The 72089-nt window shown below is 44.7% G+C and overlaps 1 long non-coding RNA gene across 3 annotated transcripts; it reads left to right on the top strand.

Annotated features, from left to right (window-relative positions):
• The first annotated feature begins 29393 nt into the window (after positions 1 to 29393).
• On the top strand, positions 29394 to 63067 carry LOC128406628 (uncharacterized). 3 transcript variants are annotated; one of them, XR_008328556.1, is made up of 6 exons: positions 29394 to 29611; positions 39102 to 39152; positions 57094 to 57220; positions 58076 to 58153; positions 58892 to 58968; positions 62054 to 63067. It is a non-coding gene; the product is annotated as an uncharacterized LOC128406628 (long non-coding RNA). The 3 variants fall into 3 exon arrangements; XR_008328557.1 differs by having other exon boundaries at positions 58076 to 58157; positions 62057 to 63067; XR_008328555.1 differs by having other exon boundaries at positions 58076 to 58157.
• The last annotated feature ends 9022 nt before the right edge of the window (positions 63068 to 72089 follow it).

Below are 72089 nucleotides of genomic sequence, written 5' to 3'. Positions count from 1 at the left end.
ACCAGTGGCATACTTCTCCCAGACACTCAACGAAAGCGAGCAGAACTACTCGCTAATCAACAAGGAGGGTCTGGCAATCGTGAAGGGAGTAAAAAAATTCCATGATTTCTTGTACGGGCGGCCCTTCACCGTGGTGACTGACCACAAGCCGTTGCTTGGCTTGTTTGCCCCTGAAAAGCAGCCCCCCCAAGTGCTGTCTCCTCGCGTCCTCAGGTGGTCAATTTTCCTTGCCAGCTACCAGTATGCACTGATTCACCGTCCGGGGAAGGCGATGGGCCATGCGGACGCCCTCAGCAGGCTACCACTACCGGAAACAGGCCCCAACCCAGCACCTGCACAAGAGGTTATGAGCCTGGAGCTGCTTCCCGACCGCCCCATTCAGGCACAAGAAGTTGCACACCATTCCAAGAAAGATAGGGTCATCTCCCGGGTCCTGGACTGGGTGTGGAGGGGATGGCCCAGCAGCGGCCCCGGGCCAGAATTCACCGGCTACACAACCCGCAAACATGAACTGTCGGCCCACAAGGGGTGCCTGTTATGGGGAAGCAGGGTCGTTGTTCCCCAGCCCCTCCGCAAAAGGGTCCTCACAGCCCTACACGAGACACACCCAGGGGTAGTAAGAATGAAGGCCCTTGCCAGGAGTTATGTGTGGTGGCCGGGGATCGACGGAGAGATAGAGGCCTGGGTCAAACACTGCCAGGCCTGCCAAGAATCCCGCCCAGATCCCCCAAGGGCCCCAGTCCAGTCCTGGGAGTCCGCCTGACCACCATGGTCACGCCCGCATGTGGACTTTGCTGGCCCCTTTCAGGGGAAAACATTCTTCATAGTGGTGGACTCCTACACCAAATGTGTTCCCCAGCACCTCTGTCTTGATGGGTGTCAACTGGTGGCCATGAGCTGAATGTCACAGGAAGTTGATTGGAGACCATAGATAGGTGGCAACAGACAACATCCGTGATGGGAGGCACCAGATCAGATTTATTCCATTTTTATGACTGGCAAGTAAATGCATTCTACTCAGTGCAACAAAACAAAACCCAAGCAAACCCAAGCTTTGTGCATCTGGTGCAAGGCAAGTGGAGCTGTCCTCCACTGAATTAACCTGCTTCCTTCACACAAGGCCTGCGTTAATGGAAAGGGAGAGAAGATGTGGTTGGCAAATCTATGAAAAGTTTCAACCATGTGATTGGCCCAAGGTCACTTAGTGAGCTTCATGGCCAAGTGAGAATTTGAACCCTGGTCTCTCAGGTCCTACTCCAACACTGTAAGCACTGCGCCACACTGGCTGTCATTTGGACTTTCACACAGGGGAACCAATGGCAAAGCAGAACTACCTTTCACAGAATCAAAGGGGCAGTCTGCAGGTAGCATAACTCAAAGGTCCAAGTGTGATGCAGCAGCAGAAATGGCTTCAAGAGAAGTCCAGTGTCCAGATCAAGGAAAGTCATAGTACCACTCTATTCTGCCTTGGTCAGACCCCACCTGGACTCCTGGGTCCAATCTGGGCACCCTAGTTTAAGAAGGATGTTGACAAGCTGAACCCAGAGGATGGATGACCCAGGTGACTAGAGGCATGGAAACCAAGCATTCTGATACCCTTTTCGAAACTCCCAAAAACACCATCAGGTTCCCACTGGCAATCCAGATGGATCACAGTTATTTGTTTGTTTGTTTGTTTTGGTGTTGTTTTTTTATTGAAAAAGAAGTGTCGGTGCTCACCATGAAGTTGTTACAGTAAGTGCCACACTTTTTAACAAGCAAAAAAAAAAGGTGTTGGCACTGTGTAACCTTGAGGACCCCTTGGAGAGAGAGAGAAAGCACTGGTTTATTTATTTATTTACATTCATGCACCACTTGAATGTAAAACAACAACAACAAAGTGATTTACAAAAAAGCAAAACAATATAATCATCATGAAAAATGTACAACAATACTTTAAAACATACAAGAAGTTAAAATGCTTTAAAAAGGCAAAAATCCACACCAGCTTTCTAAGTATTTGTACAGGCTTGTCTAAACAGGAATGTTTTTAGCAGGCGACCGAAAAGAATACAGTGAAAGCACCTGTTTGATATCAATAGGCAGGGAATTCCAAAGTGTAGCCGCTGCCACACTAAACAATTGAGTTCTTTCAGATGTGAAAAGCGGGTTGGCTCTTGGAATCTCCCAGGTACATTCCGGAGCTTTGCCTGGACTTGGATTTTGAGAAATCTCTAATGGAGCAGAGTTGCTCCATTGGAGAGCCCAATACATTTGCTCGTACACAGAGGAATGCAGATGAACTATTGGGGAGCTTTCTCTTCCATGTGGTTTGGTAGCAGAATATGAAATATCTTCGTATACCTGAAATGCTGTCACAAGCTTGTTTTCTGCTGCTCCAGAAGGTGGAACTTAAACCAATGGATCCAAATGTCAAGAAATGAGAATCTGACTAAACATCAGGAATAACTTTATGAGGGTGAAAGCCAAAAAACAGTGGAAAGAACTCCTTCAGAAGGCGGTGTACTCTGCTGCATTGGGTGTTTTTCATCACTGTTTGGGATATTTTAGCTGTGATTCCTGCATTGCAGGCTTTGGACTAGATGGCCTTTTGGGGTCCCTTTCTATTCTGCAATTCTGCAATTCTGTTATATTTTCCTTGGGTAAAATGAACAGCTGGAGGAAACCAGAACACAATTCCCTTCTGTCCCACAGTAAGAAAGGCTATGTTCCCCTCTCATTCTCTTTCTCCCCTCCCCTCCCAAATTTTGTAGCAAAGGGAACATGTGTTGTCAGATTTTTATTAAATGCATAACTCCCTCCTCTCTCTCTCTCTCTCTCTCTCTCTCTCTCTCTCTCTCTCATTCTGCTTGCTTGACAGAATTCAGATTAGACAAAACATGAGCTCATGCCTGCCCTAGAAACCAAAAATAGCCCCTTCAGCTTCCTCAGCCTCCTCCCAAGCCTTCTGTTCCCATATATTTAGGGCATCCTCAATGCCACTGAGAGTGGACGCCTGTGCCCCGCAAAGTGTGCCTGCAAAACAGCTCGGTGGCGCTTCTGCAGAGTCTGCCAAAGGATGATGGAAGGAAATTTGATGAGCACCGGCCTGGAAAGCTCACAGGAGGAAGATGGCATTGTGGGAATTCACATCCTTGCAGGGATTGTGGAGCCACAGAATTGTAGAGTTGGAAGGTACCTCTTGAGTGTCATCTATTGCAACCCCTTGCAATGCAGGAATCACAGCTCAAGGATCCCTCACAGCTGGCCATCTAACCTCTGTTTCAAAACCTCCAAGGAAGGAGAGCCCACCACCTTCCGAGGGAGTCTGTTCCACTGTCAAACAGCTCTTACTCTCAGGAAGTTCTTGCTGATGTTTTGGTGCATCTGCAGGAGCACCACTGGACACCTTCATCTTCCCCAGCTGCAACAAAATATGTCTCTCCTATATTGGTCTCTAAAGCCACAGCTTCCAGTCATTTGGCTTCACCCCCAAAGGAGCACTCCTCCATTGTCTCCCGAGACAGATGGATGCCAGCAACCATATTGAGGAACAATGCCAACCAAAATATGTCTTTATATTAAAATAAAATAATACTGAGACTAATTACATGCAGTATGCAAAAGGATTTTTTAAAAAAATATATACATATATATTCAAATTCAAATTGTTAACAGAACTAATGCATTTAAAAGCATCCAGATATTTTAAAAAATTAAATCATCCCATTAAATCCCAGTTGGTTAGAGTGTGGTGCTGATAATGCCATTGTTGCCAGTTCAGTCCCCATGTGAGACAGCTGTACATTCCTGCATTGCAGGGGGTTGGACTGAATCACCTTTAGGGATCCCTTTTGACCCCACAGTTCTATTATTCTATGACCTTGGAAGTTGGTGCACTTTTCTTCATTGAAGGTTTTCAAATGGAGATCAAATTGCCATCTACCTGGGAATCTTGAGCTGTACTTCCTGCATTGCCTGGGGTTGGACTGGAAAACTTGGGGATTATACAATTTTAAGATGCCACACAAATGACACCACTGCTTCCATTGCCCTCCAGGACCCAGGACTGATATACCTTTCTACCTTCAGGAGTAACATGGAAACTGCTGGGTGCCCTATGGGGAACCGATGCCCTATGTTCAAAGAAAATAAAGTTTTGAGGACTTTTCCCATGGTTTTTCACTTTGGGAAAGGGTTTTGTGTATCCGTGTTGTGTGTGGGAGAGAGATATATAAATCTGCAGTGAAACACATCACACACTCCCCTCTTTACAATGCTGCTTGTTTGTTTTGCTAATAGGTGCCTGGTCTCAGTTTACAGCCCTTGAGGGTCTCTCTCTGTCAAGCCAATGTGGAATTCAGAGGGACAGAATTTCAGTGTGGTTTATACAAGAAGGCCACGTACTTCATTTTGGGAGGCTCTAATATCACAGCATCAAATTCTCCAATTTGGAAAAGCAGACCCCATCCTTTGCAGTGACCAACCCCCTTCTCACTTTGGACATGAGCCAACAGTGTGATGTAGCAGCAAAAACAAACAAACAAAGCAAATGCAATTTCAGGTTGCATCAACAGAAGTACAGTGCTCAGATCAAGGGAAAATAAAATTAAACTTCCAGTATCATAATGCCATTATACACATATTTTGTGCTTCAGAGGGTAGGACAAACACCAAGGTATTCAAACTATAAGAAAGGTGATTCTGACTAAATATCAGTAAAAAGCTTTCTGGCAGTAAGAGCTTTTTGGCTGTAGAGTGGATTCCCTTGGGAGGTGGTGGACTCTCCTTCAGCAGAGGTTTTTAAGCAGAGGTTGGATGGCCATCTGTCAGAGACACTTGAGCTGCATTACAGCGGGTTGGGCTAGATGACCCTTAGGGTCCATTCCAACTCTACGATTCTATTATTCTATGACCACATTTGGAGTACTTTGGATTGTTCTGGTCGCCTCTTAAAGGAAATTGTAGCATTGGAAATTATTCAGAATAGGGCAATGGAAACAATTGAGGGAATCTAGCAACTCGCCTTTGATGAAAGGTTGAGACCTTTTGGTTTGGAGAAAAGGCAAGGAAGAAATGCATAATACAAGTTTATGATGCAAGACCTGGAGAAAGTGGACAGAGAAAAGTTTTTGTCCCTCTCTCCTAACAGTAGAATTCGGAGACATCCAATGAAGCTGAGCGTTGGAAGTATCAGGGCAGAGAAAAGAAAGGACTTCTTCACACAGCACATAGTTGAACTATGGAACTCTCCATCATTTTCTGCTGTTTGCTTCTTGCGTCCATGTAAGCCCTGCTGTCAGCTTGAGATCAACCTAAAATATATATATCAGTGGGAAACAACAAGGGATGCATTGCAAAAACATGTCAAAACCCAATTTTTTTATCATGAGAAATTTGCACTAAAATATTGAACAATTTTCACAAGGGTTTTTTAATTTCCACGATAACTTTTATGAAAGACAGAGGATAGAGTTTTGGACTAGGACCTGGGTGACAAGGGTTCAAATCCCCACTTGGCTGTAAAGCTACAGCTAGTGGATCTCAGAGCTTTGGTCAAAAGCAAAGCAAAGTTGAATTCCCCTCTGATATGTAGGTGATTCTGTAACCCTGCCTTCCAAGGGCTCTTTTCCTTTATTGACAGCTCTGTGGGTAGTTTGGAGAAAATGAGGCTTTCAAAACCCCAGACTTGCAAGCACCTGAGAAGGGCAGGCTCTGACTTCTCTACTGTGGTTACAATAACCTAAAGGAAGTCTCAGAGCAAGCCGGGCAAAGTCAGCAGTGTAATGAAAGCCTCCTGGGATCTGACTGGGCCTTTATCTCTCCAGCTTTGTGTTCTTGGGGGCCACCACTTAAAATTTGCGTTGGATAAACAAGATGGGATTGTGGATGCAAAGGAGGCCTAATTATCCCCCTGGGTTGTGTTTCCTTAAAGGAAATGAGCTGGGTAAGGCGTTCCTGCTTGAAAAATGCAGCAGAGCAATAGCTTCCAGATTTCTCTACATGCCCCAGGAAAAAAAACAAAAACAAACCCAAGACAGTCTTCTTGTAAGGAGAGCCTGGGAGTCTGGCAAGAGGTTGCTGGTGGACTGAGCACATCCTGGCAGTGTCCAATAAAAGAACCAAACAGCAGCCTGCTGAATCAAGCCGATGACCTACCTAGTCCAGCATCTTGTTCTCACAGTGGTTGACCAGAGGCAAGATTTGGGCACAAGAGCCCTCTCCCTTCCTGCAGTTTCCAGCAGCTGGTTTGAGAAGCATTGCTGCATCTGACTGTTAGAGGCAGAGCATAACCATCATACCTAGTAGCCATCAATAGCCCTCTTCTCCAAGAATTTGTCTGCTTCTCTTTTAAAGCCATCCTAATTGCCTCCTGTGGGATGCGGGTGGCGCTGTGGGTAAAACCACAGTGCCTAGGACTTGCTGATCATATGGTCGGTGGTTCGAATCCCCGCGGCAGCGTGAGCTTCCGTCTTTCGGTCCTAGCTCCTGCCCACCTAGCAGTTTGAAAGCACCCCTAAGTGCAAGTAGATAAATAGGTACCGCTTTATAGCGGGAAGGTAAATGGCATTTCCGTGTGCTGTGCTGGTGCTGGCTCGCCAGAGCAGCTTCGTCACGCTGGCCACGTGACCCGGAAGTGTCTTCGGACAGCGCTGGCTCCCGGCTTCTTAAGTGAGATGAGCGCACAACCCTAGAGTCTGTCAAGACTGGCCCGTACGGGCAGGGGTACCTTTACCTTTACCTTTAATTGCCTCCTGTGGGAGTGAGTTCCATAGTTTGCCTATGCACTGCATGAAAAAGTCCTTCCTTTCATCTTCCAACACAATCAACTTCATTGAATTTTCTTTAAATAAAAAAGTCCTAAACACTGCAACTTTTCCTCATTGGTGAGTTGCTCCATCCCCCAAGTCATTCTGGTTTCCCTTTTCTGAACTTTTTCTAACTCTATAATATCCAGAGCTGCCCCTGACGGATTGAGGGTGGATTCTGAAGAGAAGAATATCCAATCAGCTTGGGAGTTGAAACTTTCTGCTACTGTGCTTTGCAATGGGTGAAGGGCTCCATAGGGACATTTCCCTACTCACTACAGACTGGAATTATTGCAGAAGGGGGGAAAGTATAGCCCCACAATATTGTAATTCAGATTGGCAAGATAGGAAGCTTCACTGGAAAGCAAAGGTGGTGGACTCACCTTCATTGAAGGCTTTAAAGCAGAGGTTGGATGCCCACCTATCAGGGATTCTTTGGCTAAGATTCCTGCATTGCAGGGGGTTGGACCAGATGACCCTCAGGGTCCCTTCTAGCTTTACAGTACTATGATTGTAGCATTGAGCCTCAAAGGTCAAGGGGCCAAGATGCAAATGCTCCCAGGTGGTTAGCTGCTTGTCATTGAGGCAACTTGATTTCAAGCCTCCGGAGACTTCGGCGCTCACCATATTAACTCCACAATTGCCGAGTTAACTACCCATATCATTGAAGCGATGATGAGCTATAGAAGACCAAAAATAGCTGCAAGCCACTGTCAGCAACGTAAATAAGAAGTGCTGGGCATTGAGGATGAGAAAGCTAAGTGGTATCATGGCTCATCTTCCTGACCTCCTCAACAACCTTTCCAGCAGGTCAGTTGAAATTTGATGTTCCTAACATGCTATGGATTGTCTGAAAGCATCTGAGGAGGGAGCGCTCCCTCACTGTGGACTATCATGATGCCAAGCTGGTTCAGACTGAGGCTCCCACCACAGCCCACAGAGATGTGAGAATGATCTTTCTTTGAATCCTGCTTGCAGGTTTCCCATAATGGGCACAGCCACTGTCAGAACATGATGCTGGACTAGGCGGGCCCCCTGTAAAAAACAACAAGAAGGAAAATATCATATTGTTGTCTCTTGAAATTGCACTTTATGAGATTTTCTTGTTTCACATTTGCAAACAGTAATGCCTTTGAAAAGAGGCGTAAGACAAGCAGAGAGCTTAGCACCAAATGGAAGATGTCTAAATTATCAATGATATGCAGATGCAAAGTTGTGATAGCTAGAGGTCGGCAAGAACTGCAAGAGATGTTGGAATAAGAAAATGAAGAATCAAAGAAGGTAGGACTGAAGATGAGTCTATCTAAGACTAAGGTAATTGTTAAAGAAGAGAATGAACAGAAGGTAAAGAAATGCAACAAGTTGAAAAATGCAACTCTTTTGTATAAAAGATCATACCAGTAAGAGAAAGCCAAACAGCAGAAATAATGAGAACACAACAATCCTGGGCAGCCTTTGGAAAACTCAGCTTCTTAATGAAAAATATACAGTGGTACCTCAGGTTAAGTACTTAATTCATTCTGGAGGTCCGTTCTTAACTTGAAACTGTTCTTAACCTGAAGCACCACTTTAGCTAATGAGGCCTCCTGCTGCCGCTGCGCCGCTGAAGCACGATTTCTGTTCTCATCCTGAAGCAAAGTTCTTAACCTGAAGCACTATTTCTGGGTTAGCGGAGTCTGTAACCTGAAGCATATGTAACCTGAAGCGTATGTAACCTGAGGTACCACTGTATATCCTTAGATTTGAAAGTGTTCAATACTATCTGTGAAGTGTTATGGAGCAGAGAACTGTACAATGACACAGAGAAACTTGGACATCAAAACATCACAACATGCCATGGAATGTGAAATGCTAGGAATATCACTAAAAGAAAGAAAAACTAATAATTGGATATGACAAAGCTCAAACGTTACGGATGCAGTGGGAAAGGATGCAAAGTTAAAGTGGGTCTACGCAGGGCATGTGGCCTGAGACGATGCAGGCTTATGGAGCAAAGCAGTGCTACTGTGGAGACCCTACAATTTCAAAAGGCCAAGGGGATGGCCACGTATGCGATGGGTAGACCATCTAAAGCTAGCAGAGGGGCTTGTGTGGATGCAGGAAGCAACAGAAAGCAATGGAGAGAAACTGAAGAAACGTTTATCCAAAGATGGATGCAAGGTGAGAGAGAGAGAGAGAGAGAGAGAGAGAGAGAGAGAGAGAGAGAGAGAAATTAACTTGCACATACAATCCAACAAACAAACAAAAACTACAGAAGCAGAGGGTTGAACTAGATGACCCTTGGGGTTCCTTCCAACTCTACAATTTTAATTCTATTTTGCAAGGAAGCATTCAAATATCTACTATAAGTCACAATGACAGTTCATAGCCTCTGGTCTCAGGAGGGAGCAAGACCAGGATCAATATTCCCTTCCTATCCTGCCTGCAGCATTCCCATAGGTCTTTTATCTGTATGCTTCTCTGATTTAAATCCTTCCTATCATCATAATCATCATCAGCACCCTTGCATTCATATCTACCTTTTCCTTCAAGGAGCTCAAGGTTTCCTATATTGTTTCCTCCCTCCTCATTTAACCCCCACAACATCCCTGTAAGGTAGGTTAGGCTGAGAGGCAGTGAATGGCTCTGCATTGTAGGAAGAACATCTCAACCTCTGTGTGGATGCAAATATTTGGTCATTATTTGGCTCTTGCTGTTTTTGATGCCTACAAACTATGAGCAGATTTCCTTTCCTGGTTCTGCTTTATTATTTATTGCCTTCCCAAGACATGGGGACATTAGAGGACCAAAGTCATCTTACAGGTGGGGAAACCGAGGCAAGGCTCAGCAGGGAGGGCAGGTCACAGATGGCTGGGAGAGGCAGAGGCACAAATTTAAACCAGATCTTCTGGCTTCCAGCCCACTACCGTAATCCATGCCGGCTCCCAAGGGTCTCCCGTTTTCACATACGGCTTGAAAACATGGTATTTTCTCAGGTTCAATGAAAGAGGCATCTCATACCTTTGTTGAACCACTAGGTGTAGATCTCGTTTCAGCAGTTTTAAGTCTGCAGGTCATAAAGCTGAGATTCATAGGAATCATCAAAAAGATGGAAGAATCCTAGAATCCTAGCTTTGTGGGGTTGGAAAGAACCCCTAAGGATCATCTAGTTCAAACCCCTGCAATGTGGGGATCACAGCTGAAGAATCCCTAACAGATAGCCATTTATCCTCTGTTTGAAAACCATCAGTGAAGGAGAGTTCATGGTTATTTTTATCATTAGCCTGTTGCACTAACAGAGGTTGCATGGGGGCTGGTCTAGATGACACTTGGTGCTTCCATCCAACTAAAAGAAGGTGAAGTTGGGCTCTGAATGACTTTTCAGCCCCACATCTTCCAAATATTTCATTTTGAAAGGTTCAGAGTTCTCTGTCCATTTTCTTTTTTTTTACCCCAAGCTTGAATTTCAGCTAAAATTCTGTGTTTGCACTCTCAAGACAATAAGCTTTTGAGAGTGTATGCCAAAAGGACATTCTGAAACGAATGTGGCACAGGATGTGAGGAATCTGGGGTGGCAATGGGAGGAAGAAAATGGTTGATCCTGCAGCAGGGCTAGAGCCAACCTTATTTACTTCTGAGTCGCTGGTTTGAATTCAGCTGTTCAACAATAAGAACAGAGAAACTACCTGGGAGGAGACTGAGGCTCTTCAGGCCAGGAAATGAAAACCACAAAGCGCTTTTGACATAAGGGGCCAGTCCAGTGGCTCTTGAGGAGACAGAGGAAAATGAAAAACATTCCCATGGATCACAGTGGGCTGCAGTCATAATAGAATCCTAGAATTGTAGAGCTAGAAGGGATTGCAAGGGTTATCTTTGCAAATATAGGAATTACACCTGGATAATCCACACAGCCACTGTTTAAAACCTCTAATGAAGAAGAGTTCAACACCTTCAGAGGTCATAGAATTGTAGAGTTGGAATAAACACAAAGCATTAATAATAACTTTGCACACTTGAAAGACCTCTGCACTTGAAAGCAGATAAGAAGGAAGGATATACAGTGGACCCTCAGATTGCGAATGTGATCCGTGCGGGAGACACGTTCGCAACCCGCAGTGTTTGCAACACACAGTGCTGCGTCTGCAAACATGTGGGTTGTGATTCGGTGCTTCTGCACATGCGCAAAGCGCGATTTAGCGTTTCTGTGCATGTGCGAGTGCCAAAACCCGTTCCGGTACTTCCAGGTTTTGGTGCATCCCTAACCAGAAAATGTGCAACCTGAAGCGTCTGTAACCCGAGGTATGACTGTAAGAACATAAGAAGAGTTGGATCAGGCTAATGGTTCATCTAGTCCAACATCCTGTTCTCACAGTGGCTGACCTTCTTGTGATTCACATCCATTTGTCTCGAAAGACAGTGGAATGTACCTCCGGAGGTGAAGTCAAACAACTGCATTGGATGCACTGAAGTGACCTTTCTGGGGTGCAAGCCTGGGCAGTGTTATATGGAGGTCCTGGGCTGCCCAGACAACAGCAACACTCCCCTCTCAGCCTTACTGATGTGGTCTAAAGGAAAGCAGAGCAATACTTTTGGCACCAACTTGGCTGCAGGAGTTGCCAGAAGGAGGCGTACAAGGCGTCATCCAACCATCTTGGGGATTCCACTCCTAAGGCCTCTTTGCATCCATTATCTCTCCCCTCCCTTTCTCTCTTTTTCTACTTTCCCTCCATCGGGGGGGCTCCCCATTGCAGCCGCAGGTGCTCTGCTCTACATATACCATATGTTAGCCAGGTGGGGCTCAGGGACAGTCCTGTACTGAGAAAGCCCTGGAAATCATCATGTCTGCTTGGTAATTTGAAAGGGAAATTAAACTCCCTGATAGTGTCCAGGTGTGCTCACATCTCACCAGAGTTCAATCCCTAATTGTATTACCAGTCTCATAGAATAGAGCTGGCTGTGAGAGAGATGAGAGGAGGTGAGCGGAGGGCGCAGAGGGAGCTTTCTTGGTAGCATTGGGTGCTTTTCATTGCTAGAAGTCATAGAGTTGAAAGGGTTCCCTAGGGTCATCTAGTCCAACCCTTTTGCTGGGCAGCAATCATAGCTAAAGCATACTTGACAGGTGGTCATCCAACCTCTGTTTAAAAACCTCCAAAGAAGGAGAGTCCATTATGTTTCACTGTCAAGCAGCTCTTACTTTGAATATTTGGAGGGGGGTGCAGAAGGTCTCCCTCCCCCCTCCCCCCCTCCAGAGTTTGGAGAAAATGAGCAGAGAGATCTTCTCCCTCCCTCAGAGTGATTCAATGAAGTTGAACGTTGGGACTGAAAAAAGAAAGTCCTGTTTTATATATATATGAGATTGTATTATGGCTTTTCATAATACAATACAATTAAAAAAACCCCTAATCTAACCAAAAATAAAAACAGAAAATGAAGGAGGAAGAATGCCAAGTCATCTCTCACAGGTAGCTCTTAAGTCTTGTCTTACACAGAAAGAGATGGATCCTCCCAGCTCTCTCAGAAGAGGCAGTGTGGGATGGACAGCAACGCATGGATGAGGGGGAAATAACAGAAGTATGATGGGTTCACAATCCACATTAAACCGAGGTATGGAGGAGCCATGTGCAGCAGCTCTGAAAGGTCCAGGTGTACAGTAGATGTCCTGCTTGACACATCATGTAATTCTATCCTTAGCTGCTGAGTTGGATCCAGCTGTGACTGCTTGATCATCCAAATATTTAGACTTTGGAATGGGCTGTGATAGAAGCACCCTTATAAAATAAATATTTTAGCAACACAGGGACAAAAAGACCCAAACAAAATCCATCTCTCTCTCCCTCTCCCTGTGCTCTGGAGTTGCTACTGCAAGCAGGGTGTATATTTCATGGCTGGGCGCCTGACACTTCACTTCCTTACAAAGAAATGTTCTGGGGCTGAACGACAACACTAGGCCAGCTTTGACAAGGTTTGGCAGTTGTGGCCCAACTCTGTTCTTGGGATGTCTTGGGATGTCACACCATTATTTTTAGAGTGGCAAAAGCAAAGAAAATGAAGAGAGATTTTTGAAAACACAGCATTAAATGCTTGGGGTGATGCATCTTCAAAGGGAGAAACAGGAGATATTCATTGCATAGTGGTCTTCAAATTGTCCAGGCCCAGCTCTGACTCCCAGCTTGAAACAATGGGACCTGCTTTCATGGAGAAACCCTTAAATTGATCCCCCCTCTGCCCAGCAAGGAGCTGTCCATGAACTCCCTTAGGTTTGTGAAACAGAGCTAAGCCTTGCAAAAGCCATGCTGATTCTGCTTCAGCAAGGCTTGTTCTCCTGTATACCCCATGTAATGTGAGAACCACAGTTGAAACATCCCTTACAGATGACCGTCCAACTTCTGTTTGAAAACATCCAGTGAATGAAAACCTATCACCTTCCCAGGCAGTCCATTCCATTGTTGAACAGCTTTTACCACCAGAAAATTCTTCTGAAGTTAGAATCACCTTTCATGTCATTTGAATTCATTGGTTTGGATCCTGCCTTCTGGGATAGCAGAAAACAAACTTGCTCCATCTTCCACGTGACAGCACTTGACAGAAGGTGATATTTGAAGAGGGCTCACATGTCACTTCTAAGTTTCCTCTTCTCCAGGCTAAGCAGTCCTGGTTCCCGTACTTCCTAAGGCATAGTTTCTAGAACTTGGATCATCTTAGTTGCCCTCCTCTGTACACCTTCCAGCTTGTCAATGTCATTCTTCAACTGTGGACTCTCCTTCATAGGGGTTCCCCCCCTTCACTGGGGTTTTTCCAACAGAATTTACATAGTAATATCTCAGAGATATCTTAGCTGAGATATCTGCATTGCATGGGGTTGGATTAGATGACCCTTGGGTCCCTTACAGCCCTACAATCCTATGGTCCTATGTCCTCAGCCTCCATGGATAAAATGCTCTGTCTCCTACATTCTCCCAGAATGCCTTTCCTTGTCCTGTGCTTGTGGGTGACCAGGTTGAAAGGGAAGTGTCTGTCGTCACTCAACCTCTTTTACATAGAAGCCTTTTTCGACAATAACAAAAATATCAATTTATGTTGCTGAAACATCTCATTAAAAACAAATGACCCATCTCGCCTCAATGATAAATTTCCCCAGCTCTTTTGATTCTGAATGGCTAGAACAGAGTTTTCTTGCTAATTACCCGCTCCTGCTTGCCCCCACCTCTGTGCACTGTATATTAGGGGAAATGCCTGCCCATACCACGAGTTGTTGATTTTATCGCGTTAGAGAGAGAGAGAGAATCACATGCTGAGATGCTGCAGATAAATATTCATTGCCACATCTGCTTTGTTTTAAGTTTGTTGCCTGAAATGTTAAAAATACAAACACGTTTGATGGGAAAGGGGAAGCAGGGGCAGAGAGGGGTGGTTTTTTTTCACTGAATGCACAAATATGGGCTTGTGGAGTTTAGTAGAGGATATGTAGAGAATATAAAAAGAGCCTGCTGGATCAGGCCAGTGGCCCATCTAGTCCAGCATCCTGTTCTCATAGTGGCTGACCAGATACCCCATGGGAAACCAGCAAGCGTGGATCTGAGAACAAGAGCTCTCTCCCCTCCTGTGGTCTCCAGCAACTGAGATTCAGAAGCGTTGCTGTCATAAGAATGTAAGAACATAAGATGAGCCTGACTGCTGGATCAGGCCAATGGTCCATTTAGTCCAGCAGCCTGCTCTCACAGTGGCCAGCCAGATGCCCCAGCAGGAAACCTTCAAGCAGGATTCGAGTACAATAGTCAGAAAAGACTCAGAAAAGGGCAATCAAAATGCATGACATGGGACTCAAGTTATAAGAAAGGAGATTCCAACTCAATATAAGGAGAACTTTCTGATGGTAACAGTTGTTAGAACAGGGGTCAGCAACCTTTTTCAGCCATAGGCCGGTCCACTGTCCCTCAGACCATGTGGTGGGCCAGACTATATTTTGAAAAAAATATATGAACGAATTCCTATGCCCCACAAATAACCCAGAGATGCATTTTAAATAAAAGCACACAGTCTACTCATGTAAAAACACCAGGCAGGCCCCACAAATAACCCAGAGATGCATTTTAAATAAAAGGACACATTCTACTTACGTAAAAACACACTGATTCCCGGACTGTCTGCAAGCCGGATTTAGAAGGTGATTGGGCCAGATCTGGCCCCCAGGCCTTAGTTTGCCTACCCCTGTGTTAGATGGTGGAATGGACTCCATTAGAAGGTTTTGGACAATCATTTATTGGAGGCTTTGTTGTTTTTTTAAACAGTGGTTGGATAACCATCTATCAGGGATTCTTCCTGCATTTCAGGGGGTTGGACTAGAATCAGGGACATCCAACCAGTATATTGTGATCTACTGGTAGATCCCCGGCTGATCCTGGTAGATCACGGGATCCTTATCATGTACAAAAGGTTACAGGGAAAAAGCAAAAAAAAAAACCCCAAAACTGTGCAATCCTCCCCCCCAAAAGCTCAACAACTCTGGGCAATCCACCCACCCCACGCACGCTCCTCCTCCCTCCAATGACAATGGGTAGATCACTGCCAGTTTTTTTTATACTGGGAGTAGATCACAGTCTCTTGGGAGTTGGCTATGCCTGGACTAGATGACCCATTGGTCCCCTTCCAATCCTATGATTCTATGAAAATGAAAGATTCTGTACACTGAGGACTTCTGTCAGCTAACCAGACAGACACATTTTTTTGCATTCATTCCTCAAGCATTTTTTAAGCTCCTGGGCTGTCCTGGAAACTTCAAGACACTTTCCAGCAATGCCAGATGCAAGTCATGTGAATGTGGATGGCATTAACAGATTGCTTTGGAGAGCTCTCCTTCCCCTCCAGCATTGCAGCAGAATTTGGGTCTGCTAAAGCCTTCTGTTTAAAGAGGCCATGTTTGCCCAGTGACGGCAGAATACCAAGTAGCCTGTTGTAAGTGGGAAGCATAATCTCCCTTCTTATGTTATTTTGGATTCCCTTCCTTCTCTCCCTGCCCCCCTTCTTGCTCTTCTTAAAGCCACAGGAGCATTAAAAAGAAAACTGTGGGTTTTTTGTTTTGTTTTTTACTTAACTGTGACACAAGCAGTTCCTTGGAAAGATAATGAGTGGATTGGCAGCTGCAGCTGCAGCCAAAGAGATTTATTAATTCACAGAGCAGGTTTAAAACCGAGCAGTTCATAGAAACATAGAAATGTCAGTTGAAAGGACACCAGGTGTCATCTAGTCCAACCCCCTAGAATGGCTAGATCACAGCTCAGGAATCCCTGACAGATGGTCATCCACCCTCTGCTTAAAAGCCTCCAACTCTAACACAAGTTGAGCAGATTCCTTCCTCTGAATTTTGAGCTTTGTACTGCACTGGAGCTTTGGCAAAGTTAGCAAGATTTTACAGTTTCTGCTGAACATCCCCTTTTAACTAAATAAAAGTTTCCAGAGAAATTTTGCCTGTTTGGGAGATCAAGACAAATAATTCCAGGAGCCTTTCGCCACCCAAGAAGTGGCCACTGAATCTGTGCCATTGTGTCATCTTCACAGAACTTCAGAATTCTGACCTTGCTCAGTGCATCCTGGATTATTGTTATTGTCTAATCTTATTTATTATTTATTTGTTGCATTTATTTCCCACAGTTTTCTTCAAGCAGCTCAAGGTAGCATACATGGTTCTCCTCTCTCATTAAATCCCCACAACATCAACCCTGTATGGTAAGTTGGGCTGAGAGAGGCAGTGACTGGCTCTCAAGGTCACACCCCATGGGCTTCATGGCCAGTTAGAGTATTTGAACCCTGGTCTTCTGGGTCATAGTCTGGCACTTTAGCCATTATGTGACAGTGGTTTCTGTGATTTTAGAAGGTTGTAAAATCTTAGAAAAGCAATGACAAACCTAGACAGCATCTTAAAAAGCAGAGACATCACCTTGCCAACAAAGGTCCATATAGTTAAAGCTATGGTTTCCCCAGTAGTGATGTATGGAAGTGAGAGCTGGACCATAAAGAAGGCTGATCGCCGAAGAATTGATGCTTTTGAATTATGGTGCTGGAGGAGACTCCTGAGAGTCCCATGGACTGCAAGAAGATCAAACCTATCCATTCTGAAGGAAATCAGCCCTGAAGGACTGGAAGGACAGATCCTGAAGCTGAGGCTCCAATACTTTGGCCACCTCATGAGACGAGAAGACTCCCTGGAAAAGACCCTGATGTTGGGAAAGATGGAGGGCACAAGGAGAAGGGGGCGACAGAGGACGAGATGGTTGGACAGTGTTCTTGAAGCTACCAGCATTAGTTTGACCAAGGTGCAGGAGGCAGTGGAAGACAGGAGTGCCTGGCGTGCTCTGGTCCATGGGGTCATGAAGAGGTGGATACGACTAAATGACTAAACAACAACAACAACAAAATCTTAGAAGCAGCAGGGCTGTGAGGGGCGGGGCTGTGACTATCCCAAAGGGACACACCTGCACCAAACTAACAGCCTTGTAAAGGATGCTGTCACCTCCAAAGCAATAGTGGTGTCTCCTGTGACCCCTGCTTCTTGCATGCAGGCATTTGGGGGGGCTGCTGCTTCATGTCTAGCGTATGAACATGAGGTACCACAACAGGGATTGTGTTTGGATGGATATTTTTGGAGAGGCTCCACCCCCACGCTAAGGAAGGTGAGGTGATCTTAATCAGAGAGAAAATAGCAGGAGGAATTTTCCGTCAGGCTTCAGTGACTGTGGTATTTCGCGGTGCTTTGTGAAACTTTCTGTTGCATAACTTTCTCAAATAACAGGAGCGATAGAGTGGAGTGTGTGTGTGTGTGTGTGTGTCTGACACAATATGACAAAAAGTTTACATTTCTAAATCATGAAATGGAAGGCAACAGGGATACAAAAAGAAGAACAGGAGAGAAATTGGAGGGGTGAGGGAGCATTATGGAATCAGGAGAGTAACTATGTTCTTACAATCCTAGAATTGTAGAGTTGGAAGGGAACCACCAAGAGTTATCTTCTCCAATCCCCAGTAACAGCTAAAGAATCTCTGACAGATGGCTATATAGCCTCTGTTAATGTGGTAGTGGCCCAAAGGGCCATAATGAATGTGATAATGTAAACCCCTATAAATCCTTGAATATGCTTCTGATAGAGAAGTTATGGTATCCTGTTGCTTTATGAAGCTGATGATTTGGCAAGTCACTGTCTCCCACTGGGACAGAAGGACAGCTAATATGCAAATCACAAAGATACAGCTCATAAGCTAGAACATAAGTTGATACATGGTGCAAATGGCTACACGTAACACAGGTTCCCAACATGCATACTAACACAATGTAACAGATCATGGTGAGAATCAAAGTTTAGTTAGCAATGCTTATTGCGCATGTGGATTAAACATGAAATGAGATAATGATGTATATGATTGGTGGAAATTGAAATGCTTTGTTTGAAACTTATAAACACACCTGCCCAGACCCTTGGGCGGGTTTGCAGTTTTGTGAAAAGATTCGACTGTAACCTATTGCTTTGCAATAAACAACAATAGACTCCTAACTCCTCTTGTCTCTGAGTTTTATTGGCGTAACTCAGAAGATAAGCCATTTTTGGCTTGCAACATTGGGACACCTCCAATGAAGGAGAGTCCACTACCTTGGAATGATGGGAAGAGATTTTCAGAACCCATTTTCAGGCTCGCTCTCCAGGTATAGGGTTTTATCCCAAAAGGAGCTTGTGTCAAACACTCGCTCTCCCCCCTCTCCCCCCCCAAGGGAGTATTTGCCCCATTTTATGGTAGGTGCCTTCAAAATGTTTGCACATTAGGCAAAATCACACTCTTTTCCCCCCTCCCATGCAGCAGGCAGTGTGGTATACTAGTTAGAGAGTCATCCTAAGATCTGGAAGAGACCAGGGTCCAAATACCCACTCAGCCATGAAGCTCCCTTGGAAGCCAATAGCCACCTCACAACCTATCCTTCTTCACAGGGTTGTTGTGGGGGTTAAATGCAGACTAGGACTTGAGAATTCCCAATTTGCTGACCTCTTCAACCTGGTTGTTGAAGGCATAGCTGGGGGAGGCAGGGGGGAAGCTCCCCCCCCCAAAAAAGTACCGTAAATAAATAGAAATACTTAACTAAAAGTAGAAATGGTAGAAAGATTTTGACAGATTTTTTCTGAGCACTTGGGTTCAAAATAAAATAATTTAAAACAACTGTTGTTGAGACATTTCATTCTGAATCTGCCAGACAGAGCCAGACAGGGGATGATGACAGGTGGGTGTCCTGCCACCCCCAATATAAATCCTGGCTACGCCCATGCTGGTTGTGTGTGTGTGTGTGTGCATGCGTATGTTTTTAAAGACACAACAAAATCTGTTTCCAGCCCCTCAGCAAATGAATGCTTTAATCTGGCTCTGACAAAGACTGTAAATAATCCCAACCCACATCACAAAGCTGTCTAATAATGAGAAGTAATAATTAATCACATGCCATTGTGTTTCCTGGCTGTGGCTCTTCTGAAGGATCAAAAGGAACAGCTCTGAGAACTCTTACAGGATCTTCCCATCACGTTCCAAGCAGAAGATTCAGAGAAAAAGAGAATGGTAGAATTGGAAGGCATCTAGTCCTCCCATTCAGTGTAGGAATCACAGCTCAAGAATAATAGACTTGTAGAGTTGCAAGGGTTCCTCAAGGAGCATCAAGTCCAACCCTTTGAAATGCAGGATTTACTCCTCCAGTGGAGGAAAGAGTATTTGGAAAATGAATGTGGAGGGGAGGGCAACCTTTAGCGGGTAGCCTCAGGCAAACCTTGGCCTAGCCTACTTCACAGGGCTGTCTTGAAACTCCACTCCAGACTCTCAGAAAGAGAAAGGGCAGTATAACAAACCACACAAACCAAATCTCTAGGGTGTGACATTTCTGTAGACAGAGTGGAAGAGACAGGGAAGATGATTCTCAGTACAGGACTAACCAGATGCACAAATTTAAGATGGGGAACACTGTTGGAAGAACTGGACCTGCAGGAAAGAGTTAATTTCCTTTAAGGGCTCAAATCACCACATGTATGAGACAAGCCAACAGGTGGAAGGTCAGGCAAGCCAATCACTATGGCAATGGCCTTCTATGTAAGTGATTAAGGCATGTCAGCTCATTCAGTGAGTCTATCTGTGTGTTGGAGTCTGTGTTACATGATGCAGCAACAAAAATCAAACACACTAATGTTATTCTAGGCTGTATCAGAGGGAAGTTGAGTGTCCTGATCAAGGGAAGTCATAGCATCACTCTATTTCTTCTTGGTTAGACCCCACCTGGAGTACTCTGTCCAGTTCTGGGCGTCATCATTTACGGTGGATATTGACAAACTGGAACATGTGCAGAGGGGAGTGACCAGGATGATCAAGGGTCTGGAAACCAAGCCTGATGAGGGATGCTTGAGGGAGTTGGGTATGCTTTGCCTGGAAAAGAGGAGACTTAGAGGAGATATGGATAGGACCTAAACTAATGGCTTCCAGTTACAGGTGAAACTCAAAAAATTAGAATATCATGGAAAAGTTCATTTATTTCAGTAATTCAACTTAAAAGGTGAAACTAATATATGAGATAGACTCATGACATGCAAAGCGAGATATGTCAAGCCTTTGGATTTTCTGAGATTTTCAGAGATTGTTAATTTGGGGTTTTTATCAGCTGTACGCCATAATCATCACAATTATAACAAATAAAGGCTTGACATACATATCTCGCTTTGCATGTCATGAGTCTATCTCATATATTAGTTTCACCTTTTAAGTTGAGTTATTGAAATGAATGAACTTTTCCACGATATTCTAATTTTTTTGAGTTTCACCTGTACAAGAAAGAAGATTCTGACTAAACATTGGAAATAACCTTCTGATGGTAAGAGCTGTTTGACGGTGGACTAGACTCCCTTGGGAGGTTGTGGGCTTTCCTTCACTGGAAGTTTTTAAGGAGAAATTGAATGGCCACCTGTAAAAACTCTTGAGAAGGGATTCCTGCCTTAAAGGGGGATTGGGCTAAATGACCCTTGAAGGTCCAGCTCTATTATTCTATTTTATTCTGGATAAAAATGTCTTCAGAGTGGGAAATGGACACATTTACAGTAGCAGCAAGGATAGGGAGAGAATCTTTGAATTTGCACCCAGGACAAATTCTTGCAGTCAATGTGGAGCAATGTCTGAAAGGGCCAGTTGAAATAAAATAAAAAGCTCAACGTATTTTTGAAGCGAAGATGTGCTACCAGCATTCCCAGCACAGCTTCGAGTTGAAAGCAATTTTGCAAACAGCGCCAGGGAGCCTATGCTGGAAAAATGAAACAAGCAACCCCCTTTTCTCAGCAATCTGTTAATAAATCCCTAGCCCCATAAATATACCATTGTAGGCAAAGGTGTGCAGTGTTGTGTCAAAATATAAGATTTTCTAGTTGCTCTAATGGAGCATGGGGAACATTATCCAGTGTGATTTGAGACCAGAGTTGGGAAACTTGCCAGTGTGTATATATGAGGCTTTCAAAGAAAGAAACTCCTGTTATCTCCAGACTGTTAGGAACTAGGAAATTCTACACAGGAAGAAGCATAAGAACATAAGAAGAGCCTTGATGGATAAGGCCAATGGCCTACCTAGCCCATCATCCTGTTCTCACAGTGGCCAACCAGATGCCTATGGGGAGTGTGCAAACAGAATTTGGACACAAGAGGACTCTCCCCTCTTGTGGTTTGTAGCAGCTGGTATTCAGAAGCATTGCTGCCTCTAACCATAGAGGCAGAGCATAACCATTGTGGCTAGAAGCCATCAATAGCCCTCTCCTCCTTCATGAATTTTTCCAATCCTCTTTGAAAGCCAGGACGTGGGTGGCGCTGTGGGTTAAACCACAGAGCCTAGGACTTGCCTTTTCTCTAATCTATGAAGTCCCAACCACTGAAAACTTTCTTCCTTTAGGTTGCCCTTTTATGAACCTTTCCAGATCCAACAATATCCTTTTTTTTGGTGAGGCAACTAAGTAGGGAGGTTAATGCCTCTGCTTCTCTCTCTGTGTGTGTATTATATGCACAGTAGTGTGAGAAGTAGAGGAGGCCACTGGGTGAGGGGCGGCAAAAATCCTTCTGGAAGGAGCTGTTTATATTATTTATATGCCACTTCAATCTCTGCCAAGTGGTAGCAAGAGATGCTAGCAGTCTTGGCACTTAACCAGGGTTGTGTTTCCGTTGGGAAACCAAGGCACAGTGAAGACAGATGCCTTCAAGAAATATGGTTTATTTTACACATATTTACAGCTAAACCCTTCAGTGGTGGGGTACAGAACATTATACCCCAATAGTGTCTCTTGCTGCTCCTCTCATGTATTCATCAAGCTTGAGACCTAAGCAGCAGACAGTCATGTTTTCTAGTCTCTTGGTGCAGCCTCTCCCAGCCAGCGCACATGGAGCTCTCCCCACTTCCTCCTTCTTGTTGCCAGAACACCTTGCCAAAAAAAGCCTGCTGTGTAAAAAGACAACTTTTTTTCTGTGTGGCATCACGCCTACGTTACCCTGGCAACCTTCCACTTGGTTACCCCAGGGTCTTTGTCTTGTAGATGGCTTTTGTGGTGGGTTAATGGCAGGGCCATCATCTGCCTCTGTCCCTCTGCAGGGCAGGAAAACAAGCTCAGCCTGTCAGCTCTGTTTAAACCCCATCACCCATGAATCTAGAGGGGGAAATCTGGCACCCAGGGATCTGCAAGAACCCTGTTCCCCCACTAACCCATAGTAATATGAAAGTCAGTGTTTCATACTTTCAGGTCACAGAAAGCCCAGTTGGAGTAATATGAGAGCTGTCTTATCTTCATTCATGTCAAACTGCCAGGCTGTTGTTCTCCATCATTCTGCATCTGGGGAGGAATCATTAAAAGTGTGTCGGGAGTTGGAGGTGTGTGTGTGTATTTTAAAAATTTAGAATCAGAGAACTGTAGAGTTGGAAGGGACATTGAATGTAATCTAGTCCAACCCCCTGCAATGCAGGAATCCAAAAAGAAGAATAAGTATTTTCTGTGGGCCTCAGACTTGAGAGCTGGAACTCTGATGGGCTTCCGTCGGACTTGATGACTTGGTAGAATCTGCCCGGCAGAAAAACAAGGCTGTATATTATTCTGTCCCCTTGCAGGGCTCTGTGGGGACACAGAGTGAACTCTTGTCTGGGTATCCTGCCTGCCCCCTCCCTGCCTTGAGAATGGTGCTTTGCACAGTGGAGGTTGGAAGAGGCAGGAGTCTCCTCCACTCTTTGTTCCAGCCTCGTCCCCCCTGTGGGCTGGTATTTTTGCATTCCAATCCCATCAGTTTTTTTTCCTTTTTTGCAGAGAGGAATGTTTTCTAAACTTGCCTTCCCCTCTGGCCCCTGATCTCCCCTCCTTCTCCCGCTGTTCTCAAGGCTAAAGCGTTGCAATTTAGAGAATGGCATTTCTGGGATTCTGTTTCCCCCTTTCTCAATTTATGCACCACCACCATCCCACTTACACTGTCCTTACACCTTGAGAAACTGGATCGCTGCCCAAAAATGTGAGCAGTGCCTCCCGATATTCATCAGTCCCCCTGCCCTCGACTCACAGTATCAAAGAACTGCAGAGTTGGAAGGTAACCCCAAGGGTCCTCTAGTCCAACCCCCCTGCAATGCAGGAATCTCAACTAAACCATCTATGGCAGATAGCCATCCAACCTCTGCTTAAAAACCCCCACTGAAGGAGAGTCCACCACCTTGAAAGGGAGTCCATTCCACTGCCCAACAGCTCTTACCATAAGAAAGTTCTTCCTGATGTTTAGTCACAATCTTCTTGTCATCTCAACCCATCAGTTTGAGTCCTCCCCTCTGGAGTAGCAGAAAACAAGCTTGCTCCATCTTCCATGTGACAGCCCTTTATATATTTGAAGGTGAGTATCATAGCACCACTCCAGGCAACCTCAGAAGGTGGTTGAACTCTCATTCATTGGAGGTTTTTAACCAGAAGTTGGGTGGCCACCTCTCAGGGATTCCTTATCTGTGATTCCTGCATTGCACTGTTGGACTAGTTGACCCTTGGAGGTCCCTTCCAACTCTATTGTTTTATGATTCTATAACTTGCCTGAAGTGTATGGAGGTATTTTACCTACAGACCCTTTTCGTGGCCCTCTTTGATCTGTGCAAGGCCAGAACTGTAGTTTACATAAGAACATAATAAGAGTCTGCTGGATCAAGCCAGTGGCTTATCTAGTCTGGCATCCTGTTCTCACAGTGGCAAACCAGCTAGCAGGAATCAAGAACAAGAACTCTCTCCCCTATTGTGGTTTGTTACCTTTTAACCAGAGAGTGGACTAAATGACTTCTTGGTTATCTTTGGCCAGAAGGGGGACTAAATGACATCAATGCTATGTACCTAATGCCTCTCTCCTTCCACTTCTTGCTTGATCCTCCATGCTTGTCCTTGTCTTCTCAGCTCTCTGTGGAGATGGGGAAGCGAATGTTGGATTCTGTCTCCCATTTTTACTTTGCTTTGCTCCCTGCTAAGCTTGAGACAGTGATCTTGGAAGACAGTGTCAGAAGCCCCAGTCAAGACAGGAAATGATCAAGACATCAAGATGATTTCAGCAGAGATGGAATCAACTGGTGGATGAAGCTTGGAAACAACCCAGCAATGTTATTTCTGCTTCAACAAGGTTTGCTCTTCTACATGCTTGGTTATTTTGGACAGTATTCAATTACTTTTTTGTGCTAGCACAAGAATTAGAAGATAGTTGAAGATGGCTATCACACCACCTCCCAGTCTTTTCTTTCCAGACCCTTCATCTTCTTGGTAACCCTCCCCTGCACACCTTCCAGTTGCCAATATCCTTCTTAAATTGTGGTGCTCAGAACTGGACACAGAACTCCACTGGGACCTGACCAAGGCAGAATAGAGCAGTACTATTACTCTCCTTGAAGCTGAGGATCCAATACTTTGGCCACCTCATGAGAAGAAAAGACTCCCTGGAAAAGACCCTGATGTTGGTCACAAGGAGAAGGGGATGACAGAGGACGAGATGGTTGGACAGTGTTCTCGAAGCTACAAACATGAGGTTAACCAAGCTGCGGGAGGCAGTAGAAGACAGGAGTGCCTGGTGTGCTCTGGTCCATGGGGTCACGAAGAGTCAGACACGACTAAACGACTAAACAACAACATTACTCTCCTTGATATGAGCACTCAACTTCTCTTGGTGCAGCTTAGAACTTCATTAGCCTTTTTTTGCTGCTGTATCACACTGTTGATTCATGTGAAGCTTATGATCTACTTAGACCACTCGATCCTTTTCACATGGACTACTGGCAAGCTAGATATTCCCCATCTTATATTTGTACAGCTGGTAATTCCTGTCTTAAGTGTAAAACCTGACATTTGTCCCTAATGAAATTCATTGTGTTTGTTTGGGCCAAGTTCTCCAATCTGTTAAGGTAATCCTGAATCCTGATTCTGTCTTTGTGACATTAGCTACCCCTCCCAGTTTGGTGTTGTCTACAAATTGGATGGGCATCCCCTCAATTCCTTCATTCAAGTAATTTATAAAGATGCTGAACATCAGTGGGCCCAAGACAAAACCATGCAACATTCCACCTGTCCCTTTTTCCAGGATGATGAGAAACCCTTAGTGAGCACCCCTTGTAAGTCAACCACTTACAAATGCACCTAAACAGTGATATCATGCATGAGCGCAGAACCAGCTCTCCCATTAGGCAGAGTGAAGCAGATACTTCAAGCCACAATTCTGGGGCAGATGGCTGGGCATTATGGGAGTTGTAGTTTGCAGGGTGCTTCTGGTCAAGGGTGAAAGCCAGCTCCAGTGTCACAGTAGATGGCTTAATGAGGATGTCTACCCATTGTGCAGCAGCTGTGAAAAAGGCAGATTCCATGCTAGGGATCATTAGGAAAGAAATTGAAAATAAAACTGCTAATGTCATAATGCCCTTATACAAATCTATAGTGTGACTGCATGTGGAATACTGCTTGCAGTTCTGTTCACCTCATCCCAAAAAGGAGATTGCAGATTGGGAAAAGGTTCGGAAAAGAGCAATCTAAATGACTGAGGGGATAAAGTGACTCTATGAGAAAAGGCTGCAACATTTAGGGCTTTTTAGTTTAGAGAAAAGATGAGTAAGAGATTACACGATTGCAGTTTATAGAATTGTGCATAGCCTGGAGAAAATGAATAGTTAAAAAAAAAGTCTCCCTGTCTCATTATGCTAGAACTCCTGGAATTCCGCGAAGTTGAAACTTGGAAGATTCAGGAGAGATATGGAACTTGCTCCCACAGGAGCCATTGTAAGAATGATTGAGGACAAAACTAAATACTTTGATAAATACATCAGTTGAATCTGAATGTATCTTTGAGCTCTGCAAATGGCAGGCTTGGAAGAAAGGGTGCTTAATGCTTTCCAGTCTGTGGGGATAGGCTGCTTAACCCTTTCTTCCCACACCACAGTCATGGTGCAAATCCCTTTGCCTTCCTGAAGCTTCCCCGAAGAGGAAGCTTTCATTGGCAGCTGTTCAAAAAGGATTCACAAAACTTCATGCGGCACATTTAGTCGTTTCTTTAAAAGCATCACTGGACCAGTTAATATTTCAAAAAATCTCTTAAGCGGCGTGCCGTCTAAGAAACAAGCTATGTGTCATTAAAACAGTAAAACCAATAAAACGGTGATATAAAAAACGCATAGAAGCATTTAAAAGCAAATTAAATAGAACCACAGGGTCCAACCCCTTGAAACCCAGAGGATTCACATTAAATAGGGTCCAATATTTCTAGGGTCAAGGAAAGTCTGGGCAAAAAGATAAGCCTCCACAAGAGCAAAACACATGCAAAACATGTGGTGGTTGCTACCTCTCATGTGGCAGAGGGAACAGGAATTCCAGCATGCAAAGACATTACCAGAAAATGCCCATTTGGGTGGCCACTGTGGCCAGCGCCCGGGGTGAGTGGTAGGGAGGGAACATGCACATTCAATTACCTAACAGTGTCCCAGTAAATCACAGCACAGAGTCATTCCGTTGCCTGGAGAGGTCACATCCTGGTTCACATAGAGAAGCCATTTTCAATGGAGCCCAGCGATGGGAGCATACAGCTGTACTGAGGCAGCACTGGGTGTTGAAATTTTGCACCCCTAAAAATTATGCCTCTGGGGCAACCACCCTGTGCCCCCTCTCCGCCACACTATGCCATTGCACTGTGGTGTGGTTATATGAATTTCCCCCAGGTGATCTTGCTGAAGGTATTTGAAGGGACAGGCAGCCTTTTCAGACAACCCAGGAGTTGCTCAGGTCTTTATATGTCAACATGACTTTGCTCATAACTGGCCACCTGTCAGGAATTCTTGAGCTGTGAATCATGCATTGCAGAGGGTTGGACTGAATGATCCTTGGGGGTCCCCTCCGCCTCTACAATTCAGTGTGTTTGATTCGGTTATCTCTGTACTTCCTTCTGCACATGGGTGACATGTCCAGCTGCAGGAGTCATGGCTAAATAATCCCCAACCGATATAATAGAATATTAGAATGGTTGATTTGGAAGATCCCCACAACAGTAATCTAGTCCACCCCCCAGGAATGCAGGAATTGCAGCTGAAGAATCCATGATAAATGATCATACAACTTGCACTGAAAAACCTCCCATTAGTTATAGAACAGTAGAGTTGGAACGTACCCCCAAAGGTCATCTAGCCCAACTCCCTGCAAAGCAGGAATCTCAGCTTAAAAAACCCCTGGCAGGTGGCCATCCAACTTCTGCTTAGAAACCTCCAATGAATCATAGCATCATAGAACTGTAGAGTTGGAAGGAACCCCAAGGGTCCTCTAGTCCAACCCCCTGCAATGCAAGGATCACAGCTAAAGAGCCCCCAAATTGGGGTTCCTTTCCCTTGCTGCATAGAATGGGCCCTGAGTACGAAGGCAGCTTGAAGCACTTGTGATGCTTCTGTGGATCTTGTAACTTTTTCTTTTTGTAAGGGCATAATTGGATAACTAATAATAATAACCTTTCGAGGTCATCCTTTCCACTGTCAAACAGCTCTTACCATCAGAAGGTTCTTCCTGACATTGAGTTGGAATCTTCTTTTTTGTAACGTGAAGCCATGGATTCAGGTCCTGCCCTCTGTGGCTCTCCAGCAAGCTTAGGTGGCCATCTGTCAGGGATAACTGAGCTACAAATCCTGCATTGCAGGGGTTGGACCAGATGACTCTTGATCTTCCATGTCACAGCCTTTCAGATATTTGGGGGTGTCTATCTTGTCACCTCTCAGTTTCTTCTTCTCCAGGCTAAACCTGCACAGCACACAGTTTCTATTCTTATCAACACTTATTTTTCTCCGCCCACACATCACAATCCTCAGGTGTTTTTCCCTAAGCACACACCTACTGCATACAAAAATTCCTCATTGCAAACTTTAATGGCCGGTCTCAGTTCTTCTAAAACTTGCATACATAGCACACTGACATCAGGGTAGTCGCAGTGTGAGTCCAGACAGCAGTCTATTTCTCAGTTACCTGAAGTCAGAGATGAACTGGAGGAAGGGGAGCCCATTGGCCTTCCCCATCAGAAGGACATCAATTGCATTTCCATATGCAGAGCTGGGTAGGAAATGGCAGAAGTTTTGCCATCGTTTTGGATGACTCACAGACTTCAACAATGTGAAAGCATCCTCCGCCATGCTGTGGCACAGCTGGACAGAACAGGCCACAGACCTATTTTTCATCTTCACACATTGCAGGTGTTGGCCTTGAGGCTCAGAGGTGTCCAGAAAGGAATGTGAGCATCTTTGGGTTGGATTAATCACACCATGGTGACATCCCCAGATGCTCACAGCAGGCTTGAATATCTGCTGCGAGATCCAGATGTCCCCCTGCTCTTCTGTCTTTTCATTTCATAGAATTGTAGAGCGGGAAGGGACCCCAAGGGTCATGTAGTCCAACCCCCTGCAATGCAGGAATTACACCTAAAGCATCCCAGACAGACTGCCACCCAACCTCTGCTTAGAAACCTCAAGGAAGGAGAGCCCACCACTTTCTGAGGGAGTCATTGCACCGTCAAACAGCTCTTGCTGTTGGAAAGTTCTTCCTAAGGCTTAGTCGGAATCACCTTTCTTGTAATTTGAATCTGGCAGTGTTGGCCTGTGAAGCGGGAGAAAACAAGCATACTCCACCATCCATGTTATATTTGAAGGTGGCTCTCGGTCTCCTATTCTCCAGGCTTAATTTCCCCATCTCTCTCACCCGCAAGAAGGTGGGCATGGCAGGCCTGATAGACACTGGAGCTGTGTATGGTGGTGGCACATAAGCTGTCAGCTCAGTGTTTTGGTCCAGTGTTCCAGGGCTTGTGGGGAAGGGAGAAGGCCTGGGCAGAGCAGAGCTGCTTCTGCCTGACCATGTGCCTTCCCAGAAGTGAAGGATAGGGATGCAGAGCTGTGAGTCTGAATATGGAGGAAGCAAAGTTGAAAGAATGCAGCTGTTGGCTATAATGGGGGAGAGAGAGGTCAGAGGGGGGAAGAAAGGGAGGAATGAACAGCTGCCAGAGTTTCAGGAACCTGCCCTTAGTCTGGGCAGCAGCAACAAAGAACAGGAAGACAACAAGGAAGCCATGGAGGAGGTGGGGGGACAAAGTAGGGGTCGGAGGCTCAGAAACCAGGGAGTTAAGGGCTCCAGCAACAGTTACCCAAGAGGAGAAGAGCCTGCAGATTTATTATTCTGCAGAGAGATTGGAAGCACTGGCTGGCGTGGTGCAGAGACCAGAGGTAGAGTCCGGCAGGTGAACAAGCTTGGGAGGGCCAGCTTGGAGGGGTGTTTTCAGTGCCTGAAGGACAAAGAGCACCAAAAGTAAACATTTGAGTGTTGAAGGAAAGGAGCATCTCCTGGAGTTGGGCCTGGCAGTGGTGAAGCATTTTTTCATGGAGCCCAGGGCACACATGCCAGGGGGGCAGGGCACAGAGGGCAAACAGACACCAGCCCTAAGCTGCTTTGCGAGGCTGAAATGATTCTGGCTGTGATTCCTGCATTGCTGGGGGTTAAGCTAGATGACCCTCGGAAGTCTCTTCCAACTCTACAGTTCTATGATTCAATGGATTCAAATGTCCCCAGTTGCGTTCTTCCAGCTCAGTGCCCTGCCACCTCCCCTCCCGCCACCCCCAAACCACTTCTCATATTTTAAGTGGGTCTTTCTTTGTTTACGCTTGACAGCCCATTCCTCATGTTTGTGTTTTTGTGGTGCATTAACTATGTCATGTTTGAAAAAACAAAAAGGTCTAGTTACTAATGGAAGACATGCCGAAGGGGCCCCGCTCCGCCTTGGGGCGTGCTTTAGATTAGGGCTGCATGCCGTGCTGATTCAAATCCAGCCCCTGATGAAATTTGTCAAGATAATCCAATTGAGATCCTGGTTACCCTGCCCATTCCTTCCTGCTTTCATTCACTCGTATACGTGAGTCTGGCTTCACTTCACTTTGGAGCATGGACTTCTCTATTGGTTGTTTTAGGTATTCATCAAAATTCTCTTCTCTGCAAAAAGAGAGGGCTTATAAATCCTTCTTCTTGTCCTGCAGCTTTCCTCCAGAGAAAATTGCTCTTTAGCATTCAATTGGAGCAAAGAGCAATTCGGGTTTTCTCCACACTGATGTTTGTTCTCATTTAGAGCTAAAAAATGGAGTGTTTTTTTCCTAGGCAAGGAGCAGGGCAAGGGGGAAAGTGCTCAGACCCATGCTTTCCAGGCATGTGGCAAGCAAAAGTGTGGATGAGTGTAAACAGGGATGCAGATGGTCTCCTTTCAAGGTGAAAAGAAGGGGGGGGGGAGCTTGCCAAATGTATGAGAAGATACCTGGAAGACAAAGCAAGCTTGTTTTCTGCTGCTCTGGAGAGGAGGACCCAAACCAATAGATTCAAGTTGCAAAAAAAATTGAGATTCTGACTAAACATTAGGGAGGACTTTCTGGTGGTAAAAGCTATTTAACAGTAGAATGGACTCCATCAGAAGTTTCTGGATTCCACTTCATTGGCAAATGTTAAACATAGGTTAGACAAATTCTAGGAGCTACTAGCTACGATGGCTATGCTCTGCCTCTATGCTCAGAGGTGGCAATGATTCTGAATGCCAACTGCTGGAAGCTGCAAGAAGGGAGAGTATGTTCTTATGCTCAAATCTTGATTGTGGCCTTTGGGGCATCTGCTTGGCCACTCTGAGAAAAGGATGCTGGACTAGATGGGTCATTGGCTTTATCCAGCAACGCTTCTGATGAGCTTATGTTCCTAACTACATATTAAAGCAAAAGCTGCCGATCAAGCATTTGTACTATCTAAATTCCCTGTATTCCTAAAAATGGCTTTCAAGTGTCATTTTATTTTGAATCCCTTAAAGTTCCAGTAGGAACCTTCAAATAATGAAGCAAATGGTTGTTTTGTGCTTGCTGTTGACTTAGATTCATCTGCAGTAGAATATCTGTAAGTTGATCTTAGCTTCCAGAAATGCTTTGTGCTCAAATCCCTCCCTTCTCAATGCAAAAGTTTTCTGTCGATTTTCACCCCTCTTTCATTGATCTTCTCATTGCTCAAGGCCATTTGCTTCCAGAAAGCTGTGTTTAATTTTACGCCCCCTCATTACGTTCACAAATAAGCTTCTACCATATAAATTTCTCACTGTGAGTCTGAACATGGAACTTGATCCTCCTTCTCTGGGGGGAAAAAACAAACTCATTTGCAGAACAGCTATGTTCGAAGCAAGAGAAAGAACAAGGAAGTAGTAGGCCCTCTGCCTGGAAGAAGGAGGAGAAATGATACTGAGTGACAGAGAGAAGATGGAAATGCTCAACACCTACATTGCCTCTGTGTTCACCCCAAAGCAAAACACAGGGTGGATGGCAATCTGGCAGGGATTCTTGAGCTGTGCATTGCAGGGGGTTGGACTAGATGATCCTTGGGATCCTTTCCAACTCTTCAGGTCTATGATTCCCAAGCCTTTTTTCAGGGTGTGCTGGCAAAGCTTCTGAGAGCTACCAAGCCAAGCAAGTATCCAAACAGACCAAGTTAACTGTGCATGCTGCCTGCTTCCTTCTTTATGGAGTCTTTGCCATTCTGCTTTGGATACATTCCACATATCCCCACTTTTCTCTTTATGTTCCCTGCTCTTCAAGATGAATATTTTCAAGTGTCCCTCTTTTAAGATTTTCCTAGGATTCACTTGGAGATGCAACCTGTGTTGGAACCTTAAAAGAGATGCATCAAAGAGCCGTTTTCTCCCCTGGATACATGAGTTGTCTACCTTCCATTTCAAAACAGACCACAAATCTAAACCTGTTGTCTGCCAGGATTTTGTTTTCAAGTGTGTTCTCCAGGGCTGCTGTTCAAGACCAAATCTTGATAGAATTGATATGATAATCATCTCCAAACATATGAAAGGCCATCCCGTGGAAGATGGAGTGAGCTTGTTTTCTGCTGCTCCAGAGGGTAAAACCTGAACAAATGGATTCAAATGATAAGAAAGGAGATTCTGACTAAACATCAGGAAGAACTTTTCAACTGTAAGATCCACTTGATAGTGGAACAGACTCTCTCAGCAGGTAGTGGACTCTCCTTCCTTGGAGGTTTTTAAGCAGAGGTTGGATGGGCATCTTTCTCGGATAATTGAGCTGTGATTCCTGCATCGCAGAGGATTGGATTAGATGACCTTTGTGCATTTCTTCCAATCCTACAATTCTACACTTTTAAGTAAGAGAACACTTGTAAGTGGGTAGTAAAAAAACATAGCACAGACATGGCCCTGTTCCCTGCAGAGGGGAACCTTCAATCACCCACCTGCATCTGGCTCACTGTTTCTTAATATCTATCTGGAGTTTTGGGCTGGATCTACATTGATCTTCTAAACATTATAAAATATAATGTTCTATAACATTTACTGGCAGTTTCCCTTTGCCAGTGGCTCACTGCTCTGCAGCACCCTCTGTTGTCACATTTTAATAATTCATTGTTAGAGTTATAAACAACGAGTGTAGATCTGCCCTTGGTGTACCTTGTCAGCCATCTGCTGATGACACACAGCTCTCTTTCTCTTTTGCACCTGCAGGTGAGGCAGTGGATATACTGGACCTCTGTCTTGCCTTGGTAGTCGACTAGATGAGAGCCAACAAACTGAAGCTCAATCCAGATAAGATGGAGACATTGTTAGTGGGTAGACCAAATGACTGGGAGGTTGATAGGGTTACACTCTCTCTGCTCTTGATGAGGTTGCACTCCCTCTGAAGGAGCAACTTTTTTGCTTGGGAGTACTCTAGGATCCTTTTCTGTCGTTTGAGGTTCAGGTTGCCTTGGTGGAGTGCCTTCCATCCCAGCTGAGCCCCTGTCTGGACAGGGTTAGGGAGGGACCATGCAAAGTTGGCCCAGCTCAGCTTCCCATTGAAATCTCCAGCTCCAGCACCTTGTTACCATCTACACTTTGGAACTGCCTATTGACATCAAGCAGGCACCTTCACTGTACTCTTTCGGGCTGCCTTGTTTAGATGAGCCTGTCCAGATGCTTAGAAAGTTGATGTGAATTTCAACTTGTTTTTGGTATTTTAACATTTTGTATGTTTTAAACCATTGTTGCCAATTTTTTCTTGATCATTTTATGTCATCTTTCTATAAACTGTTTTGAGGTGTGTTTGTTTTTTCACAGTCACACAGTGCATAAATTTTATGAAAGAAATACACATAATAACTTCCACCAGGGTCCCTGGACTGAAAGGTGTATAGGCCTCCAGGTCGGGCTCAATGCTATGGCTTGTGGGTTGTTGGATGTGGCCTAAGAGAAAGTTTTCCAACTTTAGCTGGATGTATCTAACTCTAGTCAGTGATTAACCTATAGATACCCGAAGTGAGTTGCCCTGGAGCCGGAGGACAGTGGCAGCACAGACATGAGCGAAAGTCATTCTCGGACATCACTCATTCTTTGCTGTCAACGCCTGAGGCAGGAAGCCGTCTCCATGGGCCTTCTCAGTCCGAAAGCAAAGAGATCATCACCGCAGCTCTGGAGGGATGAAGTTCAAAGGAGTGTCAAGTCTGAAATCCTTGGAAGGAAGCATGTGGGCTCCTTCCTTTTTTCCGACAGGAGGACAGGAGCAGTGAAAGGAGCCTGAACGAGAAGGGCAATTGTTCCATTTCAAAGAATCGTAGAATCAGACAGTTGGAAGGTAACCTGAAGGATCATCTAGTCCAACCCCTTGCAGTGCAAACATCACATTCAAAGAATTCCTCACAGATGGGCATCTGAGCTCTGTTTAAAAATTCTCCACCTTCCGAGGGAGTCTGTTCCTTTGTCAAACAGTGCTTATCCTCAGAAAGTTCTTCCTGATGTTTAGTTGGAATCTGCATTCCTGTCATTTGAATTCGTTGGTTCAGGCCCTCCCCTTTGGCACAGCAGACAACAAGCCCTTCAGCAATTTAAAGAAAGCTGTAATGTCACCTCTGTGTTCTCTTATCCAGGCTGAACATCTCCAACTCCCTTCACCATTCCTCATACCAGGAGCAAAACAAGGTTTTATTTCATCTAGGTCAAAGACCCAGTTTGGCAGCTCCCATGTGCATTTGCACATACAGGCTGGGAGCCTCAATGGCACCCCTTTACCTGGGGCAAAAAAACCAGCTAGTTATCCCCACCTCCACCCCATAGCTATGGCACTGCCTCATAAGGCTTGGTTCCCAGACTCTTCATCATTTCCATCAACCTCCTCTGAACACACTATACATATCTCATACTCTTCAAGGGTACTATTTTAAGTGGAACATCTTGGACTGACAGAAGTCACCCTGGTTTCTGAGCCCAATTCAGGAAGTCCCATCTTGTCTCCACGGGACCAAAAGACTATGTTTTTTTGGTTCTGCACCAGCTGACTCTGCAAGTCAGTTGGCTCACACCAGAGCATGGAAGGACTCAAAAAGAAAAGGAAGACTTATCTGGACCCACATGTCCCCACTTTTCTTCTTCCTTCCATTGTGGCACTTCCAGAGGCTGGCTTCCAGAAGTGCATCCACAGCACTGGAGGAGGAAGAGGAGAAAGAAGAGGCCACACTGGTCAATGCAGCATCAGCTAGGGATCCTGGAACTGGACACAGGACTCCCACTGGGGTTTGACCAAGTCAAAACAGAATGGTATTATGATTTCTCTTGATCTGGACACTGGACGTCCATTATGCAGCCTAGAATTAGGTCTTAAGGTTGTGGTCTACAAAAACCCCCAGATCCTTTCCATGTGTGCTGCTGTCAAGCCAGGTGTCGCCCATCCTACAGTTCTGCATCTGGTTATTCCTCCTTAAAATGAAGAACCCTACATTTGTCCCTATTGAAATTCACTGGTTAGTTCTGCAATCTGTTAAGGTCATATTGGATCCTGATTCTGTCTTCTGAGGTATGAAATGAACAGATGCAGCAGTTAGCTTCCAACTTGCATTTGCCCTTAATGAGAAAGAGGGCTCCCTCTGGAATTCTTAGACAAGACCTGGTTTTTTTAAGGGCTCTTTGAAACCTTTTTCTTCTTTCTAATGTAGATTTTTTCCCCAAGTGAATCTCTAAGCACAACACTCCCTTTTTTTGCAATTATTTATTCCACCTTTTATGTCATGAATTTTAAGGAGTAAAATGCTTCCAGTGGGAGATAAAAATGTACAGAATGAAGGCTGATGATCAACAGGAAATGTAACTGTGACCTCAAAAAATAGTTTTGTGGTACTCCCATATTTAACACAAGGCCTTAAGACATACCACAAATGTAACCCCCTGCCCCATGGGCACTTTGCATTGCAAAACTTGCTCAGACATGTAGTCAAATAGCAGCAGGCAAGGTTTCAAAAATACCAGGCACCTGGAAAATCAGGTCAAGGGAAATCATAGCACCACTCTGATGACCAATGGAAAATCTGTTTCGAGAGAAGAAGTTCATGATGAAGACTGCTGCCCCACATCACAGAATTAGAAAATCATATAATTGCAGAGTTGGAAGGGATACCAAGGACCATCTAGTCCCACCACTTGCAGTCTAGGAATCACAACTAAAGAATTCTTGACAAATGGTTATCCAATTTCCATTGGAAAACTTCCAATGAATCCTACAGTAGAATCACAGAAGAGTTGGAACATGGAAGAGACTCTAAGGGTTGTCTAGTCCAACCCCCTGCAGTGCAGGGATCACAGCTGAGAGATGTCCATCCAAGCTCTGTTTATAATCCTCCAGTGCAGGTGAGTCAGGGCTCATCCACAGTTACCTTTGCTCTGCATTTCTAGGAACAGGTCCAAGCCTGAGTGTTTTCCCCCTGCCACAGCTTTCCCCTTGAAAAACCTGCTCCTTACCCCTGAATCAGAGCAAATGGCAATCTGCAGGAAACCCAAATTGCTGTTTGCTCCAATTCAGCAGCAAAGATTTTTTTTTCTGGGGGAAGCAGCAAGAAAAAAAAAGAACTGGGATATGGACCGGGAAAACACGGACCTGTGCCTAGAAAGTGCAGGGCAAAAAGTTAGCGTAGATAAGCCCTCATAGAATTACAGAGATGGAAGGGACCCTGGGGGTCATCTAGTCCAACCCCCTGCAATGCAGGAGTCTCCATTAAAGCATCCATGACAGATAGCCATCCAGCCTCTGCTTAGAAAACCTCCAGTGAAGGAGAGTCCACAGCCTTAAGGTTATCTGTGTGCTCTTACCTTGTGCACGGAAACGTTGGTAATGTTTTTATGGACTTTCAAAACAAATAATCATCTGTAAACTTAAAGGGAACTGTGGCAAACTGAAGACCAGAAAAAGATTAGTGGGTGGGGGTGGTATCAGAAATTGACATGGTCAGATTTGTCCCCACATTTCAGCCTGGCTGTCTTTATAGTGGACGCAAAGGTTAAACAGCCACTTTGAAGAGTGCACTTTTATGTAATGGATTCTTCCCATACCTCATTTTATTTGAGAAGTGCAGGGCAGTTAAACATCCCTTTGAAAAAGAGGTAATGCCTGAAGCAGACTTGTTAAAAAAATAATGTCATGGTGGGTCATTCTTTGCAACCATTTTTTAAAAAATTGAACTACTACACTGTCATTTCTTTTTTCCTGCATGGATTTATTTTACATTTTTTAATTAGACTGTCTTGCAAAACAAACAAACCCTAAATACAAAATGAAACCAAACTCAAAAGGTTTAAAAGGTGTCACTACATCTTTCTTTGGAGGAGGGGTTTGAAAAGGACAGTGCAATCTTCTGCATGTCCAATGAGCAAAGAGAAGCTAACACGAACCAGTTCCAAAGCGTTTCTCCCCTTGGACTCCCAAGGCTGTCTGCATTTTTATGTAAGTCTGGACTTCTCTGCGGCACAGAAGGGAAGACTCTAGGCAGATGCCTCCAAGGATATTTCACGACGCTGCCGATTACGAATGTGCTGACAGGTTCCTGGAATGGAGAACTACCCAAATTGATAATGCTCTAAGCTTCAGGGGATGAGAGCAGCCACTATATACCTTGCTTACAGCAGGGAAGGCTATGCAAGCAAAGCAAAGCTATTAGAAGTGCTTTGGAATGTAAGTTCCTCTTGAAGTTAGCATCAAAGGATTTTAGAGAGGGGAGGGACTCCCAAGTGCCATCTAGTCCAATCCCCTGCAGTGCAGGGTTACTCCTGGGCCAGTCCAGTAGTAGAAGTGCAGAGCTCACCAAAGTTTGTAACTACATTATCTCCTAGGTTGTTTCCCTGATAACACTTAGCTGCTTTACTACCTAAGTACATTCCTTATCCAAAGTTTCTTCTTGAGGTTGTAAAGCTAAACAGACTACTGAGCCAATGACACCCCCCCCCCCAGGTGCCCAGGGCTAGTTATTTTATTTATCATTTCATGAAATTTGTAAAATTGTAAAACAACAACCTCAAAGTGGTTTATAAAAAGATTAAAACAAGAAAATAAAGGGGGAATACAACCATACTTTAAAACATACAAAATATTAAAATACTAAAAGCAGGTGAAAATTCACATCCACTTTCTAAGCATCAGGACAGGCTGGTCTAAAGAAGAATGTTTTTAGCAGGCACAAAAAGAAATGCAGCGAAGGCACCTGCTTTATATCAAGAGGCAGGGAATTCCAAAGTCTAGGTGCTGCCACACCAAACCTAAGGCTTTGAGTCTGGCTTCAGTTGTTGGGAAGGGCTGGGGCAGAGGAGAAATGTGCTTCAGTGCACATTTAAAGCCAGATCTATGGTATTTGCAATTTCCAAAACATCTGCAAACCAAAACACAGCAGTCCTTTGGAATTCACCCTTATCTGAATTTCGCAATTTGGGTACACTTGGCATCAATTGCTTGAGCTGCCATTCAAAATGCAAGTGGTCACTCTTTGTGTAGCGAGATCTGGAAGCTCTTATGCAGCAAGAAAAGAAAAAGTCTGGGTTTTCCCCAATGAGCCTCAGATTTTGCCAGCTCCTTGGGAAGTAACAGGACCCTCTCTTTGCAATGCTTCTTTCCAGGGGAGTTTCTCAGCGCAGTGCCCCTTCCATTGCTCCCCAGCACCAATCCATTAGGGCAGGGGTCAGCAAACTTTTCCCACAGGGGGCCGTTCCACTGTCCCTCAGACCTTGTGGGGGGGCCGGACTATATTTTGGGGGAAAACAAAAACCCACTGACTCTCCCCTCCCTTCTCCACAGCACCGGATGAGTCCCGGTGGCTGCTTACCTGTGCCTTGCAAGTGGCAGGGGCTGGCAGTGGCAGCGGAGGAGGGACGATGAGCGACGTGAAAGGGGTGGTCTGCTCTGCTTTAAATGGTGCTCAGCCAACCACAGCTCCTGTGCCTTGCAAGTGGCAGGGGCTGGAGGTGGCGGTAGAGGGATGATGAGCGGCGCGAAACGGCTGGCTCCAGAGAGGGGCTGCTTAAAATGGTGTTCAGCCAACTGCGGCTCAACAAATCCCAGCCCCCTTCCTCCTCTAGGCAGGGCAGGGAGAAGCCAGGAGGAGGGAGGGAGGAGGCACCACCGTGGTGTGTGTGAGGGAGTGGGGTGGGGTGGGGAATGGAGCAGCCCAAATGATCAGAATCTGCACGCTGATCCACACGGTGATTCCCGGACTGTCTGCAGACTGGATCCAGAAGGCAATTGGGCTGGATCCAGCCCCCAGGCCATAGTTTGCTGACCCATGCATTAGGGCATCCACTGTGACTGGCTTCCTTGTCCTTAAAATGATATTGGAATGAGATATTGGCACACAAATTCTTCCCAAGCATTGGGAATTTTGGGGGGAAATCACAGCCCTTAAAATCTGTTTCTAAGTTTACTAGAGCCTCCAGACACTTTTGATATGATTCGTCATTCCTTTATTTCATATACGGTAGAACCATCAATTTTAAGACAGACCTTGTCACAAACCTGTCAAATCTGGAAAGGTAAGTGTCTGGCTCCATTTAATCAGTGGACTGAAGATATGACTACACTTGCAAGTTATGAACAGATTGCTTACAGACATAACCTTTGCATGGAAAATTAGAATGACATTTGGAATGCATTTATACAAAGTATAGCTGGTTAAAAATACTGGATAGTAATAATAATACTATACATTAGATAACTATATATAGATAGTTTATTAACTCTTATATTGATATACAGTGGTACCTCAGGGTACAGATGCTTCAGGTTACAGACTCCGCTAACCCAGAAATAGCACCTCAGGTTAAGAACTTTGCTTCAGGATGAGAACAGAAATCATGCTCTGGCAGCGTGGCGGCAGCAGGAGGCCCCATTAGCTAAAGTGGTGCTTCAGGTTAAGAACAGTTTCAGGTTAAGAACAGACCTCCAGAACGAATTAAGTTCTTAACCCGAGGTACCACTGTAATATATTTTTTCTTTTCTTTTTTCACTTTTTATGTTGTAATAATAAAATAATAATAGTGTGTGCACGTGTGTGTTATAGAAACTTTACCAAAAAACAAAAAAAACCACACAAAAAACTTGCTTACCTGTCATAGCTAGTTTGAGTGGAGTTTGCCTCTCAGCTCTGGAAAGCTTTGCCAGGAGATAGTGGAGGACAACATGAACTCACTTTTTGCTTACACAGGTGCAAATTTGAAGAGAAAATGTTGTTGCTTGTAAAGTGCTTTGCAATTCATTCTTTTCTGAAAAAGCAGTGTGCTGGTACAACATGGAATAGAATGTGTGGTATGCAGCATGGACAGCTCCCAGTTCACCGACCTTCTAAATCTTGCTCATTTCCGCCTCACAGGATATTGCAGAGTTGGAAATGGTTCAGAAAATGGCAACCAAAATAATCAAGGGGATGAAGAGTGACTCCGTTGTGAGGAAAGGCTGAAGTATTTGGGCCTTTTTAGTTTAGACAAAAGGCTATAAAGAGGCGACATGTTAGAAATTTATACAATGGCTGGGAGAAAGTGGAGAGAGAAAAGTTCTCCTCTCATAACACTAGGACTCAAACTGAATGTTGGAAGATTCAGGACAGATAAAACAAAAGTCCATCTTGCAGAGTTAAACTATGGAACTCACTGCCACAGGAGGCAGTGCTGGCCAGCAACTTGGGTGCTTTTGAAAGAGGATTAGATAAATAGAGAAGAAGGCTGTTGGTGGCTGAATGCTGGAAGATTCAGGACAGCGAAAAGCAAGTTCTTCTTTACACAGTGCATAGTTAACCAATGGAACTTACTCCCCAAGGAGGCAGTGATGGTCACCAACCTGGCTTTTTCTTCTTATTGTTATAATAGAATTATAGTTGGAAGAGACCGCAAGGGTCATCAAGTCCAACTCCTTGAAGGAATCTCAGGTAAAGAATCCATGACAGATGGCCAACCAACCAATCAACTACTACTTAGAAACCTCCAAGGGAGGAGAGTCTACCACCTTCTGAGGTAGTCTGTGCCACTGTTGAACAACTCTTGTTGGTCATAAGGACATAAGACATCTGGTGCAGCATCCTCTTCTCACAGTGTCCAACCAGTGAGCAGAATCTGAGCATATGAGCAACACTCTCCTCCTGTGGTTTTGTAGCAACTGGTATTCAGAAGCTTTGCTGCCTCCAATCATGATGGAACAGCACAGCCATCATGCCTAATAGCATTCAATAGCCCTCCCCTCCATTAATTATTGGGGTTCCAACTCCAGGGAGACTTCTAAGTGTGCACAGCTAGCTCCCTTCACTTTTTCTTAAGATATTTTGAGCGGGGGTAGGGGTTCCCTTCCAACTCTATGATTCTGTCATTCTTTAGCTGTAATTCTGCCATTGCTGAGGGTTGGACTAGAAGACCCTTTAGGCCCTCCCACCTGTACAGTTCTATGATTTTTTTATCAGGCTTTTTCTGTTTTTGTTTTTTTATTAAAGGGTGTGTTTGAGGCAATCCATCCTGACCACTTTAAAAAATAAATCCAAGCAAATGTCCCTGCTTTTAAAATCTCCGTCTGCTATTAAAAGGCCAAGGAGCTTTTAGGACTAAGTGTGATTGCCCAACCATGAATTATGCAGAGTCCATTTGGATCTTCAAGACTTGGACATATCTATAATACATGCACATCAGTGAAGAAGGAGTCACTAATGCATGGATATGGAGCTTAAGACCCTATCACTTCCTCCTGGAAAGGAAAAGTGGGGGAGGAGAAGATGCTTAAGGAGTTCAAGCCAGAGTGAGCAGCCTTGGTTTAATAGCTTTTATTGATGTCTGTCAGACCTCAAATCAACTTTACCGTTGCTACTTTGACAAGATTAGTCTAGACAGTGGTGGACTTAGAGCTCTCAAATTTCAGCGGTGCTCTCTGCAACACTAAAATTCAATTCCCCCCACACCATACTCTATTCTACAACATTGTTGTGGTGCCCCCTGTGGTGCAGCACAGTGCCCATCACCTTAAAACTGCCTCTAGTCTGGTTCTTTGAAAGCTAGAGGCAGCCCCTTTCCTTCAGGTTATGGGAAGCCTTAAAAGTGTCTAGACCAGGGTTTCCCAAACTTGGGTCTTCAGCTGTTTTTGGACTGCAACTCCCACCATCCCTGACCACTGGTCCTGCTAGCTAGGGATGATGGGAGCTGTAGTCCAAAGACTGCTGGAGACCCAAGTTTGGGAAACCCTGGTCTAGAACACAAGAACTTCAGAAGAGCCTCGCTGGCCCATCTAGCCCAACAGCCTGCACTCACAGGGGCCACTCAGATGCCTGTGGGATATCAGCAAGCAGGGCAGGACCACAAGAGTACTCTCTCCTCCTGTGGTTTCCATAAGAAGGTAAGAAGAGCCTGATGGATCAGGGCAACAGCCCATCTAGTCCAGCATCCAGTTCTCACAGTGGCCAACCAGCACCATATGATGGGTGAGATGGACCATTGGCCTGATCTAGCAGGCTCTTCTTATTTTCTTAACTGCTGCTGCACTTCAGACTCTCTCCAGAGCAAAGCTTGTTGGGTGTGTACACAAGAGTGACCTTGGGGCCAGTCACTGCCTTTCAAGCCTGATCTACCTTATGGGATTGTTGTGGGGATTAAAAGAGGGCTAGAGCCTAGGAGACTAGGGTTAAAAATCCCCACTTGGCCATTTGGCTCAATGGGTGAGCTTGGGCCAGTCATTCAGTCTCAGACTAGCCTTCCTCACAGACTGGGCTTTTCTTCAGCCAGAACACATTGGAACTCAGTTCCGGGCACTTCTCAGACGTGTTCATGCTGAGTTCCAGCACCTCTTTTTCTAGAAAAATAGCACTGCTCACAGAGTTATTGGTGTGGGGATTAAATGAGGAGGGGGAAAGCCATGTAAGCTGTCTTGAGCTCCACAGAGAAAAAGGCGGGATATAAATGAAATATAAATAAATAAATACATCGTGCAAACAACCGTCCTCTTTTGGTGACAGATAGATTAGATGCCTTCAATGGGACAAACATCAACTTTGTGGTGGTTGAGTGGAGGAGATCCAATTCTTAAAATTAAACCAAACATTTATTTGTCTAATATTTGGTGACTTTTCCTTGTGGAGTGATCTCCCCTCTCTGCAACTGAATTCCACAGGTAGCATGTTCTTATTATTTTATCTTAATATTTTTTTGTTAAAAGAAAAATCCTCAAAGTGGTTGTCAAAAAGATAAAACAAGAAAATCAAGGATAGAATTCAACAATATTTTATAAATATAAAGAAAGTTAAAATACTAAAACAGATTAAAACACACCTCAATTTTCTAAGCATCTGTACAGGCTTCTCTAAAGAAAAATATTTTTAGCAAGCACTGAAAAGAATACAGTTGCAGGCACCTGCCGGATATCAATAGGCAGGGAGTTCCGAAGTGTAGCTGCTGCCACACTAAATGTTCAAGTGCTTACAAATATGGAACAGGGATTATGTGGCACTTGCAGTAGCGCCAGTTGTGCCCCATTGAAGTAGTTGAGTGAGTGCATGCGGGGGGTGGGGGTGTAAAACGATCTCTTTCCTTTAGCGGTTACATGTTTTGGGAAAACCCAAGGGAATTCAAGTTACTTTGAAATACAAGCAGCAGCGAGCAACAAGGAAACCTGCTTAGAAAATGGTGTGGGTCTCTATAGGATGTTCTCTTCCTTCTCTTCCCAACAGATAGGAAGCTGCCCTTTTGCAGGAGCACATAGTCAAGTAATGGATCTCCCTCCCACAGGAGTTGAGGCAGTGATGGCCACCATCTTGGATGGATTTAAAAGAGGATTAGAAAAGTTCAGGGAGGAGGAGGAGGCTAATGATGGTGACTAGCCATGATGGCTATGCTTTACGTCCATTGCCAAGGGCAGCAATGCTTCTGAATACCAGTTGCTGGAAATCACAGGAGCAGAGAGGGCTCGTGCTCAGATTCAGCTTGCAGGCTTCCATTGGGGGCATCTGGTTGTCCCCTGGGAGAACAGGATGCGGGATTAGATCGGTCATTGGCCTGATCCAGCAGCCTCTTCTAATGTTCTTATGTGTTAGTAATGTCCTCAGTGGAACCTGTGGATCTTCACATACCTGGTCCTTGAACTGCTACAGCAAGGCTCTCTGAGCATCTGAGGCAGGCTGGCCCCTTGTAAGTCCTGCGCCACAATGTCTCTTAGCCAGGACATGAACTTCCCCTGGAAGCCCCAGAAACCTGGGGGTTAGGGGATTAGCACCTGCCCTTCCATGGCTGCCCCTCGGTGTCACTCACACCGGTGAAGCTGCAGCCCTTTTCGCCCTGCCAGAGGTGTGGGGGAACTGTTGGCGTTTGAGGTCACCTGGTGTTTCCTTCCTGCATGGCTCAGAGGATTCGCGGTCTCTTAACAGGCTCCCCACCATACGGCTTGCCATACTTCAGGAAAATTCCTGACATGTCCAGGGAAAACCCGGATGTATGCCAACACAGTGGAAAAAGTTTAAAATACTGGGGTCAACAACTTTGCCAGGAATTTTATTTTTTGAAATACAGGAACCCTACCCCCCCCCGCGCTCTCTTGTGGCCCCAGCGCCCTTCAGAGGCAAAAATAAGGGGAGGGGGTTCCTGCTGCAGTCCCCTCGGGTCCTGGAGAAGGACTGGGTGGGGGACACACCAGCCTCTCAAAAGGCAGTCATGATTGGCTCTGCTCTCCTGCAGTTTGCTTCAGCCATTCTTTTGTTTTTTCTCCTCACCCCTTTCTCTCCCCTAGTGGGTCGTTTAGCTGCTTTGAGCTTAATGGCTGTTAGTCCCTTCCCTGCTGCGTCCAGGGCTAATTTTCTCGCTCGTTAAGGAAGACAGAGGCTGGGCAAAAGGAAGGCCATTTAAAGGCAGGGGAGAAGTTGAATTTGGAGAAATATGAAGGCAAAACAAAGTAAAGTGAAAAAGAATATAAAGCTGAGCTCCGCATAGCTCAGAGAAGAGCAGGTGTGAGGTGGGTGGGTCTGGGGAGAGCAGGATGCCCCTCCCATAAGGAGGATCTTCAAGAACCCATCAGATGGGAGGAGCCATCCCTCTCTCCCTCTCTTTTGTAAATACATTTTTATTAGTTTTTCACAGTTACATTTTTACAAATAAAAACAAAAACCTTTCCACAAACCTTCTCTTTGAGATTCTTTAAATCTCTGGACTTCCCTTCATACCCTCTTCTGGTTCCTTATATTAACCAATTTCTTCTGCATATCCACTCTTAAACCTTTTCCATTATTATTTCCATTAATTTTATCTAATTTTCTACTAGTTGTAAGCATTTACTTAAAAGCCTGCCAATGTATCAACTTGTTTACAATATTTTTGCACATAAACAATAAACGATTCCCACTCTTTTTTAAAATTTTCATCATAGTCTCTGAGCTTTGCCGTTAATTTTGCCATTTCTGCATAGTCCATTAGCTTGATCTGCCATTCTTCTTTTGTCAGTGTCTTTTCTTCCTTCCATCTTTGAGCTAACAGTATTCATGCGGCTGTTGTAGCATACATAAATATCTTCTTCTGTTCTTAGGTAATTCAGTTCCTATCAATCCTAATAAGAAAGCTTCTGGTTTTTTAACAAAAGTTATTTTAAACATTTTCTTCCTCATTATAGATAATTTCCCAGAAGCTTTTAATAACCTTACATTCCCACCACATATGGTAGAACGTACCCTCCTTTTCTCTGCATTTCCAACACTTATTGGAACTTGTCCTATACATTTTAGCAAGTTTTACTGGAGTTAAAATAATCATTTTCATATAGTGATTTGAGTGAGAAACATGCAGTAAATTTCAAACCTGTCCTCCAAAGCCTTTCCCAGTCACTCATTTGTATATTATGTCTCACATCCTTTGTTCATTTTATCATTACACACTTAACCTCTTCATCTTTGGTTTCCTATTCCAACAGCAAATTATATATGTTCAACAGTAATTGTTTATTATCTTCTACAATTTCTCTTTGAAATCTTGATATTGTGTAGCTAAAACCTTTCTTTTTATCATTTTTAAATTTTTCATTTATTTGAAAATACTGTAACCAATCTGCTACCTTCTCTCTAATTTCCTCAGATTCTTTTAACTTTAATTAGTTGTCCACCTCTATTAACAGCTCTCTATATGTTGGCCATTTAGTCCTCATATTTACGGTACCTTTTTAAAAGATATTGCTTATACTGGAGATATCCACCATGGTGTTTTTTGTTCTATTAAATCTTTATATCTCTCCCATATCTTAAAAATCACATTTCTTATTATATGATTATGAAATCCTATGTGGACTTTTGCTTTCTGATACCATAAATACGCACGCCAAACAAATCTATTGTCATGCCCCTCCAAGTCTAACAAGTCTGTATTCTCTAATTTAATCCAATCCCAAATCCAGCACATGCAGGTTGCCTCAAAGTATAATTTTAAATCTGGTAGGGAGAAACCTCTTCTGTCTTTAATGTCAGTAAAAAGTTTATATTTATATAAACTTTATATAAATATTTATATAAATATTTATTATATTTATATGTCCCTCAATTGGCTGGTAGTTAAAAAAAGGCAAAGGGAAGAGTTGAGAGTTAAGAGTTGCAGTGATGTATGCCATAAACAAGGCATCAAGCTGGAGAAACAGTTTGAACAATGTTTGATTTCTGTTTGAGTCCAAAGTTGCCATTATAGGAGAAGCAATATGCTTTGGGGGTGTTAATGCCATGAATCCCTCCATTGCAAGCTCAGGTTGCATATACTTGTAAATAAACCATATATCATAAAGACACCACAGTCTCTGCTGTGCATGAATCCTGGCTAAATGCCTGGAGCCCCTGGAATCTCACACCACTAAGAAGATATTCTTGAAAGATCCTTTAAGTTACTTTTGGTTTTGGTTTTTAAAGTGAACAATAAGTTCAAACAATAATCATAGTAGGTGGAAATGTGATGTGATTCCTCACAGTGTGTTTTCCAGTTGAGACTCAGAATCAGCTATGATACATGAAATTGCCCAGGCAGGTGGGGCAATACTGCATTGTGGGAGCTCTCTGGGAGATGGTTATTTGATGACGATGGAAAATGATTCCTAAGTAGCTTCTACCAAGCCTGAAGATTGTATCCTCCTTGTTGCTTCTTCCCCTCACGCTCAGCTCTTGGACACGCTCCATTTCCCAAGCCTCTTTGCTCCTTCCTAACACTTTATAAAGCCTTCACGAGTTATTTCTGTTAACAAAAGCAAAGAGGAAAGCAGCCCTCAGGGCAGGGGCTGGGTGGGGGTGAGAAAGCTGCTCATTGCATTTTTTGAGGCAGTGGGTTTCTGCCTACTGAGTTCCAAAGGAAGGCAATGGCAGACTCTAGCATTGCAGGGGGTTTGACTCAGTGACTCTTAGGGGTCCATTCCAATTCTACAATTCTGATTCTTTTATTCATTGGAGGTTTTTAACCAGAGTTCAGGCGGCCATCTGTCAGGGATTTGTTAGCACTCATTCCTACATTGCAGGAAGTTGGAATACGTGAACTTCGTGGGTCCCTTTCAGCTCTTAAGATTGTATGGTAGCTTCATTTTTTCCTTCTTCTACATCATCATAGAAGAGGAAGGGTTGCTTCTTTCGGCTTTAGCTCTGAGAGTCCTCCAATGTCCTCTTGCGGCCTCTTCCTCCTCCTCTTCACCATCACTGAGGTTAAACCCTTCAAGCCTTAAAAAAAAAAAAGTCATATTGCAAGACGTTGTGGTTTTGCTTTCCTGCCTGCCCCATTTGCTTTTTACAACTGTGGTTTTTCGTTCATCTTCCAACGAAACCCATTTTCACTTCCTTCCCCCCTGCCCCTCCAGATGCCAGAATAAATCTTCTGGGAAAGCCACTCTCTCCAACATCTCCCATCTTTGGCCCAGTTTATTTATGACAGAGCTCAGTCCTGGTAGGCAAGGAGTGAATTATCGTTCCAGGTGACATCATGGACCCCATAGAGGGAGGGGGGATTCTCTGAAGATCGCTAGGAAGAAAGCAGTCCTGAAGGGTATGATGGAGTGAGTGCGGAATATATTTCTTTGGACAGCTGGACGCAGAAGTGGGGGTCCTTACAGTCCACTTTCCTTGAGTATGGTTTCAATCTTCATCCAAGTATTTCTCCTTGCTAACCACTTGCTCAGACTTGCATTTTATGTGTTCCTCTTGTTTTATTTGTCTATCTTTATTTTTTTAAGAGCTTTTGCTTAAGTAAAAGGTGCAGAGTGTTGCTTACAGAACCCCAAGGATGCGATTTTTGCATTGCAGGGGTTGGATTAGTTAACATTTCAGGGGTCCCTTCCAACTCTAGAATTACTATGATCCTTTAGTTGTCATTCCTGCATTGCAGGGGGGGTAGGACTAGATGGCCTTTGGGGTTTCCCTCCAGCTCTAGAATTATATGATTCTATGCCAATGGTTGCTTTCTCTGAGTGCCTGCCTGTCAGCCCACCAGGAGGGATGAGCTACAGCTCCCAAGAGCCCACTAAAAACCAAGCAGTGACATTTCAGGCCCTAGAGACTTCTCAGTGGAAGAGCAGAAGACTTGCAATGGGTGCCTGGGATCATAAATTCATGCCGATTCCCCCTAGGGATGTGTCATTCCTGATCCCCTTTCACCATTTCACCCAGAACCAGCAGTGGTGATGAGACAGCTAATGAACGCTTTCTAATTTCTTCTATAAACGTCTAATAAAGCTCATTTATCATCTCTAATGGAGTACTTACTTTCAGCACAGAAGGGCAGGCAAGGAACCACACAGAGAATAATGGCCTGGTGAGGGAGAACTGCTAAATGTCAGGATTGCCACCCCGCAAGGGTGCCATCGCTCTTTATTTTAATCAACACAACAGCTGCTGCAGCTTGGAATGGCTCTCTGGGAGCAAACACAGCACTGGACTACTGCAATGTGCTCTGTGTGGGGCTTCCCTTGGGTTCAATCTGGAAGTTGCAGTCGGTGCGGAATTGTGCAGTGCAATTGCTCTCAGGAGTGAGGCCTTGCTGTATACATAACCCCTGTGCTCAGAGATCAACACTGGTTGCTGATTTGCTACTGGAACAAGTTCAATGCACTACATTGGACCCTCCGGATATGAACTTAATTCGTCCTGGGTGTCCATACTTACCCTGAAAAGTCCATATCCGGAGGCACTGCTGCACACGTGCATGGCACGATAGAGTGCTTCTGCACAGAGCGCTTTTGTGCATGTGCGCGTGGTGAAACCCGGAAGGATACTGTCAGGGAACTGCAATCTGAGACGCAGGAGGTGAAAGGGCTCACGGAGGGTGAGAGAGACCACTCAGCTGAGGAGGGGACCAGCAGGGGGAGAAGTGGAGTTCCAAGGGAAAGTGAGTCGGAGGGAGGGCTCAGAGACACTTCAAGCGAGAACAGTGGGGAGGTTTCAGGACCTCCTGTAGGGACACCCACTCCTCGCCGGAAACTGTCACGCCGAGAGTCCAGAAGACGCGTTTCCGTTAAGGAGCTTTTATGCTGGAAGAAGTTCCGTAAACGCCCACTGTCCGATGCAACGAGCGACTGATGGAGCCATGTTTAAGGAGCTCCGTCACAGACAGAGGTTTGTGGACTTAGCCAAACTCTGAGGGACTAGGATTTTACGCACAAGCAGCTCACCATCCCATCACAGCAATCGGACAGTCTCTGAAAGCAGCTTGTGCAGAGAGGCATCATGAGCAACCCAGCCGGAGCCGGGGGAGCAGGAGGAGCTGGAGAGGGTCCAAGCCTGGAAGAAAGGTACAGGGTGTTGGAGCTCCAGCTAGCGCTGCAAACGGCGAGGCTAGAGGAAAGGAGGGCGCAGGATGCAGAAAAGACAAAAGGTGCCCCACTAGCAAGAAAGATGCCAGGATTGGTGCAGAAGTTTGGGGGGGACCCCAGGAACTATCAAGCCTTTAGGACAGAGATGCAGTATGCTCTCGAGCTGCAGTTTAACGACTTTCCCGACGAGGCATCGCGAGTGGCGTTTGTGATTGGCCATCTCGAAGGGGGGGCGAGAGACTGGGTTAGACCCCTGATGGCAGGGAATAGTGAAATGCTGAAGGACACGAGGAAGTTTTTTCGCGCCATGGATTTGATGTTTTCCAGCGAGATTGAACAGGGACTGGTGCGCAGACAATTGATGGCTTGCAAACAGGGGAGCCGATCGGTTCGTGAGTACTGGACTGAGTTTACAATGTTGATACATAAATTGGGATGGGACCTATCGGCGGAACCCATTCAAATGCTCTTGAAAGAAGGGCTTTCTTCGGCGGTGAAAGACGAACTTTCCCGGGCGCCCAGGGCGGAGTCTATGGACCAGCTGACCAAATCAGCGCTGACCATTGGAGCGCGCCAGGAGGCAAGAGCCTTGGAGAAGCGGGAGGGGAAAGGAGAGCGTTGGAGGGATTTCCGCATTCCAGAGATTCCAGAGCCAAGTTTCCCGCCAGGAGAGCCGATGGAAGTTGGAACAGCGCGCGCGCGCGCAGTTTCAAATCCCAGTGAAGGGAGGAAGAAGGAGGGAAAGAGCGCCAAGAAATGTTATCTCTGCCAGCAGCCAGGTCACTTTGCCAGAGTCTGCCCGCAAAGAAAGGAATGGCAAGGGATGGCGGGAGCTGTTGGGGGGAAGGAGGAGGGAGTCCAGGAGCCAGTAAAAGCCAACGCCTGGCTGCCACCGTCAGGGCACTGCAGCCAGGCCAAGGAGCAGTAAAAGTGCCCACTCCGGAACCTCCAAGACCAGCCCTAGTAATAGAGGTGTTGCTAGAGCTGGCAAACGGATACCCACTAAAGACAAAGGCGCTGTTGGACTCAGGCAGCTCCTGTAATTTTATGAGTAAGGAGTTTGCAGCTGAACACCAGATACAGACACTCCCTTTAAGCAACCCCCTGCAGGTGACCACGATCGATGGGAGGGAGCTGTTGGGAGGAGAAGTTAGCCTACAGACCGTCCCAATGGTTATGAGGGTGGCCAGGCACACCGAAAGGATAGCGTTCAATGTGGCCACCCTGGGAGGGGCTCCCGTCATTTTGGGAATGAGCTGGCTAGCGTTGCATGACCCGCTAGTGGGCTGGCATCAGAGAGTGGTCTCCTTTGGGTCAGCACATTGCCTGGAACACTGCAGAGAGGGAAAGGTGCCAGAAGGGGCAAAAGCCTTTCTAGCAGGGACGGAAGTGGCAGACAAAGGGAAGGTGCCCAAACAATACGCTGACCTGAGCAAGGTCTTCAGCGAAAGGGAAGCAGATAAACTACCACCGCATAGAGACTTTGACTGCCAAATTAACCTGGTCCCTGGGGCCCAGCTCCCCGTGGGCAAGCTGTACGCCATGTCAGACAGGGAAATGCAGGAGTTAAGGGAGTTTATTGATAAAAACCTGAAGAGGGGCTTCATCAGAGAGTCCAGAGCGGTGGGGGGGAGCCCAGTGTTTTTTGTGGACAAAAAAAACACGGATAAACCCAGGCTTGTAGTGGACTACCGGCGGCTAAATGCCGTGTCAGAACCAGTGACTTTCCCCATGCCCAGGATTGATGACATTTTGACCAGGGTGAGGAAGGGAAAGATATTCACGAAACTGGACCTGAGAGGGGCATACAACCTGATACGAATAAAGAAAGGGGATGAATGGAAAACCACCATGTTCACCCCTTTGGGGGCTTTTGAATATCTCGTTATGCCATTCGGATTGCAATCAGGCTCCGCCTGTTTTCAATCGCTCATGAACCATGTCCTGGGACCTTTGCTCTACAAGAATTGCGTGGCCTTCCTCGATGACGTGCTGATATATTCAGAGAATGAGGAGCAGCATGTAAAGGATGTCAGGGAAGTGCTGAGCCAGCTGCAAGCAAACCAGCTGTGGGTGAAATTGGAGAAGTGTCAGTTTCACACCAAGGAGGTGGAATTCCTGGGGTACCGCTTATCAGACAAGGGATTAGCCATGGATCCAGGCAAGGTCCAGGCGGTGCTGGAATGGAAGACACCGAAAACGAAAAAGGATGTGCAAAGGTTCTTAGGGTTTGGGAACTTTTACCGTAAATTCATCAAGAACTTTGCCCACTTAACGGCTCCCATCACGGACTGTCTAAGCAGCAAGAAGAAATTCGTTTGGACGGCGGAGGCGGAGCAAGCATTTGAGGAATTGAAAAGGGCATTCGCTTCGGAAGAACAGCTCCTGCATGTGGATTTACAAAAACCCATGAGAGTGGAAACTGATGCCTCAGACCGGGCGGTGGGGGCGGTGCTGCTTCAGCCAGGGAGCAATAAGTCGGAATGGAGACCGTGTGCCTTCTTTTCGCGTAAGCTGAACAAATCCGAGAGGAACTACACCGTATATGACCGAGAACTACTCGCCATTCACGAAGCGTTCCGGAGATGGAGACACTTACTAATTGGCGCACAGCATAAGGTGCAAGTGTGTACGGACCACAAGAATTTGGAGTATTGGAGAACGGCACGAGTGCTCAACCAACGACAAGTGAGATGGGCCCAGGAGTTCTCCAAATTCCATTTTGAAATCTGCTATGTGCCAGGTCCAGAAAACATCAGAGCGGACGCTCTCTCTCGCAAACCTGAATATTTGGAGGGGGAGGGAGCGCCTGAAGAGAGACATATTATCCCAGAGGACCACTGGGTGTGTGGGGCGGCCTGGGTGGGGCAAAGAGAACTGGTAGAGGGAACGGTAAATGATGAATACGCCCAGGATAAGCTCAGAGGTTTAAGGAGAGAGGGAGAAGACCCCGGAGGTTTTGAAGAAAGAAACGGGGCATTGTATTACAAAGGGGCACTATATATACCCGAAGGGGAATTGAGGGGGAGAGTACTCAAACAGCTGCACGACAATCCCACAGCGGGGCATTTTGGGCAACACAAGACCATGTGGTTGGTGACCAGGGAGTTTTGGTGGCCCAAGGTGAGGGAGGATGTACGGGAGTATGTGAGAAGGTGTGACCAATGCCAGAGAGCCAAAGGAGAAAGGCGGGCACCAGCGGGGTTATTAGAACCATTACCCACACCAGAACGACCGTGGGAGGCGGTATCGATAGATTTTATGACTGATCTGCCTAAATCCCAGGGGAAAACCGCCATACTAGTCGTAGTAGACCTGTTAACTAAGATGGGTCACTTTGTAGCTTGCTCACATGCAGTCACGGCGGAAGAGACAGCGAAATTGTTTGTAGAACATATTTTTAGGCTGCATGGCGCCCCCTTGAGGGTGGTCTCCGACAGAGGGAAACAGTTCACGTCCAGATTCTGGAGGAAACTTATGAGCTTGTTGCACGTAGAGGTCAACTTTTCGACTGCCAGGCACCCTGAGACCAATGGGCAGGCGGAGAGGGCAAACGGTATCCTCCAACAATACCTGAGGTGTTATGTCAATGACAGAGAGAACGATTGGGTCGAAAAGTTGGCGCTAGCGGAATTTGCTTACAATAATGCGGAGAATGTGTCCACTGGGATGAGCCCCTTTTTGGCTAATTATGGGTGCCACCCCAGGGCGTTTCCAGGGGGAGGAGGGGAGAGATGGAGTGTCCCGGCCGCTGAACATTTTGTAGAAGAAATGGAAGCGATCCATCGTCAACTCCAACTCAACTTAGAAAGGGCCAAAGAAGAATATAAGAGGCAGGCAGACAAGAGCAGAAGGGAAGGTGAAACCATTAGGGTGGGGAGTCAGGTCTGGCTATCAACCCAAGGGTTGCCGTTCAAGGGGGGTTGCAAGAAATTGAGACCCAAAAGATTGGGACCATTTGAGGTCATCCAACAGGTCAACCCAGTGGCTTTCAGACTCCGGTTACCAAACCACATGAAACTGCACCCAGTATTCCACAGGTCATTACTGTCACCATATAGGGGGGAAGGTGAAGGGGTATCCACACGGGGGCCAGTCATAGAAGAAAGGGAAAGCAGCAACCATGTGGCGGAAATCATCAACTCCAGGTGGAAGGGTAATCAGGTGGAGTATTTGGTCGCGTGGGAAGGGGAACCGGAGTCGGAAAACACCTGGGTGACGGCAGAGGAGGTCCGTGACGAGATCTTGATCGAAACGTTCCACCAAAGGTTCCCCAGGAAACCTCAGCCAGTAGCGAGGTTCCGGAGGGAGTACTTTGGCACCACCGACGATGAGGAGGAACTGGAAGGATTCAGGGAATCGGAGTTGGAAGGAGGAACAGACTCCGATGAGGAGGAGTACTTGGAAACCGGAAACAGCAAGAGGTGGAGGGAAGTGTTCGAAACTTCGGAAGATGAGGGAGGTTCCTTCAGGGGTTTTGCTCCCTCGCCTCCCGCAGAGGAGGGGAGGGAAGGGGGTGAAGGGGGCCCTGGAGGGGAGGTGGATGTCAGGGAACTGCTATCTGAGACGCAGGAGGTGAAAGGGCTCACGGAGGGTGAGAGAGACCACTCAGCTGAGGAGGGGACCAGCAGGGGGAGAAGTGGAGTTCCAAGGGAAAGTGAGTCGGAGGGAGGGCTCAGAGACACTTCAAGCGAGAACAGTGGGGAGGTTTCAGGACCTCCTGTAGGGACACCCACTCCTCGCCGGAAACTGTCACGCCGAGAGTCCAGAAGACGCGTTTCCGTTAAGGAGCTTTTATGCTGGAAGAAGTTCCGTAAACGCCCACTGTCCGATGCAACGAGCGACTGATGGAGCCATGTTTAAGGAGCTCCGTCACAGACAGAGGTTTGTGGACTTAGCCAAACTCTGAGGGACTAGGATTTTACGCACAAGCAGCTCACCATCCCATCACAGATACACTTCCGGGTTTGCCATGCTTGTAACTTGAAATTACGTTACCCAAAGGTAACGTAGCCCGAGGTACCACTGTATTAGTATACAAAGCTCTTAACAGCTCAGGACCAGCTGATCTGCAAGACTGGCTTACCCCATATAGGCCCACTTGACCTCTTCAGTCTGCAGAACTGGCACTGTTATGGGTGTCACTTAATCCCCATTCTGCACATATAAGAAATCCATGTTTAAGTGTGGCGGCACCTACACTTTGGAACCCCTTGCTTATCGAGCTTAGCTTTCCACTGTAATATTTTATTATTATTTCTTATTTATTAAATTTGTATACAAATGTAATCCGTTCCGGAAGACCGTTCAACTTCCGAAACGTTTGACAACTGGGGCACAATGGGTGGTCGGCAAAATCCATTGGGGACAAAATGGAGAAACATGCCTTGGAAGCCGTTTGACTTCCAAAGTGCGTTTGAAAACGGAAGCATTCACCTCTGGGTTGCCGGTGTTCGAAAGCCGAACTTTCACCTTCTGAAGCATTTGACAACCAAGGTTCCACTGTACAGTGGTACCTCGGGTTACATATGCTTCAGGTTACAGACTCCGCTAACCCAGAAATAGTACCTTGGATTAATAACTTTGCTTCAAGATGAGAACAGAAATCGCGTGACGGCGGCGCAGCAGCAGCAGCAGCAGCAGCGGGAGGCCCCATTAGCTAAAGTGGTGCTTCAGGTTAAGAACAGTTTCAGGTTAAGGACTTCTGGAACGAATTAAGTACTTAACCCGAGGTACCACTGTACTGCCTTTCATCCATAGTTCACAGCATAAATATACAATATCGAAACACAACATACAAAAACATAAAATACATAAGAAGAAGAAGAAGAACAAACTAAACCAATTGCCCTCTCCCCATCCTACTTCCTTCCACAAACACTTTTAAAAGGAAATAGGATGTTAGATAGCCAAAGGCCTGGTTGAAGAGAACGGCTCATTGTAATTCGCTATGGGGCTTTAGGGTGGATAATAATAGTAATAGTAGTGATGGTGATGATGGTGATGTAAGGCAGGATCAGGTCGGATGAGAGGAATCAAAACACTCACAGGCTCAAATCAGGGATATGGTAGTGGAAGTAAGCAATTTCTGGGTACCTGGGTGCATCTGCCATTATCCACTTCCCCATTTTCTGAGCTCCCTGAGTTTGTATTATTATTGATGTTTCAAAGGCTGCATGATTTATGGCGCAAATTAGCAACTCTGCTACTTTTTAAAGAAAAATCAGGAAGGAAATCAGCAGAATTCCTTTCCTTGCAAGCAAATAAATTGAGCAAATTTTTCCAGGTAGGTTTGTCAAGCAATAATCGTGCATTTAGCTCTAAATGACATGACACTTTCTATGTAATAACCTTGATATTACCTGGAAATTGCTATGTAATTCAAAGCTCTAGAGTTGTCATATTGTCCAGGTGGTTGCCTGGTGATTTGCAGCCTATTCATGCAAAATTGCTCTTCACACAAAGGCAGCAGACTTTCCCCAGCTTGCCAAAGGGAGAAATCTCCAGAGGTAAATAATTAAGGGGCTAGAATATACTTGCAGATAAAATCTTGCTGCAGCTCCATTAGCTACAAAACTTAACAATTGTCGTCTTGCCTCCAACTGACGCTCTCACACCTGGACATTCAGCATGCTGATAATAAGCAAGTGGTCTGATTCTGTCCTAAAGCATCTCAACTCCATGGACTGGATTTAACTTGTAGGCCTCCACACATTTTGGGTTACAATTACCATCCCATTAGCTGTGCCTGCTGAACCCACCGTGTGATGCATCAGCAACAAAGGCTAATGCAATTCTAGGCTCAGTTCCTCAGAACTGTAGTGGCAGATCAGGGGGGTCTGTTTATTTCCCATACTCTGGTATACAGATACAGAAAACCACAGGCTACACCTGCTAAATGCTAGGAGAATACTAGGGGCGGGGGAATGTCTGAAAGATTTATTCAGAGGAACAAAGAAAAGACACATTAATTTTTGCTGACTCTGGCCCTTGCATTAGGGCTTGTGGGATGGCAGGAAAGATTGCAAATTTAACAATGTGATACTACAGCAAAATAAAAAAAAAAAGCTAATGCAATCCTAGAAATCAACAAAAGACAAATATTCTGATCAAGGGAAGTCACAGTATTACTTTTATTCTGCCTTGATCCAACCCCACTGGGACCACACACACCCCTGCACACATCCCAGCTTGTCAATATCCGTTTTAAACTGGGGTACCCAAAACTGTACAGAGCTGTATATAATCACTGTGAGAACAGGATGCTGGACCAATGGTATGTTGGGCTGATCCAGCAGGGGAGAGGGCTCTTGTGCTTGAATCCTGCGTGCTGGTTTCCCACATGCACCAGGTTGGCCATTGTGAGAACAGGATGCTGGACTAGATTTGGCCTAATCCAGCAGGACTCTTCTGATGTTCTTATCTGTCTGGTCCAACTAATGGAGGGACCTGGGATGAAGCATGAGATAGGATAGAATTACTTACTATATTGATATTGTCTGAATAACACATTTTCTAAAGGCATGATCATTGAAAGCTGGAACTTTACAGACACAGAAAGCACTCACTGCAACATGTTTAAACCAAAAGGTGTTTTCTTCTTCTTCCCCATTTCTTTTTTCTGTTAGAGTTGATGGGATGGATCTGGCTCAGCTTTCATTGCCATTCCTTCCATGTTTCTGTTCTCTTCTCCCTGCTTTTATGCAGCCAACAAAGCAGAGAGCTCAGCTTTCGCCGTCCAGCCTCAAACACCCAAAGGTTTTGGGTCACATCTGGACCAGAAGAACAGCTGGAAGACTGTTCAGCCCTTCTTCCCTCAGTCTGAAAGGAATCGGTACTATTACTTCCCTTGACCTGGACACCATACTTCTGTCAGTGCAGCCTAGAATAGCATTTAGTTTTATTTGCCTGCTTAGCTTGTGGTCTACTAAGACCTAGATCCTTTTCACATGTCCTACTAGCAATCCAGGTATCCCACATCTTACCTTTGTGTCACTGCTTCTTTTTGTCTTAGTGTAGAATCTTACCTTTCTCCCCATTGAAATCCATTTTTTTCAGTTTGGGCCCAGTTTTCCAGTGTCTTTAAGGCCATCTTGAATCCCAATTCTGTCTTCTGCAGCATTGACTATCCCTGCCAGGTGGTGTCATCTGCAAATTTGATGATCATCCCTTCTATTCCTTCATCCAAATCATTTATAAAGACGTTGAACAACAACGGGCCCAGGACAGAACCTTGTGGCACCCAACTTGTCTCTTTTTTCCAAGAAGAGGAGGAACCATTCGTGAGCTCTCTTTGCGTTCGGTTTGTCAACAAGCTACAAATCCACCTAAAGGTTACCTCATCCAGCCCTCATTATACCAGCATCTCTGCACTAATATCATGGGGGACTTAAAAATAAAATAAAAACAACATGGGGAAAATGGGGGGGGGGGATAAAAAGGACGAAGGTATATTATATCACTATATATGCAAACATATGTTTGTCTAGTATATATGTATATAAATGTCATTATTATCCAAATACAAATATGGTTATTTATAACCTACTATTTTTTTATGAATGTTTTTCAAATATTGTTATACTTGTCCATGCAAAGTCTAAGTCTATAAACAATCCATTTATAAGTCCTTAGTGTTGTCATATCCTGAATCCATTTACTGAAGGTGGCCATTGATTTATCCTTCTAGTGCATCAATATAAACCTTTTGGCCATAGTAAGGGCATGAAGCATCCATTTACATTGTCCAGTTGTCAAATTCCATATGGTAGGTAAGTAATTCAAAAGAATATTTCCCTCTAAAAATTTTAACTTTTTACGCAGTCATGTTCCAGTGCTTTCTCCCAAAACTTAGTAAGCAAAGGGCATTGTAAAAACACATGTTTCAAATAAGCTTTATCATTATTACATCTTGCTGTTGAAATGGAACACTCAGGATGAAACGGTAAATATTATTTTCTGTTGTATATGTTGTAATTTAAAGTTCATTGACACCTTTGCTATAGAAACTAAAACTCTTTCCCACTGTCTAGGTTGAATAGGAACCTCCAACTCTTTGTTTCTCTCATTTCTTAAAACCTGTGTATCAAATTGATTTACTGATAGCAAATATCTATAAAAGATTATCACAGGCATTTTAGTTTCAAAGGATTTGACCAATTGTTCTGCTAACCCAGAAGCTGTAAAAACTGCCGATCCAAATAAAGCAGTTACCAAGTGTTGCAGGTGCAAATATTGCCATTGTGCAGCATCTGAGAAATGATATTTATCTCTTAAAATAGCATACATGTAAAATTAATCTTCCTCATCTATCAGCTGCTTCAAAGTCAGTATGCTCACTTCCACCCCACTTTTCCATATTGCCCCCAATGTTTAAAGTTGGGTTTCCCCACAAAGTCAATTCAGCATGGGAAAATTGATTGGACTTATTTTTATTAGACATTATATTCTATAATTTTCTAACTGACAAAATTGTTTCAAGAGACTCCTTGTTACATGTTTCCAGGATGATGAGGAACCATGGACTTTCCTTCACTGGAGGAATAACCAACCCCTCCAACTCTACAATTCTATGATTTAATTGTGAGTAGGGGTGCCTACTTGAACAAAAGATTTGGGGGGGGGGAGGTAAGCCTCGGCCTGCATAATTGATCACATGATGCAGTGCACAAACACCATTTGAATGGTAATACTAATCAACTTTGGAGGGGAACGGCCCCCTCGAATATTTTATTGGGAGACTGAAGTTGGCTCCTATGATTGTGAGTGAGTGAATGAGGAGTACAGTGGTAACTCGGTTTACGAACTTACCGTAATCCGTTCCAGAAGTCCGTTCTTAAACCAAATCTGTTCTTAAACCAAGGGGCGCTTTCTCTAATGAGGCCTCCTGCTGCCGGTGCCCTTCTACCGTTCGGCTTCCGTTCTTAGACCAAGGTAAAGTTCACAAACTGGGACACTACTTGCGGTTTTGCAGAGTTCGTAAACCAAATAATTCGTAAACAGGGCTGTTCTTAAACCGAGGTACCACTGTACCAGCCTGAAAGTTTCTGAAAACTTGCAAGGAACTTGTTGGAAGAAAGCAGAGAATCTTCATGGAGGAAATGTGATTTCTTCTTTTAAATAACTGCCTCATTACACAGGAATGTGTGAAAGTTGTTCAATCAAAGAGCATTCAAAGCTGTGCTTTTGTGCACACAGCTGGTGGGCTTGCAAATGTAAGTCATTTTTTATTATGCTTCCTTATTCTACTTTGGATGCCTCTGTGTCTCAAATTAAACATTGAGATATTGTGAAGAAGTGGGGGTTAGCGATAGTTCAGAAGCACATTATGCATTATTCGGATGCTTTCTGCACTCGACCACTTAAGATGCTCAGGTTAGGGATTGCATGCTTAAAAGATGCCCACCAAGATTATGAAGGGTCCGGAAATGTGAGTTAACAGTGTGACGCAACAGCAAAAACAGGCTCATGCAATTATAGGCTTCAGCAACAGACTTCCAGTGTCTAGATCCAAGGAAGTCAAAGTACTGCTCTATTATGCCTTGGCCAGATCCCTTCTGGAGTCCTGTGTCAGTTCTGGGCACCCCAGTTTAAGGAGGATATTGACAAACTATAAGGTGGGCAGAGGAGAGTGACAAGGATGATCAATGGGCAGGAAACCAAGCCTTATAAAAAATAGATGAGGGAGTTGAGTGTGTTTAGCTTAGAGAAGAAAAGACTGAGAAAAGCTATGATAGACATCTTTAAATATTTGAAGGGTGGTACATGGAAGATGGAGCAAGCTTCCCCCCCTGCTATCCCAGATGGCAGAACCAAACCAACAAGTTCAAATTACAAGAAGGAAGATTCTGATTAAACCTTAGGAAGAACTTTCTGAGGGTAAGAGCTGTTTTTTGACAGTGGAATGTGGGGCTTCTCCTTCATTGGAGGCTTTTAAGCAGAGGTTAGACGGTCATCTGTCAGGGATTTTTGAGCTGTGATTCCTGCATTGCAGGGGGTGGACTAGAAGACCCTTGGGGGTCCCAACACTATGATTCTTTCATCTTATCACAGAACCATGCCTCCACACCTTCCTCCACACCCTTTTAATCTTACAGCCCAGGATTTTCAAATCCATCCCACCTCAAAACTCTTCTCAATTTTGTCCCCTGCCCAAGTGCTAATCCTGCTAGCATTAACTGCCTTCAGACCCAAAAACAGAGATTGTGGGCCGGTGGTTGGGAGTGTCATTCTCCAGGCATAATGGATACCAGCGAGGCTTGCAGACTTAACCCCACCCCCACCCCCTTTCCATCTTTCCTACCCATTCCACACAGTTCATTTGTAATGTGGGGTGAAATGTTGAGATGGCAGTTTATCATGAACTGCTGGTGAGGCAGTTGTGAGGCAGCCCGAACTCTTTGGCAGGATGATATAGGAGCTGAACTTGGAACAAAGGGAGGCCCCCACCCCACTGTTGAATGAATATGTGCTAGGGATGAATGGGAGCAACACTTTTGAAAGGGGTGGGGTGGGCAGTAAAGACAGGTCTGATAAGCTGCATAAAATAAAACAATTAAGACACCCTTGCAGATGATGAAGGAGAAGACAAAGGTGGAGCAAATGGCAGAGATTTGACAACCTTCCTCACTCCTCCTCTGCTTTAATCATAGAATTGTAGAGTTGGAAGTTTCCTCAAGGACCATCTAGTCCAACCCCGTGCAGTGCAGGAATCACAGCTAAAGAATTCCTCACATAAAGTCAGTCAACTTTTGTTTTAAAAAATCCACTATTTACCATGCAATTTGGAAACCACTGTTCTAAATGGTTTTGAATATTGTGCAGCGCTGTGTTTTATTTGTTTTAACCCACCCTGGGACCTTGAGGTTAAGGGTCTGGGATAACCAGGCTCATTTAACCAACATTCTTATGCCTAATTAATCCACGAAGGGATTAGAACCATGGTTCTAGGCTTACAGTATATCATCTTGGGAGGGAATCAAGTCTTCATTCACTTCCACTCTACCTGATGAACTCAGTGCATGAAGAGTTCACATGGCTCTCACAGGCCATGCTAGAGTTTCTAAACCCATATTTTAGGAACCTTCACTACTTTGCGATCAAGCCAGACTTTACTGCCTGTGCAATTTTTCTGACTGATGGAGGGAAAAGCACATGAATCTGATCTTTGAAGAGTTTGTAAGGAAACCAGTTTTTAATTTACCAGATGTGTGGTCTTTTCCTATGGGAGGGGGAAAACAGAAGTTTTGGAACAGAAAGAGGCATATTTTAAAGGTCCAACAGACTGTGCAATTTGGAGTGAATTCAAAAGAAAAAGCTACCAAGCCTGTGGTAACTCTTCTGGAAAAATAATGGAAGAAGTGGAAATGGAGGGAACTCCCCCCCACCCACCCACCCAAAATTAGGATGGAAAATTTTAGAAGGGGCTTAATTGATTAAGTAGTACTTGCCCCAAACTTGGATCTTGGTATCCAGGAATTCTGTTTTATGTCTATTTTTTCATTAACCAACAAATAATAATAATAATAGGGAAAGCTCTTCTTATAGAGCCACAATGATCAGGGTTCTTCCCCACCCCATCCAGTATTAAGCTATTCATGTTTCTAAATACTGTAAGAACATAAGAAGAGCCAATGGCCCATCTATGACATCTGTCCTGTTTTCACAGTAGGTGGCTACCACTATGCCCTACAGGAGCAAGTTCTACAGCTCAACTATGTGCTGTAGGAAGAAGGACTTTCTATTATCTGTCCTGAATCTTCCAAATTAATAGAATCATAGAACTATAGAGTTGGAAGGCACCCCAAGACTCATCTAGTCCAACCCCCTGCTCTGAAGGAAAGTCAGCTAAAGATTCCCTGACAGATGGCCACCCAACCTCTGCTTAACCTCCAATGAAGGAGAGCCCACCACCTCCCAAGGGAGACCATTCTGCTGTCGAACAGCTCTGTCAGAAAGTTTTTCCTGATGTCTAGTCAGAATCTCCTTTCTTGGAGCTTGAAGCCATTGGTTCGAGTCCTAGCTTCCAGAACAGGAGAAAACAAGCTTGCTCCATCTTCCATGTGACAGCCCTTTAGATATTTGAAGATGGCTTTCTTGGGCTCCATGATCACTGCAGATGGTATCAGCAGTCACAAAATTAAAAGACGCCTGCTTCTTGGGAGAAAAGTGATGACAAACCTAGACAGCATCTTAAAAAGCAGAGACATCACCTTGCCAACAAAGGTCCGTATAGTTAAAGCTATGGTTTTCCCAGTAGTGATGTATGGAAGTGAGAGCTGGACCATAAAGAAGGCTGATCGCTGAAGAATTGATGCTTTTGAGTTATGGTGCTGGAGGAGACTCTTGAGAGTCCCATGGACTGTAAGAAGATCAAACCTACCCATTCTGAAGGAAATCAGCCCTGAGTGCTCACTGGAAGGACAGATCGTGAAGCTGAGGCTCTAATACTCATGGCCACCTCATGAGAAGAGAAGACTCCCTGGAAAAGACCCTGATGGTGGGAAAGATTGAGGGCACAAGGAGAAGGGGACGACAGAGGACGAGATGGTTGGACAGTGTTCTCGAAGCTACCAGCATGAGTTTGACCAAACTGCGGGAGGCAGTGGAAGACAGGAGTGCCTGGCGTGCTCTGGTCCATGGGGTCACGAAGAGTCAGACACGACTAAACGACTAAATGACTAAACAACAACAACAATCATATCACCTCTCAGTCTCCTGTTTTCCATGCTAAGCATACCCAGCTCCTTCAACAGTTTCTCATAAGCCTGGCATCTAGACCCTTGATCATCCTATTTGCCCTTCTCTGCACATATTCCAGCTTGTCAATATCCTTAAATTGTGGCACCCAGAACTGTTTGCAAGGGGATGGAGCAACTCGGCTATAGAGAAAGGTTGCAGCATTTGGGACATTTTCCTTTAGAGAAAAGGCGAGATTGAGATTGTGTGATAGAAGCTTATTAAATTATGAAGCAAATCAGTCTCTTAAGCTTAAGACAAGAAATAGTATTCTTTATGAAATTGAATATCAATATATGTATCAAGGCTTTGAGATTAGACCACTGAAGAAGCCCGGAAAACTACTTTGGGAGTGTGCTATCTGCAAGCCCCAGTAAAAAGGCCTCATCTTGATTACTTGGACTGCCAGGGTGAAACAGGTGCAAAACGCCGGCACCCTGTCTACAACTTCATTAACATCTATCTACAACTCCACTAGCATCTCTCAGTATTGTGAACAACACCGAACTTACCCTTTGTTGGTATCTTCATGAACTTACCTAAAAAGATAAAGAAAACAAAAGACTGAGTTAAGCATTTGAAAAATCCATTGAAACCAGACATTATAAGTTCATCTTAGGTTGGGTAGTTCATAAGTCTCTGTGGTTTTGAACAAGGTTTTGTATTTTTCTCAGAAGATTGATAAAGAATGTATAATTATTTTGGTAATTATTGTACGTATATTAGTTGCCAAAGTGTTGCATGAGTCGTACTACTATTAAATTATGCATGGCATGAAGAAAGTGGATAGAGAAAAGTTTCTCCCTCTCTCTCCTAACACTCAAACTTGTGAACATCCAGCAAAGCTGAATGTTGGAAGATTCAGGACACATAAAAGAAAGGAGTTTTTAGTTAAATTGTGGGTGGCTTTTAAAGATGATTAGACAAGTTCATGGAAGAGAGGGCTATTGATGGCTACTAGCCAGGATGGCTATGTTCTGCCTCCAAAATGGGGCAATGCTTCTGAATATGGGTTGCTAGGAACCACAGGAGGGGAAAGGGCTCTTGGGCTGAGGTCCTGCTTGCATCTGGGCATCTGGTGTGCCACTGTGAGGACAGGGTGCTAGACTAGATGGGCCATTGGCCTGATCCAGCAGGCTCTGCTTATGCTCTTATGCTCTTCTAGTGAGTCCTCCAATTCCTGGCGCAGGATCGACAATGTCATGGGGCAGCTTATGAGCTGGGAAAAATGGAATGGAAGAGGAGGAGGGTGGGAGGAGAGGGAAAAGCGAAACAAAGGCAACATTGTTATCTCTTCAAAAACAAGAAAGCCCTGCCTGCTTTTTCCAAGTGGAATGACTAGCTGGGATTGTGGTTTGATTTCAAAAATATGTTATGTGTTTAAAAGAATCTATGTCTGGGAAAGGAAACACCAGAGTGAGAAGAGGCTCTCCTCAGTTCCTCAAGAATGGGCTGACTTTGCATAGAATCATGAAACTGAAGAGTTGGAAGGGACTCTGGGGGTCATCTAGTCCAACCCCCTACAATGTGAGTAGAGAAAGGAGGGGGAGTTGATCCTCTCACAATAGAAACAAAGCAAACAAAAGACTGGTGGGGAAAGCTTCTTCCTCCCCCTGAGCCTAAGGAGCGGCTGGGGGAATCTGAAAGTCTGAAAAATCACTCCAAGAGTTCAAAAAATCTCTGCAAAATACTTTCACAACTCTGGGATTTATTCCCGCTCTGGGCCATCATAACCTTATGCTGGGAAATAACTGTGGAATACCAGTTGATCCTGGTATTCCCATGTGTGTGAGAAACTGCAAAAGAAAAACAGCTGACTGTCTGAATTAAAGGGGGGGGCTTGATGCACCCTCTAACCCGAAAACCAAACAACCACCCAGCAGAATTTAAAACTGAAATATGTGTGTTTGCAAAGCATTGGAAATATAGGTTACTAGACCTTTAAAATGTCCCAGCATTCAGCATTTCTAATTTGCTCCCCTATCTGTACCCATCTTGGAATGAATAGCACAACCTTAAGTAAGTTTAAACACTTTACTTACAGTAATGAGTGGTCTCACTCATGCATCATTCAGTGCTGCAGAAAAAACAACAGAGGCAAGGGATTATTGGTCACAAAATAAAAAGTTGGTCTCAAACATGTGGTCTGAATCTGAAGCCTCAGCCTCAGACGTCTGCTCAGTTACATGGTTCAAAAACGAACTTCCATTTTTTAAACTTAGTATTAGTGTGAGTCCTGTTGGCAAAATTGTCACGCTCACTTCTGTAGGATTTTGGGAATAGGTAGGGATTCTTCCACTTCACATCAAAGTGTGTGTGCATGGTAAGATTTGCTGCCTGTTTAAATTGCAATTTTACTGTCTGAAAGAGCATTTATGTATTCTGCCACTTTCATTTTGTATAATAAATGAAGCTTTCTTTGTTAATCTGTCTCTCAGGAATCTTAATGTATAGCTATTTGTTTACCTCTAAAAATTACTGGGTCTAGCAGTTAAGAGATCATTAGGATTGCCAGACCAGAACAAAAAGTATCGGGTGCCAGGAGTTTTATTTAGGAAGGAATGGAGGCAAACACATATTCATAAGCGGACACACGTTATAACTCTAGTGATAGATCCCAGACCTCTCATTAGTGTGTGTATGCATACACATGAATGCTTGGCATGCATGCGAGTTCAGACACATACTCTAACATATAAGGCTACCAATAGCTACCAGCCATGATGGCTCAGCTCTGCATTCACAGTTGGATGCAGCAATGTTGCTGGAAACCATAGGAGGTGAGAGGGCATCTGGTTGTCCACTGAGAGGACAGGATGCTGCACTAATTGGGCCATTGATTCAGCAGGCTCTTTTGATGTTTTTTTATGGAATTCAAAATGACACTTGTTGAGTTTTTTCAAGGAATCTGTGTGGCTAAGATTTCTTTCTGGCCTGCTCTTGATACCACGTCTGCTTTCAAAGGAAAAAGTTAGAAATTCCTCATTGTTGTGAGGCTATTGGGGCATTATTTCCCTCCGCTAGGGGACCAGAGGGGGGAGGATGATTTGGCAATTAAAGTAATGGAGCCTGACCTTCCGGACCACAATGTGTTGCTTTAAGACCACGCTAACAAAGATTTTGAGGTAGTTTACGAGGCAGCCCACGAGCTCAGCTCAGGAAGCACAGGAAATCCAGAAACGGCCGCTTGGTGATCTTTTTCCCCCTAATCTCTGGGTTCTGAGTTTTGATGCCAAGACAAAGGAACAAATTGTATCCAAAGATGTTTGACCACAATAGGGTTGAGGTCAGAGGGATGTGAAAGAGGTTGCAACAACAGCAGCAAGAATACTTATTGCAAAGTATTGGAAGACACAAGATTTACCCACCCTGGAAGAGTGGCAGATGAAGGTGATGGACTATATGGAAATGGCGGAAATGACTGGCAGAATCCGAGACCTGGGAGAACAGTTGGTGGAAGAAGATTGGAAGAAATTCAAAGACTATCTGCAGAAACACTGTAAAATTAATGAATGTTAAAATGATGTTGGATTGAAAATAAGTGGTATTAGCAACAAAGTTAATAAGAATATGCAAAAATGAATTGATAATGGATGAAAATATAGAATTATAAAATGTCATGATATAGAGTTAAGATAAATGAAAGAGGGTAAGGATTTGCTGACTTAATTATGTAAATGGGAATACAAAAAGGGGAGGTGTGAGGAGGTCAAAGAAACAAGCAAAGGAGTTTAAAGTTATGAAAAACGGATTTGTTTTTAATTTTTTCTTATTTTTTCTTTGTCTTTTGTATGTTGTATTTTTACTTTTTCTTCTTTTATGTACTGTTGTATTCATGCTTTTGTAAAACTTTAATAAATATTTCTTTTAAAAAAACAGAGGGATGTGAAAGAGGGACACTGAGGCAAAAGGTCAGGATTCGCTTAGATACACCCATGCTTCCCTGGTGCTCTCTTTCATAGGCTCATAGAGTTTCAGGCTTGGAAGGGACCAATCCCCTGCAAAGCAGAAATCAAAGCTAAAGAATGCCTTGCAAGTGGCCATCCAACCTCTGCTTAAAAGCCTCTAATGAAGGAGGGTCTGCCACTTTCCAAGGGAGTTCATTCTACTATCCAACAGTGCTAACCATCAGAATGTCCTTCCTAAGGTTTAGTCAGAATTTCCTTTCTTGTCATTCAGATCCATTGGTTCAGGTCCTCACCTCTGGAGCAGCAGAAAACAGGCTTCCTCCATATTCAACGTGGCAGCTCTTCAGATACTTTAAGATAGCTCTTGTGTTTCCTTTCCGTCCTCCTCCTCTTCTTCTTCTTCGTTGGGAAAAGCACTCTTCAGGTCTCAGCTGGAGCAAGTGGCAATTGGGTTTTCTATGGATTGCCTTTCACCCCCAATTTAAAACTAAAGAGCAGATTTTCCCTGGGAAAGGAGTGAGGCAAGGAGAAAACTGCTTGGACTTGTGCCTTGAAAACATGGGTGAAGTAGAAAACTGCTCAGACCTGTACTTTCTAGGCATAGGACCAGTGAAGGTGTGGACAAGCCCCTGGTCTCCTCTTTTCCAGGCCAATGTCTCCCTTTTTATTTCAGGAAAGCTTTGCAAGGAAACCTTCTATGTCTCCACGATCTATTAATTGCAGCCCTTTTTCATCCTTGGGAGAATACCACACGGTTCATCCTGACAAACTGCCACAACTTCAATCAACCACTCCACTCTGGAACATAGAATTTCTCCTACATATCCCATTTCTCAATCTTAAGTGCTATGTTCCCATCTCTGAAATAGACAGATGCTTTTGGAAAGTCTTAATCCCTTGATTACATTTCAATGTATTTTTCATCTTTGCTGGAAGCCGCACAGAGTGGTTGGGGAAACCCAGCCAGATGGGCGGGGTACAAATAAATTATTATTATTATTATTATTATTATTATTATTATTATTATTGATGATTATCATGGAATTGTGGAGTTGCAAGGGTCTAGTCCAACCCTCCGCAATGCAGGAATCCTTTTGCTCAATGTGAGACTCAAACTCATGATCCTGAGATATTAAGAGTCCCATGCTCTACCAACTGAGCTATCCATGAGGGTCAGCATTGTGAGGCATTCCTCTCACCCAGACAGCAAAGGGGCCTGGAGTGAAATCAGGACTCTCAGGTTTCTTGGGGGCACTCACTTATCCTGCCACCTCTCTGTGATTTCCAGGTGCTTGTATCTATTTTGCAAGGCATTGGACTAGATGACCTATGGGGTCTCTTCCAGTTCTACAATTCTATGATACTATCATTTAGCTCCTGCCACACATTAGGAGTGCATACTGGTAAGTACTGCCAGAAAAAAACCCACTGGTTATTGCTATTAGAAATATCAGATGCTTTAACTCAAATTGAAGTCAGGTCGAATATCTCAAATGCAAAAAAACAAAACAACCCCACAGATGGAAAGAGGTCCCTTCGACTTGTTGGGGTGGGGTGGGTGAAATAAATAGGAGTGGGGAGCCATTGCAAACCCTGTGAATGCTCCCGCATTGGAGGCAAAGCTGCACTTGAGAACTTTGAAGTCATAATTGGGTTGGGCTAATGCAAAGCCTGAAGACCACTGGGGGTGGGGAGCAGGCTGTAGTAGTCATAGCCAAAGCACAAACATATGTTTCTCTTCCCCCTTCCCTCCCCCTCTACATATCGAGAGCTTATACACATCGCATGAGCATACACTTCGGAAATGCTAGTGGGGCGGCATTTAGAGGCCTATTCACATAAAAAGATGAAACCCTGCAGTAGAATCATAGAACAACAGTAGATGGGTGCATGTTCAGAACCAGCAAAACTCTTCTGATGTGTTGATGCAAAGATCACAGATTCAATAATATTTTTAAAAAAGCAATAAGGAGTAAGTCCTTTGAAGGGAATGCTTCTGTCTTCCTTACAGATGCTCTCCTCTCAAGACCCTCATTTTCCTCGACAGAATTCTCCCACTCCCTGTAACCATAGGAGTGGGACACAGCTACAGCATCCCTGAATTCTCATTCACAGCTCACATATGAACATAAGAAGAACGCTGCTGCATCAGGTTAATGTCCCATCTAGTCCAGTATCCTGTTCTCACAGTGGCCAACCAAAAAGGAAACCAGCAAGCACGACTGGAGCACAAGAGTGCTTTCCCTTCCTGTGGTTTCTAGCAACTGGTATTTGGAAATATTGCTGCCTTGAACTGTGGGAGTGAAGCTTAGCCATCCTGGCTCATAGCCATCAATATCATTTTCCTCCTCCATGATTGTTTTCCCCAATCCTCATTTTAAGCCATTCAAGTTGGTGGCTGTCACTGCTTCCTGTGGGAGGGAGTTCCATAGCTTAACTAAGAAGTCCTTCCTTTTATCTGTCCTGAACTTTCCAACATTCAGCTTCATTGAACACCCACAAGTTCTAGTGTTATTAGAGAGTCTCCCTTACCTTTTTTCCAGGTCATCCACCTTTGCCTCAAGGGAACGGACCAATCTTTGGAGAAGCAGGACCTCACTGCACCTCACTGGCATACCCTTTGGGCAGCTCCCTTTTCCAGAGGTGGGAGCAGGAGAGGGGGTGGGTGGGAGGGATGCCCTGAAAGTGGAAGAGAACAAAACCCCTCAACAGTCCACAGAACATCTCAGAAAACTTGGAAGCTGCCTTACCTTGAATCAAACCCATTAGTCCAGCTATCTCAGTACTGTCTGCACTGACTGGCAATGGCTCTCTGGTTTTTCAGGCAGAGCTGTCTCTTAGACCTACCTGGAGATGCCACTGGGGATTGTACCTGAGATTTTCTGAATGCAAGGCAGATGGTCTTCCATAAACCTTACAAATCAGTGAGAGATTTCAGGCTACAAACCCAATGATGCAGGGTGAGATTTCAGACTAGAAAGCCCATGATGCTGGGAAAGAATTCAGATTGCAAACCCCATGGTGCAAGGAGCGATTTTAGACTATGCACCCATTATGCAAGGAGAACTTTCACATGACAAACCCAGGGAGAGATTCTAGACTGCAAATTCCCCAATGCAGGGCAGGATTTCAGAGTACGCACCTAATGATACAGGGAGAGACTTCAGACAATGAACACCATGATGCATGGAAATATTTCCATGATGCAGTGCTTTCCCAAAGCAAAAGGACTCATTACTGGAAACGTCCAGCCCCTAGCAATTGTAAAGAAATAAGATATGAAATAGCAAGTCTTCTCCCATAAGGTTTGTAACATTTGGGTCCCGTTGCCTCAAAATTTCCAAGGAGCATTTCCACATTTTCCCACAGAGTCATTTAGTTATAGGTTGTCTTCAATAGTTCATAAAATCACATTTGTTTTGCTTCTATAAAATAACATAGGAATAGAGGAAGCTGCCTTATAATTATCATTGGCCCATCTTGCTCAGTACTGTCCACACTGACTGGCAACACCCACTCTAGGGTCTCCGGTGGGGGTCTCTGTCATTGTGAATTGAACCTAGGACCTTCTATTCCAACCTTTCTGCAATGTGGACTCATGTGTTACCAATATGTTCCATACATACCTACCAAAGACAAGGAACACTGGGATCTTCAATGTATCTGTAAAACCTCAATGAGCTCAGCTCCACTCATCCTGCACATAGACCCTGGAAATGTGATGTTGGTGGTTCAGTTCCCAGTATCTATCTATATCTATCTATCTATCATCTATCTATCTATCTATCATCTATCTATCTATCTATCTATCTATCTATCTATCTATCATCTATCTATCTAGAAATGGGCATACAAAGATGCTGAATGTTGAAAGATTCAGGGCAGATCAAAGAATGAACTTCTTAGTTAAACTATGGAACTCACTCCTGCAGGAGGTGGTGATGGCAATCAACTTGGATGGCTTTAAAAGAGGACAGGACAAATTCACGGAGAAGGAAAATAATATTGATGGCTACTAGTCACTATAGCTGTGCTCTGCCCTCCACAGTTGGAGGCAGCAATACTTCTGAATGCCTGTTTCTGGAAGCCACATGATGGGAGCGGGTCCTTGTGCTCATGTTCTGCTTGCAGGTTTCCCACAGATCAAGTATAGATCAGTTTCTGATGTTGGTGACACATTCAGAACACATTGGGATGTGTCAAGTGGTAAATCCCCAAGAGAACCAGGATAAAATAATGTCATGCAAAAAACGGCTCTTTCATAGCTGTGATTGCCAAGGAGCCCTGCAGTTGGAAACCTTGAAGGAAATTGTTGGCATGTTTTTTGATCCCAGATCAGAGTCCAGGAGGTGACCCGCCTATGTCTGAAACAAGGGACTCTGCAGAATATCTGGAAAGGACAGCATGATGTTCAGAGGCACTAAAAGTAGACAAACAAACCACCAATTTCTCCAGATTTATTATTGATTGTAGCTGTAGTGGAACATCCCCATCTCCCCAAGAGAAAACTGGTGGGCAAAACTGCATAGTTTTGTTTTTATAAGGAAAGGAGAGAACATTACCGATGGAGGCTGCTTCTGAACTCCATCAAGATTTGTGGCTTTGGGAACCATCCCAAAACCAAGAAATTGGAGATGGACTTCTTGCTTTGAGCTGTTCAGGGTCATTCAGGGCCATTGGTCTGCTCCTCCAAGCTGTGCAAGTATTTGGTGGTTTCTAGGAGATGGGCTCAGATTCAAACTCCTCATCTTGACATTTAAGAGCGTCTTATTCTCCCTCCCTCCCTCCCTCTCCCTCTCTCCCTCTCTCTCTTCTCCCTCTCTCTCTCTCTCTCTCTCTCTCTCTCACACACACACACATACACACACACACACATCTTTTGTTCCCCAAAACTGTTTGTGTCCAGGTCTGAGACGTAAGTAAAGTGAGCAAAGTAACTAATTTCTTATCATGTGAGCACACCATGCTACCTTTATTTATGTATATATAGTTCATTTTCTAGATGACACATCCTATGGACAAAGCTTCCTCTATAATCTGATGCAAGTGGAATTAAAA

The sequence above is a fragment of the Podarcis raffonei genome, chromosome Z (genome assembly GCF_027172205.1).
Source record: "Podarcis raffonei isolate rPodRaf1 chromosome Z, rPodRaf1.pri, whole genome shotgun sequence".
Taxonomy (NCBI): domain Eukaryota; kingdom Metazoa; phylum Chordata; class Lepidosauria; order Squamata; family Lacertidae; genus Podarcis; species Podarcis raffonei.
The sequence above is the reverse complement of the archived record's forward strand: the minus strand, read 5'-3'. Positions and strand labels throughout refer to the sequence as shown.